The sequence below is a fragment of the Salvia hispanica genome, chromosome 3 (genome assembly GCF_023119035.1).
Source record: "Salvia hispanica cultivar TCC Black 2014 chromosome 3, UniMelb_Shisp_WGS_1.0, whole genome shotgun sequence".
NCBI classification, from domain to species: Eukaryota; Viridiplantae; Streptophyta; class Magnoliopsida; order Lamiales; family Lamiaceae; genus Salvia; species Salvia hispanica.
Window position 1 is genome coordinate 24522823 of NC_062967.1, and position 69017 is coordinate 24591839.

Sequence of the window (69017 nt, forward strand, 5' to 3'; positions counted from 1 at the left end):
GTCAAACGATAGAGAGGTTAATGTCTAAGGTCAAAGGTTTCAGATTTGAGTACTCATCCGTTACTAGTTAATTATAAGCTTACTTTGTCCTAAGGTTCGAGTCCTCCGTTACTAGTTAATTATAAGCTTATACTAATATAAAAACTAATACTATAATTAATATAATGAATGAATTCGTTGAAAATGATTGATTCATTTAATTGTACTTCGGTGGGGTCGCACCCACAATCACATGGTATTATGGTAATTTATTTTAAATAACATGCAAAAAATCATGGATTCAAGTCATTCAATAGACGTTGGAACCTCGTTCCAATCTATATTGCCACTACATTCATCAATCATTGGAACCTTTGAGGGGTGGGGGAATTCGGAGCACCAAACTCCAATCCACAAAGTAAATCGTCACCACATAAGTCTTGTCTTCGTATTGCCACTACGAAGATGAACGCCTAACTAGGGTATGAAGCATGCCATCGGCTTCTTATGTAAACTAAGATATATGTTCCATCATTTGTGATGCAGTTCCAGCAATAGACGTTGGTGACGCCGAAAACGTGCCAAAAACGCTCCGTGTCATAATGGCTTAAATTCGCATGGTTCTTGCGAATCGGGATTAGAAATCAAAAGCATCACAACATCGTTTAGGGGACGAAAAAGATAATTTACTGTTTTTCGGGATTTATTTTTAATGTCCTAATTTTCGTTTTATTTCCTTTGGGTTTCTAGGGTTTTCCAAATGCTTATAAATAGCGCATGTCATTGTTTTTACTGCTGTTTTTATTTTATGGAGTAATATTAATTTCTTTACAAAGAATTATGGTTTCTTTGAGAACCTCCTAGTTCAAATATTCTCATATGGATTTTTGCATCAATTTGCACCAATAATACCATTATTAGCCACTTGAGATTCTACATGTGAAAATGGTATGCTCCGAGCCTAATGTTTCTAGTTCTTCTTTGCATAACACGCATCGATCATCCTCGATTCCTTTGATGTCACATCTGACCAATTTATCTTAGTGTAAAATTTTTTCTTACAAGATGAACCATATAAGAAGTGTTTCTCATTCTAGGGCGTAGTTTTTCCAAGCATGAACTAATTAATTTGACTCTTCTCTTTTTGTTTATAGGACTTACATAATTTTTCAAGGATAAAATGAAATCTAGAATGTCCATATGCATTCCAAAGTTGCATTTTCAAAGGGAATGTTTCACTATCACAATTATTATAGCCAATCTTGAGTTATTGCAGACAAATTAACTCTGGCCTCTGGGGGATAAACCCTCATTTATTCTTGCATTTGACGTTATTAGTATAAATAGCATTATATTTTCAATCAAGTTATATGAAGGATGTAATGATTTGAATAACTTTATTTAAAGTTTTGGCTGTCTATCTAGTAGTAGTACCTGAGCTAATAAAAGCCCAAGACACCTTTCGAAAATTTCAGTGTCGTTGTAATCTTTTGAGTATTATTTATACCTTTTTTAACATAATTTATGAATCCATAATAATCAACTTCTTTACAATTGTGGAAAAGTTAGAGCTACTGAAGAAAGGTAAAAAAAAAAAATTAAAAATTAAACGAAAAAGTATCATGCAGTTAAAATTAGGGAGACGGCTGATGATTTTGACTCTTGCCAAAGTTGTGATGGCGAAATCAATTTTGCAAAAAGCGACGTTTCAATCAGCCTTATTGCCACTTCGAATATTTCTTTTCGAATATTTTGCAAAAATCAACTCGCTTTTTAATTAACTGACGTAATGCAATTCCACCTCCTAGAAGTTTTAAATCATAAATATTTTCGTGAATAAAATTATTTCGCACATTATTGAATACTACTCCATGTATAATTATTTGTGACATTATTGTTTATAATAATATTAATCGTGATTTGCATGCCCTACTTTGCATCTCTATATTATTGATCCATCCATTCTACGTGTAATAATTTTGGCGCTTACTTAACTCATGAATCAGAAATTAAAGGGTCCTAATCAAATTGATATGACGGCGATTTTATTCACATAATATGATGATGAATTGATGATGGTGATGATGATTAAAATTTATAGGTATGCAATTAACTTTTAATATATGTATATTATAATTATTAAGGAGACAAAAGTAATAATAGTAAAGTGAAGAACTTAGTAGCTAAGTTTCGACAATACACGAAACACACACGGAAAATCAATAAGAAAAAGAAAAGAAAAAAAAGGAAGAATGAAGAAACTTGTAGCATACAAAAGTTAAGGGGTGATTGAGGGTGAGATTCTGACTAATACAATTCGTAAAAAGGATTAGTAGCCAACTCTCAAAAGCAAAGGCAAAATGTAATGTTTAGAACACAAAAGAGTTTGGAAAAACTGTGGAGGTGAATCAACCATATATGACACTAAAAAAGTATACTATGTGGATCCTTAATAACAATGTATATTACTAAATTGAATGTGGACAATTATTTGTACACGTATAAGTATAATTATTTGAAGTTGAGACATCATCCATGCATATCTTACAAAATGGATAATATCCTCTATACTTTGATGATATTTCCACTTCATATTCGCATTGTACTGAATATAAATATTTTGGTGTATGTAACAATATAATGAAGTTGAACTAATTGATTTTAAACCCCGATTAAAATGTTATTATCGTGATTCACGAAGTAATTGTGATATAAATCACCACCAAAGGAAAAATTTAGGTTACATTTTTACTTTTATAAATGAATTTAAATTTAATGAAAGAAAATATTCTAAAATTTTAAAAATCATCGACGAATGAAATGCATGGTGGTCCGGTTATAATTATTACCACATAAAGACTATTATCCTTAAATCTTATGGTATATATAATTCGCTCCCAAATAATACCCTATGATTCAAGGACTTTTTATTTGTGACTTTATATTTGTGACCACTAGATGATATGACGGTTGATTCCTTTATAGTTTTGTACATGTGGGCCCAATTCATATCTACCTAGCTACGCCAAACAAAACATTGTGTCGTTTTATATTAAAAACTTTGGCCAAAACCTTTAGCATTATCATATCGTATTATTGATTCTTGGTATTTCTTACTAATTTAAAAATTAGTCAAAATAATCATGAACTTCATCTTATAACTAATATTTTATGATTTAAAATTTCTACTAAAATAAAATAAATATAGAAAATTAAAATAAATGTGACAAATCAATATATCAAAATGGAGACCATTCGATTCTATTCCCAACTTCATTACTTGCTAACTTTAACCTCAATTTGACACATGTAAACGCTGAGGCGGTGCTATGTGATGGAGTTGGGGGCAATGGCCCTCGTCAATTTTGAATTTGTTTTGAGATATTTTAGTATTATAATTTTTAAGATATTACTGTTATTTAAGATTAATATCAAGAAACTATAATAAAAAATAAATTTTGAAAATTTGTACTACTATTTTATTTTAGCTTCTTGATACGTGTCACCAGAGCTTTGCAATATTTTTTGTTCAAGCTGTAAAATGAATAATAAACTTAAATTCAGGTTAAATTTGTAATTATGATAAGTCTGAGCGAAAAAGACTTACTACATTCGTCCATGAAAAAAATTAGTACTAGTGTTTTCCTATATTGGACCATTCAAAAAAAATTAATATCTAGTATGTTTGTCTTTAATGATATGTTTTCAATATCAAGATTTATATTTTGTGGATGTAGTTATATTCAAACTTTCCGCTATTCGTTGGGCCAGCAAAGCCTATCGGATAATATCTGTAAATGGGCTTACGATTCCGCTATTCCGTTAGGAGTTCTGCAGGCCCAAAAATTATGGCCCATTTAGATTTTTAAAAAAAGAAAGAAATCAATATAGTTTATCAGTGGAGTGCTATTCAATAGTTTTTTTAGAAAAATAAAACTATTAAAGAGTGAAAAAAACTTAACACGCTTGTCTTATAAGATTATGACAAACATTTTGTATGGTAGTAATTGGTAATAATCTCCCCTGAAAACTTGCTACTGATTTATTTAAAAATAAAAACAACTCAATTTTTGTCGATAGATGATAGTTGTAATTAAATGTGGATGAAGCTGATATGAATAACAACAAAAGAAATTTTATAAAACATAATGAAAATTCAGGAAACCATGTCGTGTATATCTTTGTTGATAATCGATAAAATTGCTCTTACAATAGGTCCACAACATGAAATTTCTCAGAAACATCGTCTTATACAGTCCAAGGGCCAGTTTTCGAGATATTGCAGGGAAATAAAACGTTAGTACAAGTAGATTATACTCCCTCTATTCCCAATTTAAAGAGCTATATATTTTAACTTGTTGAAGTAAAATTGCAAAAATTAATGAAGTATCAATCTCATTTATATATATTATTAGTGGAGAGCGTTAGTAATACGGAATGATTAATCAAAATAGATATTTATAAATAAATGTAGCACCGTGTATATTTGTTCATGATATACATATGGTACTAGGAATTTAATTAGCATAATATATGAATATAATGAGAAGAGTATGAGATGGCTTTTCCCAACTCCACGTGTCCATGCAAAAGCCACGTACCCCTCCCTCTCCCTATTTAGTGGCCTTTTCTTTGAAGAGAGAATGTGTGAGATTTTACGCTCGAGTATGTGTAATTCAAAAGGAACAATGTCGATGAGAGTAGTGCAATGTTGTGTAATTTTGTTAGCCTTTTGTGCGAATGTGCATGCAGAAGGTATGCGGGCTTCGGGTTCGGGCCCTGTTGTGAAGAAAGAAGAGAGGTGGCCCGTGGTGTCGAACGAGTACGGGCAGATCTCAGCCGTCCGGATTAGCGACGGCATCAACGGCTCCTATCTACTTCACTTCTTCAGCCTCCAGCCCACCTCTCTCCTGCTCCCTCTCCTTTTGAATGCTCACATGCTCTTCTATGTCCACGCAGGTCATTTTCTATTTATTCTTTCAATTTCCATTCTCTACCATCTAGCTTTCAAATGGGGAAAATCCCAATTTTGAATTTATATTACTCCTATGAAATTGTAGTTCGTTTTATTTTATGGATATGTTATAACAATAGTTAATACTAAGAGATTTTCGGGCCGGATCTAAGAGAGTTTCAAGATAATGATACACTTAGTCACATCGTTTCGAATGTTCACTTGAAAATGTCTCACTATTTTAGATAAGTACTCCCTCCATCCTAAGGAAGATGACCCCTTTATTGGATGGCACGGGATTTTATGCAACTTTATTTTGTGTGTTAAGTGGAGAGAGTAAAGTAAGAGAGAGGGAATAAAGTAGAGATAAAAGGGGTTTCCATTTTAAGCAATGGATAATCTTGATTGGGACAAACCAAAAAGGAAAGTGGGTCATCTTCAATGGGGCGGAGGGAGTAGTACTTAGTACCTTTTGTTACATTTATTGAAATAAAATGTCTTTAAAAAAAATTGGCGCATCGAAATATTGACATGACAGCTGAAATTACACGGATTATGGGTTGATGCCAAAAATTATACATCGATGACTAAATTGACGTGTAATTTCGGTGCTTTATTTGACATGAAAGGACATTATTCCATAAAATGAAATGATAATGGTACTAAAGAGGGAGTAATACCTAAGCAGTATGACATTTTCGGGTAAACACCCCAAACGATGTGTTAAAATCAGCCATTTATGAAAACTGGAGCAGCATCAAATAGAGTATATCACAAAGAGAAAGCTTTTGTCATTTTTAAATCTTAACCCTTACCTAAAAACAAAAAATTTACTTGTATCTCTACTTTTAACAAATGGCTACCAATGCTTCAAGAAAATGGTGATTGAAATTGTAGATGGTGAATTTTGTATAGAAGAGAGTAAGAGAATATAGTTTGATTGTGTGTTGTTAGGGAGTGGGAGGCTGAGGTGGACGGAAGATGACGAACTAAAGGACATGAATATTCAGCGAGGAGATGTACATAGGCTTGTGCAGGGAACTGTGTTTTATCTCCAAAGTGACGAAGGGCTTAAGATCCATGCCATTTTTGCAAATTCAAACGATGACTTGCGTGTACGAGAGCCTCTTATTCATTTACAATTACATACATCAAATCATAATTGGATGTTTGATTGTACCTGGTTATGAATCTGATTTAGGAACCAGCAACAGAACCTTACTCTAGCATTCAAGACATGGTTCTTGGCTTCGACAAGACAATTTTGCAGGCAACTTTCAAGGTAGAACTATCTAGTTATCTTATTTCTCATTTATGGAGATGTATTACATCCCAACATATGATTGCAGGTATCGGAACAAGTGATAGATGAGCTGTTGGACGGGACGAAACCACCGATCATCACACACGTAGATGCCTTCTGTAGAGGTGACTTAAGCTGCGATCTCAACAAGAAAAAGAAGGACAAGAAGGAGAAGGAAGATAAGAAGGACAAGAAGGATAAGGAGAAGAAACACGAGAAACTATTCAATGTTTTTGAAGGGGAGAAGACGTTTGAGAATTGCAACGGATGGAGCACAGTAGTGACGGAGAAGCAGTTGGCAGCATTAGAAGGTTCAAGCATTGGTTTGTTTGTGGTGAAGTTGAAAGCAGTAAGTAGTTGACTACTAAGATTTGTTTTGTTTTCGATGGTAGATCTGTAACGTATATGTTGTGGCAGGGATCGATGATGGAGCCACACTGGAACGCGATGGATACAGAGGTGATGATAGTATTGGAAGGGATGGGGATGGTGAGAGTGTCTAGTCCAAGTGTTACAAAGGGGAGAGTGATGAGGTTGGAGGTGGAACAAGGGGATGTGTTTGTGGTGCCTAGGTTCAACCCGGCAGCTCACATGGCGTTCAACAACGGGAGTTTCGTTTACATGGGGTTCACTAGAATGGCACAAAGGAGTAATGCTCAGTTCCTAGCCGGGAAAACATCGGTGCTCCAGCTCCTTAGCAAAGAGGTGTTGCAACTTTCGTTCAATGTGAAGCCAAGGACGCTGGACGAGCTTCTGGCTAAGCGAAACGACACTATCATCTCCCCCTGCATATCTTGCGCGGAGGAGGAGGTTCAGATTTCGGAGCAAGGAGAACGAGAGGAGGAGGGTGGTAGACGCAGGCACCATGGAGGAGGAAGGAGAGAGGAAGAACGTCGAAGAGAAGAGGAAGAGGCCGAGCGACGACATGGAAGAGAAGAGGAAGGGGCCGAGTGGGGACGCGAAGGAGAAGAGGAAGAATCCGAGGAACAATGGAAGGTGAAGAATCGGCAGTATGTTGATGGAGGTAGAAGAATTCTCAAGAGGAATTGAAGGAGTTTGGTGTGAGATGCATGTTGGCTTTTTTTACCCAAATAAATGGTTTGTACAATTTGTTATTTAAAGCGGAGCACTGAGTGACTCGTACAATTTCATATGTTTCAACTTGCTTATTTAACTTGGTATGAACGACAATAAACACGGAGTTTTTACACTTATATTATGCCCACTTCCATTCATTTTTTAAGTTGAACCTTTAGACATGTACCTTAAGATGCAATTATGAATTATGGTAGGCAGCTGGCCGGCCTCATACTTGGACCATTACTATATTGCTAGGTTTTTTGATTCCCAATTTATGTCATTTTCATGATGTCACAACATTGTAATCTTAGTTTTCCTCTCTATTATTGGCTTATATTTAGTCGATTGCTATAAATCATCTCATTGTACATAGCTTAAAACTTCATAAATTAAATATCCACACTTGTGATTGAGCAAGATATCAATGCTAAACTTCATAGCTACGCCTCTCTCCATTTCCAATTAAAAATGCAATAATTCATCTTTGCTTTTAGATAGGACCTGATTTATTGGCTGACATTCTCTACCTAATTTCAACTTTCCAATTGCTTAATAAGAGTAGGAAGCAAGAGCTTTGTAAGCTAAACAACTTTTGATAAAAGTGAACCCACAAAAGCTTTGTAACATATGTGATGCAGTCTTAGAATATATGATTCAGTCATTCTCCGTGCGTTTTGTGCATCAATATGAGTTTAACACAACAAACATATAAAGTCCTATTTGCATCATATATTGAATCAAACATAACCCTATCACACCCCGGATCTGGTGAAATAGGATGAATTGAGACAGTATTTTGTAAATACGTACGTAATTATCTTGAATATATTAACCACTCATGCTTTAGCAACCAGCGCAACGGCTCCTTGTGCAAATCCACCTAATTCCTTAGGAGGGTGTACAAGCTCGTACCTGAACTTTACGATCACCGTATGGGACGAGGTATGGTGGCTGCCTCCACTACACGGCTGCAGGCAGTAGTAACAGCACTCTCCGTTTCTAGAAAATGATAGTATTTCTTTCATCAAAGCCCTTGTGACCATTAAATGCAAATTTTCCTCTCTCATATAAAATGTAAACTCAAGTATTTGGCACTACATCAACAGCGTTGTCGAGCTTCATCCTATATCTTGGCCACCGAATTCTCTTCCATCAAAGGCCGCCAACGGAGCCACCACTGACGGCCATCCCCAAGCCAAGAAGGTCGAGGGTAGTGCTAAGGGCACATAATTAATGTCTCTTTTTGGATAATGTCTTCCTTACATTGTGAAAAAGCATTTCTTGATTTCTTTTTCTTTATTACGCTTTATTTAAGATGTTGCATCCACTGAATTTCCTTAAAATAAAAACCACGGATTATTATTAGTCTTATTTACGAAAATTAAACCTATCATTGTCACAATTTGCTGGCAGCATGGTTGAGTTTCTCACAAACAAATGAAAAATATTTAAAGTGTGCAATTCCCCACCAATCTATTCTGCGAGACCAATTCATTAATTTAAAATTGGTTGGAATGAATAAGGTATATACCATATGGAATTATCTCTCACATACCTAGAAATAGATATTGAACCTATAGTGATATTTGATTAGGATTTTGGCAAATCAAGATGATATAAAGACAAATCAGTAGCACACTTGAATGATTTGCTTAATTTGTTCTAACACACAACCATCAAACATGCATTAGTATCCAACATCACACCCTCAGCCTAATATATAGTATGTTATTAATAAAAACATGTTGTGTGACAGATGATGCTTAATCAAGGCACCTAGAAACTTTTATGCATCTGTCCCTATCAAATTTAACTCATCCCTAATCTAAGATGTTTTAAATTACCATTAGTGCATTACATTATGCACTTCACCTCTACTACTTATATTGCCCCCACCTAACCATATATGGTCACTAAAAACTAAATAATACTGTAGTTCAACTTCTAATTATTTATATAATCGGCTATCCAACATACTGTTCTACTGAGTAAAAAATTACATATCTCTATTATATACTCACATATCACAACTGCTACTAACAAACCTTCAACCAGACAAGCCTCCCCATCTATTGGCTATCATATTCTCTTCCATTGAATGGTTGTGCTGCTGCAGAAACATCGAGACCACCATTAACGGAGCTCATCAAAGCTGATAGCCCACTCGTTGAGCCACCACTAGCAGCCATCCCCAGCCCGAGAAGGTCGAGAGTCGTGTGCTTAGGGCCGAAAACCGATGGAGTTCCCAACATCAATTCCTTCAAACCAGAACCATTATCGCATCCAAGTCCGAGGCCAAGTCCAGAAGCTAATGATCCCCCACTGGTCTCCATTTTCTGCTGACTCCACTCCTCGGTAGAGTTGGGAGATGAAGAAGACGAAACTACCCCAAGACCCCTCAGCAATGACATGTTTGGCGCAGCAGCACCGACTTGAGCAGCCTTCTGCAGCAATGCTGTTGCCGAGAGAGCAGGCTGTGGCGCTGGAGGATACTGCCTGCGCTCCTGGCCTACTTTTCCAAAGATTGACGAGCCTTGATTCACAGCAAGGCAGAGAGCTACGGGTTCTGAAGATGAAGAGGGTGCGACATCAGGTGTATAATCAGGACAGGAAATGGATTGAAATAAGTTGGTAAATCCAGTCGTTTGCGGTTGCAAGTTTGCTGAAGATGTGGATGAAGCAAACAGGCTGGCGAATACATTACTGCTCGAGCTCCCACTACTGCCGGAGCAACTGCTACTGCTGCATCCAGTGGCCAAGTTTGTGACATTAGGCAGCTCTTCTAAAATCTGGCTGCTGCTCGGATTGGCCGTGGCACTATCCAGTAACTCCGACACTAAAAAGTATCAACAAACAAATAGTATGAGACAGAGATTGCTTCTAGTTGTCCTAGTTTATAATTCCATTATATCATTATGCATCTAACTTATGTGGACATAGTCTAAATTATATGCAGATAACAACAGAAACCAGTAACAGACAAAAGCATCTTCAAGATCAAAGACAGATAAACACCAAACGCTATTCTATTTTGTCCTAATCAACAAAAGTATAGAGGAAACGACAACTAAAAGCCTAAAACAAAGAAATCCAAGTTGTAGCAAAATACCATGATTACTATTATCATTATTGCTACTATCAGGAGGTGGAGGATCTTCAGGTGCAGGGGATTGCTGAGGCAGCAGCGACTTTGGTGGCGACGACGATACACCAGCTTCGAGATCTTGAGCAGCATCAGCAGGAGCTTTCGCGGTTTCACCAGCCAAAGCATCACAAAACGCCCTGTGCGTGATATAACTATCCCTCCTGCACATCAAAACCAGACTAATTAATAAGCAAAATGAACACAAATTCAAGTGGAAATTGAAGCCACTCCAACCTCGAAAACGCGGTTCCACATTGACATTTGTACTCTTTGGTTCCACAAATCTTGGAATGCGCCTTCCAGTCGGATTGAACGGCGTATTTCTTGGAGCATTTGTCGCATTTCCACTTCTTCTCGCCGTGCTTCCTGCAGAAATGCTTCTTGATCCCGGTGAGATCGCCCAGCGCCCGAGACGCCTCGTGGTGGACGCAGCTCGGCTCGGGGCAGACGTAGACGCGCTTCTTCACATCCTTGCTCGACCTCTGCCGCAGCTTCCATGGCAGATTGTGGCCCCTCCGATGCAGCTGCAGATTCTGATCCCGCTGGAAACCCTTGCTGCAGATTTCGCACACGAATCTATTCGTCGCCATCAGCGTCTTCGGCGATAGGGCAATCACCTCCGCCTCAGGATCTGATCCAATCACCACGAAATCGCACAATTAAGCATATTTTCAGCTCCGTAATCGAAAAACTACACATGAATTTGAACAAAATCGATTCTCGAAGCTTACAGACCTGGCATTCCAGGAAGATTCCGTTTCTTCTTCTCAGTGGGCTTTGGAGGGGTTGTTTGATTACCCGTAGAAGAGTCCCCAGAAGCTGCGGACTCATTCATGGCGCTAAGATTTCTCATTCAATTGATCTTCGAGAACATTAATTGAATAAAAAAATTTCCAAATTGAAGTGAAAAAATTGTTCGCGGTAACCAATTCCGGTGAAAACACTGAAATATGTGAGCGGGGCGCCGTTTGCCGACGGGAGGAAGAATGGGGTTTGAGGGCGGCGGCGGCGAGAGAATTAGAGAGAGAGAATATAGGGAGAGAGGAGAGGTGTGTGTGTGCGCGACAGCGTCTGTGATTGCAAAAGTCTTTGTTGTTGCCTTTTTGGTCTTCATAATCCACTTTTTAACTTTTTCAGGCTTCTTTGCATCCATTTTTCCATTTTTGTATTTTCTTGACTTCTGGTTTGAGTTTTCATACTGATTCATTATTCAGAGTACTTCTTTATTAGGAATGTAAATGTTGCTACAACTAAATTACAAATGTATCAGAGAAATTAAAAAAATGGAAGAATCTAAAGTTCTGTATTTGGTAAATATTCGTTAATTAGGAGTTAATTTTAGGATTAATAATATCAAAGAAATTAAATTAGAAGAATCTAATTGTTTGATTTAAATGAATATGGGTAAATATTTGATTTTGACTATCATTTATTAGTAGTTGGGGTATTTTTCCACATCAACTAAACTTATGAAAGCGACAGCATCAACTATGCAGAATAGCAAATTTGTCTGTTCATGATACTGGAAAGGTGTGAGTTTTAGGAAAGAAAACTAAACTTTTTTATTAAATTTGTTCCACACATATCAATTCAGTTGAACTATATCATCGAATTTTCTCAAAATAAAGACATTAATTATAAAACTTAAATATAATACAGTACTATGATCGAATAACTAATTTAATAAAGAGTGAATTCAAAATTGGTCCATAAAAAATGAGTTTTGCACGTTTTAATTCCTAACTTGAAAACGTGTGAACCTCATTTTCTATAGACCAATTTAAATATTACTTTTCAATAAAAGTATGTTGTTTTCAACTGTTAATTAGCCTTGGCATAGAGGAATATAATCGGTTAACAGTCTCGATTTCTTCACCCAAAATTTTAGAGCTTCCACGATGGGGCGTCGATCTTCCGCCACTGTAATTGGTGCCCATTGTGCCGCCCGACCGCCGATCCAGCGAAAAATAATTTTTTTTTGTGCAAAATTTTTTTTGAAGAGAGACTTACGCATAGAAGAAGAAGAAGAAGAAGTTAGGTTTACGCAAGAGAGATTTACTAAGAAGAAGATGGATAGTAAATTAGGTTTTCATATGTATTTAATTGTTACTATAAAATGAGATTTATTAATGGGCCAATAATTTTATTAAAAAAATAGTAGTACTAATTAATTTTTTTTTTTTTTTTGGGTAACTAACCACATATAGAGCCTGAAAACAAACTAAACTACTGAATATAAGAAACACTTATTCTATCATGCCTAAGCCAATTACGAAGCTCCATAGGGATTGTTTCTAGCTAACACATGCATTCCTCTTGGAAACCTATAAGCATAATGTGACATAAAGTCAGCAGCAAAATTCTCTTCCCTGTGCATATGTTGCACCACCACTGAATCAAAATCCTTCAATAACTCTGGTACCTTGTGCACAATTTCCCAACAACACATGGATACCTCAAGGAGCCCCATAATCATAGAAACTCTGACGAAACTATCACTCTCTACCTCCAACTTCTAAAAGCCCAAAGTTTTTGCGACCTGTAACCCATAATAAATACACCAAATTTCTGTAGTTAAAATGGAACAAACTCCAATATTGGTAACAAAGTCCACCTCCAAAAGCACAACTCGGCTCCCTTCCAAAGACTAATTTTTTCGTATGTCATTGACTAATTAGATTGGAGATGACCTAATTTAGGTTTTCATCAATTTAATTAATGATTTGTACTTCATTTCACAATAAAAATAATTAAATTTTTTAAATAATTTGTGATTTTATATATATAGCATATGTTTGTACTCATTAAAATTCATTTTTCAATGTATTGTATTATTTTGATATTTTAATTTAATTAATTTGATAACATATTAAACAAAGAATTATAAGAAATAAAAATAAAATAGTGTGGATGTGGAAATAAGATAGGCAGTGGGATGGGCTCTGAGATAGGTTGTACTATTGCAGAAAAATAGATTATGAGATAAAATACTGACATGGCAGAAGAAAATAAGATAAACTGTGAGATATAGGCTCTCACCATTATGAGTGCTTTTAGGCGTCAGACTTATTTGGATAAATAAATACTCCATATGTCCCTTAAAAATTAAATAGACCACATTACTATTTTAGGATGTCTCTTAAAAATAGATCAATTCTATTTTATGAAATTTTTTTCTTTTTAATGAGATGGATCTCATTCTCCATTAAAAATATCCAAACACTTTTTTTTTATCTCTCTCTTATTTTACAGATTATACATTAAAACTTGTGTCGTTTCAAATGTTGTCTATTCTTTTAGGAACGGAGGGCAAATGAAAAGTAAGGTTAGTTGTACTTCATAACAAATATTTTAACCATTTTTTACCTTTTTTTTTTATAACAACATCTTTTTAAATGTCGATTCTGTTTAAACCCTAAACCTCAATCATCATGCATTATTATTCGTATTTATTGATATGCAAAAGGAAATAGTGATAGTTAAACAATATTGAATGTAAAACACATGCATGGCATGGTAGACATCAAACAATTAACCAAAAAAATTGAATTTTAGCCCATGGTGCAGTTGAAAACCCAAGGAAAACATCCCAAAAGTTGTACTACAATCTAAAGAATGAACACTATGGACATGCGAATCTTCAGTTAGTGAATGTTATTAAGGACATGATTGGACACTGTATAAATACTCCCGTTGGCAATTGAAACTAAAAAATAACATTAAAACTATCCTACATCAGTGTACAAATAGAACTGAAATCAGTATATAAGTCTCATGGGCCCTCCTCCTATCACCAATTGGTTTTAGGATGAAACCTATGGATTTTTATCATGGTATCAGAGCGGGTCGCCGACTGTGGGTCAAATTTAACTGACCCAGCAGTATATCTGAGCTTAAAATTTGGGCTAGTGATCCAACCGATCGGGAAAAAAATTGGGCCAATCGTCCAAACGATTAAAAAAAAGTCCAACCCCGCCAAGGTTCACCTTGAAGGGTTTGCGGGAGGGTGTTGGCAATTGAAACTAAAAAATAACATTAAAACTATCCCACATCGGTGTACAAAGAGAACTGAAATCAGTATATAAGTTTCATGGGCCCTCCTCCTACCACCAATTAATTTTAGGATGGAACCCATGAATTTCTATCAACTCCAAAGATATAATACTGTAGTATATCTATTTTTATATTTATTCGGCTAATTTAGGACTTAGGACATGATCCATGGTTTTCTTGAAGATACAATTAAGTGCACATTTCTGTGTATCTGTGTCCAGCCATGTTCGGATGTTCCGTATTTGAATTTTGATCATTTAAGCACAAGAAAGATGACAAAATAGAAGGGAACAAATTTTCTTTAGGATAAAGGCCTACTGTCGTTTGTCCCATTTGAAGTTTGTCCTCTTCTATTCGTTGTTTCTTAGTTGTCTTGGAATTTCCTAAATTATGTCAGTTGACTATGTGCCAATTTTCTTTAGGATAAAGAACTTGTACGTTTAGACTTTAGTAGATTGCAAGTTTTAATTTATGAATACACCTACATAAAATATAGCCGTTCATTGTAATGATGTAATCTGAGTGGCGTGTAATGTTACGTTTAGTTATTAGTATTAGTATTGATTTGAATGATAACTTTACATTTACCCTCCTTATATGACTAAGTGTGTGATCAAATACTAACTAAGTTATGATAATAACTAATAACTAATATCAATTTTGTATGTTAAAAACATCAACACAAAGACATAAATTTATCAATCTTATTGTGCCGATAAACTTATGTCTTTATGTTGACATTTTAAATTTACATGTTGTATTGATATAATTATGTCTTTGTATTGATAATTTTAATACACAATATTGAAAGTTATTAGTTATCACTGTAAATTAGTTAGCACACTAACGCAACGTATATGACTATTATATATTCTAGTGTATCAGTATCACTATCTTCTTACCGAGACAAAATTAAAATTAAAAGTATTATAATATGGCACTTTATTTTTGTAACCGTAGGGAAGTGGATGAGCAATAATGGTACGCAATAGAGAGATACTACTATAATTCATCCCGTCCATAAAATAATATACTAGTACATATTTATCATTTTGATCCATCTATAATTTAAAGTCGTCTCATTTGTTTTATATTCACGTTCTATTATAAAATTAATAGTACTTTGCATTCTACTAATTTTTTCCAATCACTTTTCTTCATATTTCTTATAACCAACACTGAGTCAAAGTAAGACTTTTATCGTGAACGAATGGAGTATTTAAAAAAAAAATCATTTTTACTAACCTTTTAACTTCTTTTTTATCTCACTATTTATAGAATTTGGATTCATCACAAATTCTCTCACAGTTAGAAGTGTCACAAATTGGTTTGGCCCGATAATCCAGCCAACCAAATTAGGGCAGAGAATTCTAGACCCATAGAAATTTTGGGTCGCGCGGGGCCAAATTGGCAAAAGAAAGCCGGTTGACTTGGCCATGCATCGTGCGGGGTTGACACTAGTTTTCAGTTAAATCCCAATGATCTCGTGTCAGGTTGAACTCTATTTTCTCTGAAAGGGTGAATTTCCGGGTTGGGCCAATTTTTAGGAAGAACTCAGATGGGATCTGGGCGGAGCGGCCTTGTCTTTTGCTAGTTGTACTCACATTATATGGTGATTCTTATTCTGTTGAGAATAGGAGTAGTATTTTTCCAACAACTAAGTCAATTTAATGATTAAAACTCTTAATTGTGACCATGGAATATGTTGCATAAATAAATATTTGGTGCACAAACTGTACCACATCAATAAATAAAATGTTTGGGCACAAATCGTACTACATCAGCGCACTTGACGTTGTAACAATTGATCGCTACATATTTATCCCACATAAATTAAAAGATAATGCATCTACTACAAGTGCCATCACTCTATGCTTCACATGGAGTAATAAATATGTGGTGTTTATGTATCAATTTTTCTAATTTCCACTACGACAGGTACTACTATATGTTAATGAAATCTAAATTCAAAGACAGTTGGATTTAATATGACATATAGTTTCAATTTTGTTTAGTTCTTTGTGACTCTCATCTCCTATATCTATTCGAGTTGTAATCAATCTGGAGCAAGTGTATTATTTAACCAACAAAATTTATTTATTTTAGATAAGAAAGAAGGATCAAGTTGCTTATCACAACCATTCTTATTTGGTTGATGATTGACAAGCTTGCTTGCGTGGAGGATCTGTGGCTTTCAGATTTCAGTGGCCGATCATTATTGACTGCCTAATCAACTATGCTACGATTTTAATTTTGAAGTTCAGAAATATATCTACAAAATTCAATTATTTTAAACATGCACATGTGATTTAGCCAAACCTTATGTAACATCAGTATTAGACCATAAACCCGACCTTCAAAGTCTAGAATACGGAGTATATAAAAACACAATCTGGGCAACTATACGGAATATATGATTAACAAAACTTTGAGAAACGTCGAGAATACGTTTCACATCCTATACATGTCACATTAGCATAATCAAAAAGACAGAACAAGCTTGCAAGTGGCCTAACTTGAGCAACTGCACAACAAAAGAGATGTACTGATCATCTAATCTGCATGGAAGAAAAGTGGAGTGGAATGAGCTTTAACAAGTCCAATAGTATATTCAACATTAAAGCATAATTTCTGAAATTAAATAAACAATATACACAACCTATACTTGTACAATATTATCAACAATGCACCTTCTCTCTCCAATAGCATGCCAATTGTATCCACATAACACACTCGTACATGGGGCATACACATTCATTCCTATACTTATTTTCACATCAAATTGCATACTGCGTATGTGTGCGCCATGCGAGTGACACTCTGTGTGTGTGTTTTAAGGTGGGTGAGTGTGTGTGTGTAATGTGAGAGTGCAGACAGAGATGGAGAGACTTTCTCACCTTTCCTTTAATCATTTTGCTATTTATTTTTCCATTTCCTTCATCCTTATTTGATTTTCATTTTCATTTATTTTTATTTCTAAAACTTTACACCCCAAAACATAAATTGATACCTCCCAAGTTCTATTTTTAAATCCAATACACTAATTCTCACTATTTGACTCTAAATTCGTTTAATTCTTGACTTATACTGCAAAACTGATTTTAAATTACGTATTTACAGGTCGTTAGACTCATTACACATTTGCCTCCGTATCTTTGAACTAACAGCAGCTGTGACACTGCTAGTAACTGATTTTAAACAGCTACATTAGTATTGGACTATGTTGTACCTGGATTTATAGGATCAGTAGCTTGTTTCTTCGGGCAAGATGATGAAAGATGGCCTTGTACTTCACAATCATAACATGCTCGCTTTTGTTTCTTTGAACTAACAGCACTTGTGACACTGCTACTAACTTGATTTTCAACAGCTACCCTATTATTATAACTGTTGACTCGATAGTCTCCCGGTGGTGCCTTTAAACCAGCAGCAGCTACCACCTTGACTTGATAATCTTTTGGCGGCACCTTCAAACAGGCAGCATCTATCTCCTTGCCATAGTCGACTTGATTATTTATTCGAGTTGGTTTTGACTCAGAAGCGGTACCCTTATTGAGTAGAGCTGGCGCATAGCTTACTGCTTGATCCAAATTCAAAGCTGTTTTTAGAGAAAGAATGTCATCGAAATCCACATGGGCATATCCCTTGAACTCACCCGTCTCATTGTCTTCACCAAACCGAATAGATTTAATTGCACAGCCAGCAAGAGCAATCTTCAAATCATTCTGAGTTATATCCCATGACATATTACCAACATATATCCTACTGTAGCCCTCTGGAACAGATGGTGCGAGATTAGGGAAATCGTTTTCTGTAGCTTGCTTGAAAGGCTGGATTTTAAGGAAAAAACCACCCCTGCAAAATAGTAGAAATTCAGATAAAGACGAAGTGAACAGGGAGTGTTACAATAGTAAAACCTTACATGTCAGAACCATCAAGTGCCAGTGCCATTTTAGCTGTAGCTTCAGTCTACAAGAGAAGGAGAACAAATTAACTTTAGGAAAATGATCATGCCCTCCATCAAGTGATTTAATACCTAAAAATATGGTCATAGCTACACACAGGGCTCGAATTATCAGCAAAGAAAGGTACACTTATGGTTATCATTTCCTGTCAAGTGTCAAGGCAAAAATGCAATGATCGAACACTCCAGATTTGCTCAGACCCATATCAGGATATAATGCAGTTATTATGTCCATCTCATATATTAAGCAAAACTCACATTATATTTCCAGTAAGTGTGAAAGCATGCATTTCCACAAAAGACTGCAGCGTGCCCCCATGAAATTTCAAATGCCGGAAATATCACATTGACACATCATTGTGAAAATGTTGAAGTATTGGAAAAGCACAATGAGACATAAATACTCCTCTGTTGTTAAACAAGATCTTACAACTTGTAAGCTCCAAAAAGTACTTTTTAACCTAGGAGCTCAATCAATAAACTAAGCTTAGATGACATCGTATAAGATTGATCTACTTCCTTCCAGAAAGTGCAATTCAACAGCTAGCATTCCTGTTCTCTGCCATATATGCTGTATTGCATGCAATATAGCTTACTAGATCAATTCCACATCCTAAGTACTAATAACACTAAAACTATGGAATCTTAGCAGGAATAATAAAAAAATATCCTCTACACAGACAAAGAATCTACCTTAAAAGTGATAATTGCTATTCCTCTGAACTTCCCAGTGTCTGGAAATGTCATACAATCAATGCAAGCAATGGTTCCACAACCTTCAAAGCAACTTCTAATATCATCCTCACTGAAGAAGTATGGAATGGCTCCAACATATATTTTTTTGAGAAGTCTCTATATTTTTCCTGCAGGACAAAGCAAGATTTGATAATTGAAATTGTCCAAAGCATACGAAAATATGAAAAAAAATAAGTAGTTTCAAAATGTAAAACAACCTTGTCACAAGACCTCCCCACAGAATTACAACCTACAGTGGCCCAGAAGAGTGATAAAGCAAAAAGGCCTTTGCATTATCATGATAAATATTCACAAGAATCATGTTACTAGTCGTTGTTCAGACAAGGAAACAGACAGCTACAGGAAGACGGGGAAGGAGAACTATGTTTAGGCTGGTTAGGTCGCCTTTTGATGCATAAGAAAACACGAGAAGGGTTGCTAGACTTGCTCTTTTGGCAAGTGAGTTCTGAAATTTTATGATAAGTTTCACCCAGCAATTAAAGCTAAGAAAGTATGAGTTAACTCTTATCATGCGGTTTAAACGTAATTGTAATAAAATGAGCTACAAAAAAAGAGAAGGTTAAGAAAGTATACGAGTTAACAATTATCATGCGATTTAACATAGTTCCAAGCAATTGAGCCACAAAAAGAGATGCGCATATTACAAACTCAACTCATTAAACAAATCAGCATTGTGGAAAAAGTTCACCTAGATACAACCCTCAGAGGAGAAAATTAAACAATTACTGTTCAGCCTTTCGCATAAATTATCCGACTGATCGATAAAATATTTCAAAATGTCTAATGACGAGCAAAGTCCACGAGCAAAGTCAGGAATGACATACCTCTCAAAACCAATGCTCACTTCAGCATTTGCCACAAGTTGCTCCACAGTGGATCCATGCTCAGTGTGGCTAACTCCTTCCTTGACAGCCCCATCTTCCGCCTCAAATTTTTTATCGTCATTCTTTCTCTTCTGTTTCTTGTTGCTTTTCTTCTTCACGCTCTCTGATGCCTTACTTTCATCCTTCGTCTTCTTCACGTCCTCTGATGTCTCACTTTCATCTCTCTTCCTTTTCATCACCTTATTTTTTTTCTCCTGCATAGTATCTGAGTTCATCCCATTTTGTAGCTTTAGCTCCATGTCACTTTTTATTCATCCCTCTAGATTTCGGATAGCCCTCAAGGAATCTGAGGCTTTTGAAACAATAGCCTGGGATTTCTCATAATTTTTGCCAGTGGAATTATTCTGAGCCCCCAAGACTGCATTTATTCCAGCTCTAGCAGCTCGTAGCTTCCTCTTCAGCTTCTTGTCTGATAATACCATTCTTATCCTTTTTTTTTCTTTCTTATATTAGCAATCCAAACAAATCTAGCATAAGATAAATACTAGTAATAAATGTTAAAAGCAATTTGATTTTCAAGGACCAACAAGCTCAGAACTTCAGAAGAGAAATACAATCCAAGAATTATTGTAGCTTGTGGTATTCCTGCCCTCTATTAGGGTGAGAGACACAGGTGTGAATCCCAATTCCCCAGCTAAAGAAAAAGTTTGCTGAAATAAAATAAGCTGAAGAAGCAACATTAGAGATTAACCAACTGGTTTTGTCAACAAATAAAATTCCCCAATTTAGTAGTACCCAAATATGCAATTAAATCATCCTCCATGAGATTATGCCAGAGATCAATGGCAATTATTCCAATGCAACAACATCAAGAGGTCATGATTTACAAAAGGACTTCACATCATTCATGGCAACCCGATAGTAATCACAGCATTCGCGTTCATTCTATCTACTTGCTATTTAAGTTACAGCCCTAAATATTCAAAATTCCAGAAGCATACACAGATTAGGGCTTCCTTGAGCTGATGCAGTGTTGTAGCCTCATTGTTCTTTCCCCGGTAAATTATGTACAATCCAGTGTTTCACAAACACACAACAAAATAGAGCAATAGCTCCGAATTCAAGCACAACAATTTACTCGTACAGAAAAATAGTTTGCTGACAGTAGTGGGCAGATCCGCAGATGAATATGCGTAGCTCGTATAGAAATGGAGAATAGGAAAAAGTAATGGGAAAATGATCAGCTTAACGCCGCGGATTCCCACCTTCGCCGGAAACTCTTCCACTTCTCTCTCTACGTGTTATGGAATATATCACACATTTTAATTTCATAAAGTAACCGCTCTCGATTCTAAGCTCAACTAAATAACCCAAGTACCTACGTTTTATATTGGAAACAGTTTGATCAGTGTAGTTTTTTTTTTTTTTTTGGCGCCATCCATATGAAACAGTACTACTATGCGTTAATTAGAAAACACTACAAAAATGATTTCTGCATATTGGTAGAGTCTTAAATTCATATCAATATTTGTAGGGCGGTCTCCTATTGAAATGCAAATATAGTCTATACTCCTATAAAATATAGATTTATTTTGATTAATTTTACCTTTTTATATCCCCTTACTTTTCACCTTTGCTACTTCTAAATCATGGTTAATAAGATATCTATGATTCTATATAGGTTAGATTTTTTTTTTATCAAGAAACCCGGCTAGTGACTGAAATGATTCAAAAAGTCCATTAAAATTTAAAACACATATTCGTATTTGTGTAAAAAAACATAGTTTGAATTTAGGTTTTTCTAATTTTCTAAATTACTTACTAGAAAAATGAGATTATGATTGGTGAAAATAATAGGTTCCCTCCATCTATTTGTTTTTTTATAAGAAATTGAATTATAGGAGGCAAACCAAAAGTCCTGAAATTTGGAGGTGTAACTCTAAACCCCTCGAAGCATCGCTTGGCTCTACTCACTAGTCTAGATGACCACCAGAATAGCGCCGGGCGTCGGCGCAAATCTCCTCGGCCAGCACTCCGCCGAGCGAAACCAAGACGCCACCGTCTACGTCGGCAATCTCGAATCCAAAGTACTAGTATTTTCTTGTCATCTCTTTTTTTTTTTGGTCTAGGGTTTAAGTCTGTTGCTGGTTACTGTAATTGTTCTCCGGGCCACCTCAAATTTATCGTGGAATTTTATTATTTTCAATCAAACTTGCGAATTTAGAAAAAATATTGGTTTCATTTATGCTATGTTTATGAGGAATATGCACCCATTCAGCATCAAGCTGTCTTCTTCAGGGTTCCATGCTTACCGGGGAACTCAAATAAGTAAAAATAAAGCTCCATCTGCTTAAACATCTATACACGTAATGAACTTTATGGAGTTTGGTGTAGTTAATTGAGACTGTAATATTGGAGAAATACCGCGGATTGTCAGATTTCTTCTGAAGATTTCTTGGTAACGGCCTTGAAGTTCTAATGATTTGAGTGGTTATGTTTCTCAGTGACGACCTAGGTTTTGCGCTAATATATTAGTATCTGCTATTGGTTTTAGATTTTTGTATTGCCTGTGTCTAATTTCACTATATGAGCTGATGTTCTGCATTTACTCATATTTATTTATACTGGGAGCTTTATCATAAGCTACTGGTTTTATAGTGTGCACCATCCAACTCTTATCTACTAATGTTAACACCCTGCATACATATGATGTCTTGCCCTTGGTATCTGAAGACTTATGGTTTATCTCTTACACGGGCATGCAGGCAGGTGAAGAATTATTATGGGAGCTGTTTGTGCAAGCAGGTCCAGTTGGTACGTCTCTGCTTTTTCTGAGGACCTTATTCTGTAAACCCGAATAATTTAGTGGATTTTCGTTGTTTTGTTACAAACTATTGCCTTATCTTTCTCTGTTTGCTTGTTCCAGTTAATGTATATGTGCCCAAGGACAGAGTTACAAATGCTCATCAAGGCTACGGGTTTGTGGAGTTTAGAAGCGAAGAAGATGCTGATTATGTAATCTTTTTTACTTCCAACATTATCAAAACCACAACTTCCATTTCCTTATCTCAATTCTGATTTTTTGATTACCAATTCTTTTTGCAGGCGATCAAGGTTCTTAATATGTTAAAATTGTTTGGAAAACCTATCCGAGTAAATAAGGTATGCTGTATGCATATATGTTATGTTCAATTGTGGCTGACACTAGTATTATTTCATAAGTGCTGGCTTATAAGAGATTGATTGTATGATCCTATTATTTGGACTATAGGCTTCACAAGATAAGAAAAGTGTTGATGTTGGAGCTAACCTTTTCATTGGAAATCTTGATCCTGTAAGTTATTTTTGCTTTCTCCATCAATTGCTCTGCTGTGTTCGATTGAAGTTTGTTTTAACTGGTCTAATTTTGTGGACATATATTTATTTTTGGTCAATTTCTTTAATAACTGCTGAATTTCTTATATGATGCCATTGTTTCCACTTTTGCAGGATGTTGATGAAAAGCTTCTTTATGACACTTTCAGTGCTTTTGGTGTTATTGTTGCAAATCCTAAGGTTTGGCCTCTGTTATGTCTTAGACTTATCCATTTTTTGCTGTTGTCTTTGTATACTCATTCCTAACATGTGGAGAATGGTAATGTAGGTTTGTGAAGTTTTGGTAATCAAAGGGTATTAGTCTGTTTTTCACATATTAAATCTGTTTATCTGAAACCATTTGCGCTTATAACTCTCTCATTCTGAGTGTGTGCGTAGGTTTTGTGTGTAATATGTGTTGATGCACTTTCTCTGTACTTTCTATTCCTTCCCTTCTCCTTGGGGTGAAATGAGAGTGGAGTGGGGTGAATTTGGTCCATTCTCTGTTCTTTGCAACATCCATTACAATCGCCTATCATGACCTGGAGTGCATGCTTTTGTTTAAGAAATGGGGACAGTTACTTTTATCAGTGATTGAGATATATTGTTCCTTAATGCTCTGTTCTAGATTTCTTGGTCCACTTCCTCTTTTGGTAATTAGCTTTTCTATTTCTTTGGTTGCTTGTGTAAATACTGATGTTCATAATGCTCCTACTGCCTCGAGTTGCATATTTCACTGATTTTTAGTTCATCTGTAATTAGGATCATGTCAGTGTGATCATGCCCATTACCATTCATTAACTTTTTCTTCTTGTCATGTTACTACCTAATGATTAATGAGATAATCTTTTCAAAGTTTCACTTGTGAGAGTGAGTTTGGGTTCCATATGCTGCTGGATTTTAAGTTTTGGTGCCATTTGCAGATAATGAGAGATCCAGAAACTGGAAATTCTCGCGGTTTTGGTTTTATTAGCTATGATTCTTTTGAGGCATCTGATGCCGCTATTGAGGTACAATTTCTGTCTAATGCTATGTTTTTGCTGCCTGAGAACATTTTTTTGGCTCTTAGCCTCTTACCTTTTCTGGATGGACCATACTCCTACTGAATGCAAGTCACCGAGTATTAATTAAATGATGAGTTTTAGGAACTGAAACTTCAAAACGTTTTGTCACGCTTATTTCCAAAACGAGACTTGAGGTTGGATGGAACACTGTTTTGATATGTTATGTTTATCAATGGTCCAGAAAGGTAAAACAATAGTACTCTCATTTATGCAGCATCGTAAATTAATAACCCAAATATTGAGGGCTATCATCCTGCTTTGGTGTGTCTACCTAATACCTACTCGTGTGGTGCCATATAATGTTAGTTAAACATTAATTTTGTGCCCTCACCCTTGAGGTATTGGATATATGAAAATTATGGATTCTCTCTATGAGGATGAGGCATATGTTTGCCCTGAATTAAGTTATTCTCCCTCTACTAAATTTATCCTTTCAAATGGCTCAATTATTTGAATATCCTAATATTCTTCATTCCACAGACGATGAATGGTCAGTATCTCTGCAATCGTCAAATAACAGTGTCTTATGCATACAAGAAAGATACTAAAGGAGAGCGCCATGGCACCCCTGCAGGTGAGTGTTGCTTAAGACTTTGAAGTTCCTAGGTCTTGCCACAAAGGCTTAATAGTCTCAGTTAGTGTTCATTACTGAAGCATTTTCCTCCATTAAAATTGCAGAAAGAGTTCTTGCTGCAAGTAATCCTACTACCCAAAGAAGTAGGCCCCACACCATGTTTGCAAGTGGACCTCCAACAATCCCTCAGCAAAACGGTGGTGTCAGTGCCCCGGTTGCTCCAAGGCCCTTTGCAAACGGCCCTGTTCCTCCACCACCAATCCCAGCACTCAGTGCGCCACCTCAACAGAACATGTATCAACCTATGCAGATGCAAGCTCCATCTTGGCAGGGTCAGCCACCGCAACCTGGTCATGCTGGTATTCCTCCACCAATGCAGCAATTTAGAAGCATGCCGCCGCCTCCTCCACAGATGGCTCCAGCTCCTATGAGACCTCCACCTCCTCCATCTGGAATGGCTGCTCCACCTGGTTGGCGACCACCACCACCACCCCAGCACCTCATGGGTGGAACCCATCCGATGCAGCATATGATGCCCCCACCTCAACATATGAATATGCCGCCACAGTAAACTTGACACTCGTGAAGTTGTTATATGCCAACATTGGTACTGTTCTGACCTATTTCTTATTACGACATGTTCAAGTAGTTAGTTAGAAAATATATTCTTGTTTAACTTTTTGATTGATAATTATCTAGTCAAAAGTTCAGCATTATTAACGGAGGCACTTGTTTTACTACACCATCGGTTTGGAAATAATATAGTCACATCTTCTCGAGGTTTCTTATTCGCCCATCGTCCGAACTGTCAATAGAAACGTGTTTGCTCAGCTTAATTCTGTGGTCCTCTCTGATTACACTGGAAATGCCCAAAATTGTTGGTAGTATTAAGTACTGAGAAAGAAATGGCAATTCCTAAATATTCTTGAATTTGGCAGACCAGAATAACTTAATTAATTACTCCTATGATATAGTATATGCATAGTTGTAGGTTGATTTTAAGAAATAAATGCATTGTCTGTTCAGGTTTGGTGAGTTAGAAGCATGCATGCATATGCTGTCACCATGATACTCCTGCTCCCTCAAGATCTACTTTTTCATCTCTCAACAGCAATGGTGTCATCGTCTTGTCTAACTTCTTACACAGTGCTATCGTATCTTGTCTTGAAACTAAATTCCTTTCCCCAGCAATCAATAAAGCTTATCAACTCCCCAATTAGCAGTTATATATTTGTCCCCTCCACATCAACTACTATTCATCTAAGTATTTCCAAGTACTACTCTTTTTGTTTCCTGTCTCAGTTTTTTTTCTTTTTTGTATGCTAAATTCTGCATTTTGTTTCTATACACTTGTTTTTTATTGGACTGTATCCTTTGATATGGATATATGTTTACTTGCACAACTATTCATCAACCACTGTGGTTTCAAGAAACACATTATTTTAGGAATTTTGAAATACCTGTGTTGTTACAATTTATCGTCTGTTCAATTGCTTCTCACCGAAATCACAGCTATTTCATCTCATCTTTAATTCTATAATCAAAGTAAGGTTCATGTAACATCATGTTCAGAAGAAGAATGATAAGTTTCTTGTATTATTATTTTTGTTAAAATCAAGTCTTTTCAAAGACGATCAAATGATAGTATATGAACCTAACTTCACCAACATGTTAGTCCAGTGAACCTAATTCATTTTCGTTGTGTTTTTTGACGTATGGAAACCCGTAATGTTGATCCATTATGAAATGAAGATATGAATGCGACAATAGGGAAAATTAGCAATTTGGGTTTAGATCTTTATGGATGATTCTTAGGTTGACGTAAAGCAACTTAAAAGTCGTTACATATCACCTCACTTTTCTCCCGATTCAGTATTTCTATTTCTATCTGAGAAATATAAATGCAATCCCGATATTAGTGCGCAAACGAAACATGTGTACGATTAATTCATTTCTAGTTTTTGTAACTTTTACGATTAATTCATTTCTAGTTTTTGTAACTTTTTGGGTTTGGCAAAAATCTGAAAACAAACTTGATAATATGCTATGAACAATTTTAAACCTTGAAAATTTTCAAACTGGACCAAGGTGCATTTTTTTTTATCAAAATTAGAAATGAGATTTCAAGGGTGATATATAGTAGTACTCCCTTAGTCTCATGAGAAATGAAACATTTGCTTTTCAGCATGAGATTTAAGGTAATATTGTTTTGTGAGTTAATAAAAAGAGAATAAAATAAGAGAGATGAAAAAGTAGAGATAAAATTGTTTCTATCTTAAGAAACGTTTCATTTTTAATGAAATAATCCTGAAAGAAAAACGTTTTATTTTTAATGGAATAAAAGGAACAATTCAATCCCAACTAAAGTTTCAGTCTGTGTGGATGGCTAAACATCAGTCTAGTAGTACTGTTTTCGTCCATAAAAATTGACATAGTCCATTTTTCTATTTTGATATGACTTCCAAAATTAGTCTCTATCTTATAGAGAAAAAACACCTTATCCACTAAACTGGGGTTCACCATCCCATCGTTAATTAAGCAATTTAAGCTAGTAAGAAAATAGTGTAAATTGAGCTGCCTCTGCAGATAGTAATTAGTGGAAGTGCAATAGTTGCTGTCCATCTATATATATAGCTAGAGTAGTTACACAGGAATGAGTGAATAAATTAATGGAAGAGTAAAAAAAGAAAGATGGGAGCAGTCACAAATATTTGGCTGTATTATTAATTATTCTAGGTCATGGAGCAGTAGGCACACATATACATCAACTCCCTTATTAACACAACACTTCATTTATTAGAAATCTGATGAAACTTTACAATATTTCCACAAAAGAAACAGTGCCCAGACGCTGGCAAAAGTAAGAAAATAGATTGAATACAATGAGAGAATGGAGAGAGGGTAGAAAGGTAAAGAAGAATCTCTGATAGCGTGAAAATTGAAAGAGTCTGCTAAATCTTTTCCATTTCTAGCAAACTGATTTTTCATCGCAAAATGCAATCACGATACCAAACAAAGTGAAAATCCAATCTAAAAAGAAGAGATGTATATATTTATGTCTATTAATTATACATAAGGATTCTGCATATTCCGCAGAGCTAATCAAATTTGAGAAACACCCACACTCCATAAAATTATATTCTTTGGATAATAACCAAACCCTATAATTTAATAAAATCAAATGCTATAATAAAACAAAATAGAAGGAGGAAGGTATCATTTGTGAAGCCTCAACAATGACAAGAAGGTCAAGTAATTATGACAAAACAAATTGATCTCCATAAAGTAAGAATGATAGGTTTAGAATTGAAATGATGAGTGAAACATATAGGCAACAAAAAAGGATGATTGTAATAATGATTTGGGGAAGCGAATGATTTCCGTAACATGTGTGGCGGGTGATTTTCAATCAAAGGGGGAGAAAAAGTGATTTTAAATTAAATCAATTATCTCTGGTTCCCCTGTCAAATCATGCTCTATCTAATACACACCTCTATGTGTTTATAGTCAAACCAAATAAAGACAGAGAAACATCAAACATGCATTCAAATATCATAAGAAATGAAGTAGTGGTAGTAACTTTCAAAATATCTCACTGTTGTGTGAAATTACAGTTACGTTACTGCCAAAAATATAAAAACAAATTGTGAAATATTATAAATAGCTGTAATTAACATATAGTAAAAAGAATATAGATATAGTATGTTGCTAAAATAAATTTAAAGATGTCCTAGTAGCTAATTTGTGGAATGTACAGGTATAAATATATTTTTGACAAGCAATTAATTTTAGTTATTCTTTCATAAAAATACATCTATTTTTATAATAAATTATTTATATATTAACTATCGGAAAATTTAATTTTATTTATAATAAAGTACTAATATACTTCATCCGTTCGGCATTAATTATCACACTTTTATTCGAAACGAGTTTTAAGAAATATAAAAAAAAAGTGAGTTGAAAAAGTTACTACTAATTTCTCTATCTTATTAGGGATGAATTTCTTTTAGACATGAAAGTTTACAAAATCATATCTATCCAATTAAATGGAGAGTGTAAATATGTTAGTAATTTTTTTGCTGAAATAAAAATTGATTACTTATAGCTATAATGGCATAGTAAAAAACAAAAGGAATATCAATGATTTGTATTGGGATGAATTGATATGTTAATTAAGAAAAGTTTAGGTATGATAGATATGAAAGAAAGATATAGTAAATCAGATGATTGCATACCTATTTTCTGGAATTCGAAATCATGGTGGTGTGACATGCATAGTGTTGTAGGAGTAGTGCATTCAAAATCAAGGCTTTCTTCCCCAAATCCATCAAAGTTGTGATTTCGATACAAATTAAAAATATAGGCACGTCTCTGTACGTAGCGTCATTTCACCTCTAATTGATTAGATCTAAATCAGATGCTTGCATACCCTATTTTCTCGATTTCGCAAATTATTTACTTTTGCAAACCCTACTTTTAAATTAATTATGCGATCACCATTTTGACTATAATTAAATTAAAGAACAGTGTCTGTTTTGGCTGATTATGTTTTTACAATTTGTATTCTTATTTTGGTACGTAGTTCCAATTATTGACTGAGCTAATGTGTTTAAATGGAAAATATAATGTTCAGCTTTGGGTGGCATGAGTAATTGAATATGTGAATAGAAAGGCATTATACACACATGAGAAATGAATTCATATGAAAACAAGAAAGATAGACGACAGAGAATCTAAATTAAACACCTTAAACATTCTGATTATTACCACTAAATCATACAATACATACTACATAGAAAGCGAAAACCAAACTAAATCATAATCATAATTTTAATAATAATAATAATAATAATAATAATAATCTAAGACGAGGCTACTCGAGACACTCTCCGGCGCTGGGAATGGTCGAGCGGCGGCGCAAACATGGCGGTCCAAATCTGGGAGAAGGCCTCGACGATAATGCCGTGATAGTTGGAGGAATTGAGGGAGAGAAAGCAGTGCAGCAGCTGCTCGAGATCCTTCTTGTCGAACATCTGCTTCTCCACGATCATATCCATCATCGACTTCTTGAAATCCTCCAGCGGATTCTCCGATCTCTTCACGATCGCGAAGCTCTCCTTCACCTTCCCCTCCACCGTGCACGGTATCAGCTTCTTGAACACCGACAGCCTCGCCGGCGTCGTCTCCATTTCCCTCGCCGGCGCTCGCCTCGATCTCCTGCTCCTGCGGGGAGGGTTTCTAGGGTTTGAATTGGGGAAGGGCTGCGTTTCTCGGATGGGATGGAGCGAGGAGGAGGATGCGGGGGAGGAGGAGACTAGGGTTTCGGTTTCCTCGGCGGCGCCTTCGCTGCTGAACCAGCCGCTGTCGGCGGAGGAGGTGCTGAGGCGGATCCTGGCGGGGAGGTTTCTTTTCTTCTTGGCGCGGCGGCGGGTTTTCTCCGGTGGGGGAGGGGTGGGGATCTTGGCGACGACGTGCCATTTGTCTTCCTTTTGCCACTTGAATTGAGGGGGTTGGGAATGGGAGAATGGAGGGACGGGGTCTTTAGGGAGAGTGGAAGGGTCTTTAGGGAGAGTGGAAGGGTCTTTAGGGAGAGTGGAAGGGTCTTTGGAGCGGCAGGATTGGAGAGTGGTGGCGATGGCTCTGTAAATTCTCAGCTTGAAACGCTTAGCCATTGCTGTGTTAATGTAGAATGCTGTGCAAAAGGGTTTATATATACAAAGAGTAACACATGTCTTTATGATTGTCATTTTCCAACTATTTTCATTTTGGTCGAATTGTTTCATGTCTCCAAAATAATTAAATCTGTAAATCTTGGGATTAACCAACTTCGTAATTTAATTCGTACTACTACCTAGTTTTCCACCACATATTCCGTTCACAAGGCCATATAAAGTGTGTAATAGAATAATATAGTGTGGATAAAATAGGGAAAAGAAAAAAAGTGAATAATAAATTAAGAAATTTTTTCATATATGACTAATTTGAAGGATGAGCCGAAATAAATTTATGGGACTATTTTTAAACCCTGAGGAATACTAGTAATCATAATGATGAGTTATTCCGATGCGAAATGTTGTTCAAACCATTTTTTTTATAAAGCGAGATAATTTTATTGACTAAAGATGCTTACTTTTTCAATAGTTGATACTCCATCTGTCCCGAGATGTAAGAAATTACTCTCTCTGTCTCATAAAAATTGTCACTCTTATTATGGGCACGGATTTTAAGAAATGTAAATAAAAGTTTGTTGAAAAAATTAGTAGAATGTGGAACGCACTTTTTTATATTGATTTTATAATAAAATGTGAGTGAAGTGAGTTAATGGAAATTGGAACCTACTTACCATTTATGATAAAAATAAGGTGTAACAATTATTGTGGGACGGACCGAAATGAAAAAAAGTGACAATTATTGTGGGACAAGGGGAGTAATATTTAAAAAGTTAAAGTAGATAGAGTAAAGTATGAGAGAAGCAAAGTGTGAATAGAGTAGGTGAATAATAAGGTAAGAGATAAATTTTTTTGCTAAAAATGGAAATGACTCACTTATAATGGGACATCCCAAAAATGAATATAACTCGATTATCTTGGGACGGAGGAGTATATTTTTTCCGTTTCATAAGAATATACACTTTTTCCTTTTTAGTTTGTTCCATAAGAATATGCATTTTCTAAATTTGAAACCTCTTTTTTTTTTTCTAATGGGATGAAACTCATTTTTTACTAATAATACCTTAATTATTTTTTTTCTACATCTATCTTACTTTACTAATTGTGTACTAAAATTCATATCCAGCCATTGTATATTATTGTGAGGCAGAAGAAGTAACATTTTTGATAAATACTACTACTTGAATAGTACTACTAAATAGCAACTGAACTAGTACTCCATGTTTAATTATAAGTTGTAGAGATGAATCTAAAATTGATGACCCGATTCATCTCGCAAATTTCAAGATATTATCCTTCGCCATTACTCCTTATTTTGCATGTATACAAAATAGTCACATATTCGAACCATAACAAGGCACAATAAAACCATTGAGCCATACACTGTAACATCATTCTTAATTACATGCAATGGCAGTCTTATTTTTAATCTCTAAGAGCATCCGCAATGGTCGGCTAGCGACCGGCTAGCCGATTCGTCGCGCTAGCTGATCGGCTAGCCGAACCATTGCAATCGGCGAGGACGAAATCGGCGTGCGGATCGGCGTGGGCTGGCCGATCACTCGTCGCTGGCCGAAGCGCTACGATCAGCTAGTCGCCATTGTGGCGGCCCAAGCGGCCAGCGCCGATTTTTTGATTTTTTTTTTTTTTTTTTTTTTAAATCATATATAAACGCGATTTTCGTTTCATTTTCATTTGCACCACTTATTTTAACGAGTTTTCTCTCTCTCTAACTTTCCGTACAAGAGCATCATTGAGCGATGAGTAACGCGGGTGGTAGCAGTAGTGGTAGTGGTGGGGATCCTGAGGAGTACGAACGGAGGATGAACGAGGCTATGGATGCCTACATGAACCGCGGGATGGAGCGGTACATGCGTATGGTGGAACAGCGGGCGATACCTCGCCCTCCACGAGTTGTCCACCACCGAGCAGCGGTGATTGATCGGGATCACGTAGCTGCACATTAGCGGCTGTACGACGACTACTTTGCAGAGAACCCGCGGTTTCCCGCCAACATGTTCGGCGGCGTTTTAGAATGCGCGGGGAGTTGTTTATGCGCATCGTTGGTGCATTAGAGCGTCGATATCTGTGTTTCCGCTTCAGGCACGATGCGGTGCTGGGGACCCGGCCACACCCCTATTCAAAAGTACACGGCGGCAATCAGGCGGTTGGCCTACGGAGGCGCGGCAGGACATGTGGGATGAGTACCTCCACATTGGTGAGTCGTCAGCCCTGAAATGTCCGAAGGAGTTACGTGGGGGCGTGATCAGCATTTACGGTGAGCAATACCTTCGAAGCCCTACTCCCGAAGATTGTCGGAATTTGATGCAGATATACGGGGAGAAGCATGGGTTCCCCGGGATGTTAGGGAAGCATAGATTGTATGCATTGGGAGTGGAAGAACTGTCTCGACTGCCTGGAAGGGGGCCTACACCACCGGCTACAAGTCAAAGAACCCCACGATAATCCTCGAGGCCGTAGCTGATTACCGGTTGTGGATCTGGCATGCGTATTTTGGGGTAGCCGGGTCGAACAATGACCTCAACGTCCTGAACTCGTCTCCCCTCTTCAACGAGAAGTGTCAGGGCGTCGGTCCAGCCGTCTCTTTTGTGACCAACGGCAACCGGCATGATATGGGCTACTACTTGGCGGATGGGATATACCTCGGTGGCCGGTCTTTGTGAAGACGATCCGACAAACAAGTGATGAAAAGAAGGCCTACTTTGCGCAACGACGGGAGTCGGCGCGCAAAGACGTGGAGCGCGCATTTGGTGTGCTCCGGTCTCGATGGGCGGCAATTAAGGGTCCAACGCGTTTGTGGGATGTCGGATGCGTTTCCGAGATAATGTACGCCTGCATTATCCTGCACAACATGATCGTCGAAGACGAAGGCGTACAACCGACTAGTTGGGTCGGTGACGATGAAGCCGGTCCAAGCCACGGAACGGCCACCCCTAGTGTACGACGGGGGTACCTCTCGATGAAGCCGGCCGCCTCAAGGAATTTGCCAACATGCGCCAAGTGGATGCTCATATTCAACTCCAAAAGGATATAATTGAAGAGTTGTGGGCACGGAGGATTGCACGGCGATAGTTTTTTTTTCTTTATTATGCATGTAATTTTTTTTTATCTATGTAACTTTTTGAAATGCAATTAATAAATTTTCCCGTATATGTGTCGTAAATTTAATTCCGTATTTTAATCGTAATTTTAATTCCGTAAATGTAGTATATTTTGAATTGTTTTTATTGCGGCTGGCCTATGGCTGACCTAAATCTGATGTGGCAGGTGGTTTTTTTAGTGTTGCTGACATGGCAGGGGAGAGAATGACTGGCCTATGGCTGGCCTAAGCACCATTGCGGATGCTCTAAAAATCACACACATGCCAATTTTACCATTTTGGGAAATATTTATCTATCTATTCTTGATAAAGAAAAGTTCTTAGTTAGTGGAGAAGGTTTTGTTTTTGCAACTTACATTATTCAATCATCTTTCCAGCATCATGCTAAAATGTGGAGTATCCCATATTTCCATTCAACTTTTGCGTGCTAGTGAAAAACACTTATTTTCAATCAAAAACATTTTACTCAAAGTAGAATTTATTTACCATCTTCGATAATATTTCACGCAATGGCAATGAGTGTAAAAAATTTATGGATAACTACTCCTGGAGATTACTCTTTTCTACCATACCTCCAAATATTATTTGTCACTTAATTCAATAGTACATCGTAACAATAGTTACTTGATTGAGAGCCTAGGTCGCATATTACACAAACAATAATTGTTGTTCTTCTTAGGTGGTGTTCGGTTTCCAAAATAAAATAATACTAAGATACAATTTAGGATTGAGTTGTGCGATTATTTTAGTTACAAGGGGTTAGTTATGACTAATTATCTCATGATTATCCATCTAGGATTGAGTTGTGGGGTTGAATCTAATGTACCAAACAAACTACAAATTTAATCCCAGATACAATTTTGCAAACCGAACACCCGTAGTCAAATTGTTTACGCCAGTCCTTCATAAAAAAAAAAGTGTCCAATTCTTTGGTGTAACTATAGATTTTTGTTGGCAAATGAAATAAAAGTAGAGTGAATTTAAACCGCTAAAAGTCTTATGGGCTTATAATGGCCAACCATCCTATTACCAGTTGTTTTTAAGATTGTGGATCAAAATAAGATTAATTAGTTTTTAATCCTTGATGATTTAAAAAATCATTAATATTGAGGATCATATACATGCAAGGAATATATAAACGCGCGCGGAAAGAGCTACCTTTATGTCTGCAATATGAATTTCATTAAAACCAATTGGGAAAGATACAGGAATTCAACAGAAAGTTTGAATTTTAACATAAAGAGCCAATAGTAATCAAGAAATTAAAGATGGATAAGGTTGGAATCCAAGGGAACAGAATCATCCTTGCCATGCAATTGTCTTTTCTTTTGCTCTCTTTTCTATATATAGGAAGTCCAACCATTTACACATTTTTAGAGGCAACATTCAATTTTTCATTTACCTGTAATCAGGCTCCTCTTTGATGTTTGGATTCTCACTATTTAACCATAATTAATGCCAAATGGGTTTATCTTGAGGGTGAAAATGAACAAAAAGGCTGAGGAGGATAGTTTTGTTTTTTTTGTTTAATCGAATTCTATGCCCTTTAATTTTAGGATTTCAGGTTTACTTAACTCATATAAATAGTTGATATAGGTTACTCCATCTATAGAATATCTCATCTTTGCAATTGTGATTTTGTAAAATGAAAATAAATTATTGAAAATTGGAAATATATATGTTCTAAATTGAAACTGATGTGGCAACAAAAAAACATGATGTTCGGATAAATTGGCATTGTTTTAACTAAAATTCAAAATTGAATAACAATATTTTGTCCAAATCATCATTTTATTACCACCTCATATTTGGTTTTGTCCAAAATGTCATGGTTTTTTAGATTAACCATTGTATATTCTTGAATTGGTTATCCAGTAAGCAATGCAAAGATATCAAGAAAACATAAAATACACAACATTTCCTTAAATTTTTTAAATAAAAAGAAAACAAAAATATTGCCGGATTATACCGAAAGCAATATCAACATGTGTTGTCAAAGCAATCGTCTGAAGACCACCATCCATCTCTGCCATATAAAATCCCATAGAATGAACACCACCAAGCCATAGATGCACAAATCGAACCATACCGCGATCCCAATCCCCCCTGTCGCGTTTCAAGAGTTAACAACACAAGATGATTAAGAAGCAGAGGTTTAGTTCAAGAACTAGTTACCATTTGGGAAGAATTGCAACTCAAAAACTTCATATACGACGCCCAACAGCAGCTACGAACCAACATTCGATCAAAATTCATCATATGAATGAAATCACAATAATTATATGAACTTACACCAATTTTATGCATTGAATTACATAAGTACTCCAACATGGTTATGTTCAAATTTTCCCACAGGCCTCTCCTGATTAGCAGTGGCAGCCCTGCTGCTTTCTGCAACCAACATGAATGAATGCAAGGTTGTAGTTCCCTTTTAAGTTGTCATCTGCACTTAGAGTCAATCTATTGAACACAGAAATTTCGAGACGAAGCATGAAATCTGAAGCACCTAATAATCATTGAGGAATGCTTTTGTAATAGAGTATCAATAATTTACATATATTGTGAGTACCATTAAGAGGCCAGAGAACCCCCCGAGGTTCGTATTATTGTATAGTTGGATGTCGCGGACTATTTTACCAACTTCTTCTCCTGGCTGAATCAGCATTGACGACTGCATAACCAGATTAAGTATCAAACATCCGCATATAGGGCATTTGCATTGTTTAGAATCCGGCCGGTATCTCCATAGCTCCAGAATACAGCCGGCTGTTAAACGACGTGTAAGTGAATAAGAGGGATGGAGAAGGAAGATCACAATAACATGTTCTTTCAACCAAAAGATCATTCACATACAAGCTTGTAGTATTACATAAACATGGAGAAAAATTTGCCAAAAACATGCATGCAAACATATCAATCCCCTAAATTCATTACATTCAATCAACAAAAATCATCCAGTTTGATGAATCAATGATAGAAACACAAAACAAAGATATAAGTACTTACAACAAAACCAGTGTCCACAGCTAGTCTTGGATGGAAAGTTGAAGTCATCGAAGCAAATGGCGCAGCAGTCATCTTCAGGGGGGAAATCCCTACTACAATATCCTCCCCCTACATTTTTGCCTTTTTCCACATTTTCAGGCCCACCCATCTCCATTTTCATTGTTATCCCTATTAACCAACTCCTTCATAAACATCTCCAAAATTGTTTTATATTATCTCTCAATCATCTCTTTGGCAGGATATCATAACATATCATTGCTCATGTTATTCATCATATATGCAGGGCCAAATATTGGTTGCTGCTGTTTGAGAAACGCCCAAATTTCTCTACCAGAGATATACTTCCATCATTTTACATATCCGCGACTTCATGTTTTTCAAATGTATATACCTTTTCAACAGAAGATGGTGAAGAATTTCTAGATATTGTATGGATAATAGAAAGTTACTCGTTTTGACAACAGAAGCTAGTCCAATGAAAATAATAAGAAAATTATATAAATAGCCTAACTCACCATGTGAAGTTCATATATTGAGACTAATATATTGCTTAATAAATGGAAATAAACTAATTTTATAGAAGTATCAAAATGATAAAAAAAAAGCTACTAATTTAGATTGATAAAAAAAACTAGTAGCACTACCATTTTCAAACATGTACAAGTGTTATCAATAATCACTCTTTTCAATTTTATTTGGTTTGTGTAGATCCCATATGAAATTGTTATAGTATCTGTGCCTTTTCTTGGTACATTACGCCATCACGTATTTTAGCTATATGTCTCAAATAAGATGAGTTTTTTTTCTCTTTTCTATTAATACGCTCTGTAGATTTTTGTTTTTTCTTTTCTTTTTTCCTCAATAAAACTTACTACAATTTCCCCGTTTAAGATATGTTCAACTTTTCAGATGAATTAAAGAATGAAGAGATCTTTCCTCAAATCATACAGAAACATAAAATGTAGAAATAAATGAGAAAAAGCAAAAGTAGAATGTAATCTGTATTTCCAAAACAAGGAAGTAGTATCCACACAGCACACATTCTTCCCGAAGCAAGTTACAGTCACTGATTCCATTCCTCAGTGATTTTCAAGCCTAATTTACCTGCTGCTGGTGCTGGGTTTCCCTACACTTGCTTTTCTTTATCCTTTATATTCAAATTCCGTAACCCCTGAAAGTAAATATGAAATAAAACCACATCAACAAACTTGTTTAAAACTTTAAACCAAATTCACACATTGTGAAACATATCCATCAATCATCATCAAGAAACTTGTTTGGGAAGAGTACTAAAAACATTTACAACTCTTATCCACATTCCACATACATACTCTTGATTACAAAACTGTGCTGCTAATGGAAATAACAAGCGGTAGCAATCCAGAAACAGGGTAGAGTATTGAACCACAGGTCAGTAATTACTGTGGAAAAGGCTTTTAGATTATCTCTTTCTATCTTCTGCCGTTCTTTTGTTTTCATCACATAGTGGACTAATGGAGTCAAAGTAGGGGAGATTTTTGGGTTGGGATCAGAAAAGTTCAAAAGTAGTGAAAATAACATAAGCATTGTGACCAAAAATCTCAATTGTTCCCCAGAGTGAAGGAAATATTGAATTTACACTCAAACACTCAATGAAAGGTAGGACAGCTGATCAACAGATCAGGTATGCCATACAGAGCATGGAAAAGTCTGTTAGTTTCTTTCCTAGTAAGTGAATGAAGCATTCATTTCTTCATAACCCAGAACTGCTTTTTAGAAAGTTAGCTTCAGAACTCTAGTGAAGCTTAAGCTAAGTAGCCAAGACTGTGAGCTATTCCAGTACATAGGAATCTGAAGTCATGTATTACTAATTGCCACCTTAGGACAGTAAACATGCCCCCTCTATATAAGGGTATCCCTAAGCATTCTGGTAAAGTTCATTGATTCATTATCATTGTGGAGTACAATGAGGCACAACCCAACTAAACTAAACCAAACCAAACCAAACCAAGGGTATCTCTGACTATGTAACAATTGTAACATGTAGGTAAGTGTAGATAAATATAGCTAAAAACATTCACCCATTCAAGATACCAACAATATAAAATGCTACTACTAGTAGTTATAAAGAAAAGGCCAAAACAATAATAGCAAATAAGTACATTCTAACTAATCAACAATTTACTGCTCAAAAAAAGCCTGGAGTTTAGATGACTATCACATGCAATTTCCTTTAGTAAGTCAAGTCAATAATAAGCCAAGGTGGTCCATGGTATCCCAGTATAACTAAAGTTGAAAAACACCAAAAATCATATCCAACAAAAGCAAATAACCAATGTTTGATGATAAAATACTTTAGAGTTTACAGCAATGGGCTTACCAATGATAACGAAGAATATCGTGGAGGCGGGGTGAGATCCAAGTAATGAGCTGACATCCTAGCGATCTCCGAAATAGCATCCTCCCTAACTTCAGGTACCTCGCTAGTCAAATCCTCGTAGGCAGCCACAAAGGCTTCCTGCCAAAAACCTGCCAATTTCATCCTCTGGCTGTTGGTGTACACATCCCACATGTGCCTCACCATCTTCTCCCTCTCCTCCATATCCTAATCAAAACATTTCACAACGCGTTCAATTCGATACAAAGCAACTAATTCTGCACAATCCTACTCTCCAACGAACATGATAAATCATCACAATGTACTAATTCCCCACAACCCTAATTTCAAACTAAGTGGACAGATTGCTACTCACTTGATTCAATTTAACAAATAGATTTGATTAATGTTTGATTGCACAAGGGAAAGAGAAGTTACGAGAACGTCAAGATCATCGGCGGAGGGGGAGTGGTAGTCTTGTGCGAAGCTGTCATCGAGATCTCCGGCGGAAAAGCGGAGGGAGACGGTGCCGGTGAGCATAGACCAGAATGCGAGCATCAGAATCACGGCGAAGGCCCAAAACTTGTAGCGGCCGCGGCCGAAGATGGAGGAGGAATCCGAGGAAGATTCCTTCCGAGACGAAGACGACGATACATAAGATACTGATGAAGAAGTGGGGGTGGATACGGGGAGGACGTCATCGTCTCTCATAATTATTCAAATTGAATGCACAAAAATATTGGAAGATTTCAGATCAAACATCGATCTCAATCATGTAGAGATAGGGTGAGGGTCTGTTTTTTTCAAAGGGGAAAACGGCTCAGCCGGCGGGGTCTGCCTCTGCAACTAATTTTTTTTTTCATGTTTTTTTAGATCGATGGGCCGTTTTGTGGGCTTCTGAAGGCTAAGCTTGCGGCCCAGTACCCTAATCAAGATTAGGTTCTAAACCCGCCCAAACCGTAGCTAGTAAACAGTAATATTGGATTCAAAACCAAATCAACCTTCTCTCTGGGATTTCTTCTGATCTTTTGCAGCTGAGAAGGTGCGATGGTGTTTCTCTGTTTCCGATTTGATTTTTGGCTGAATCTATAACTTTCATTGTGTTTCTTTTTTATGTCTCCCCGTCGTCACTTTCCTTCTAATGTGATTCCCCAATTCGACAAGGTTTTTGAGAAATGAAGAACTGAACATATTTTTACAAGTGTTTTGATTCAGTTGACTGAATTGCAAGCTCATAAATCCTAAAGTAGCTATTGGAAGTATGGTATCGATGGTGATTTTGGTAATCAGGTGCTCCTTGCAACAAACATTTGTTACTTGACACTTGCAACGAACAACACCGCTCCAGTTTAGGTCAAAACATTTAAAGGTAATGTTATAAGAGAGAATGAAATGGAAAGGGAGAATGAGCTCAGGGAGGGGAGAATAGATTGTTTAAGTAATTAGTAGGGTCGGAAATATGGCATGTCATTTAGGAGTTATTGTGAGTTTTTAGTAATTGAAATTACAAACAGCATTGAGCAAAGCAGCTAACTAGTCGGCTCTGATCTAGAATGGCGGATACAGAGCCGCTTCTCTAAATGATCTATTTACCAATGTCAACGGCGTGATTAAAGGCGAGCTCCAGGTAAATGTAGACTTTACTCTGACTAAATTTGAATGAACAGATACAGATACTGGTGAGGCGATGTTGGTAACTGAATGTAGACTAGACAATCTTACTTTAGTGATGTCCTACCCTTTGTTACATACATGGCTGTTGTTGGTTTCCAACTTTTTCTCAATGCTGCTGGTAAGAAATTAAGAATAATGTTGAACTGAATACACCATCTGACTACCATGCCATAGTTTCCTCTGTTCTATCATCTCTGACATTGGTTGATGTGAAAATTGTTTGCATTCTGAGATTTGTTATCTTCCATCTTGTGATATATTTGGTTGAAAAGAACTGGTTTGTATAATCCACTGTCTTGTGATAGGTTTGGTTGACGAGTTTGCCTAACTGTATGATCTTTTTTTTATGATACCCAACACTCAATTATCTAATGTGATAGGGAACAAATAATGTGCTAGAGCTTTTGGAGAAAATGAATGTAAGAGTGGGGAAGAATACAAAGGCTTTGGTGATGTGGCCTCAGGATTAAGAGCAATTGAAGTCGAAAAGCAGCACATTCAACAACTGCATTCAGCAGCTTGATGCGATAGAGCAACATGTGATGGAGTTCGAAGCTGTAATGGCTATGCTTGACAGATATGTTTCCTTATTGGACTCAAAGATGCAACATGTTTACCAAATTCCTCCTGCAAGCTAGGCTGGTTTCACTGAGCTGATCAACTCTTTACATAAATGCATAATGTATCTATACAATGGAAAATAAATTTAAAAAGATCGATATGATGTTATATATATTACAGGTTGGAGATATATTTGATAAGGCTGATAAGTATGTTTTGATTCAGCTGCATTAACATACTGCTTCAAAATTAATTAATTTCAGAATTAATGGCTGCACTCAACTTCAAAATCTTATACAACGTGAAAAATCAGTAAAATGATATGGCAATGAACTCGAGATGGATCGATGACATTAAAAATGGCTAAATATTCATTTCAATCCTAAATTATATTCTTAAATAACAATTTTTTTTTATTGATATTATGCTATAATACTCTCTCCAATCCAATAAATATGAAACATTTGAATTTCGTCATGAGATTTTATGTAGTGTTGTTTTGTGAGTTAATGAAGAGAGAGTGAAGTACTAAAAAAGATGAAAAAATAGAGATTATGTTATTTCTATTTTAGGACACGTTTCATTTTAATGGATCAACTCAAAAAGAAACACGTTTCATATTTAATAGGACTTGAGAGTACTTGACTATTATGTGTACTTTTGGATTCTAGAAAAAATAACGATGTGACAAACATATACTCCCTTCGTCCCACAAAGTTTGTCTCATTTTATCATTTTCGCCCTTTCCACAAAGTTTGTCCCACCTGAAATCTTACTAAAAATAGACATTAAATACACCCTCAATCTCCTCAATGTAGGCCTCTTATTCCACTACACATCTTCATTTAATACAAAGTCAAATAATTTCTTAAATTCCGTGTTTGGTTAAATTGGAATAAACTTTGGAGGATGGAGGGAGTATCCGTATCTGATAAGCACCCTGGAATAGTAAATGCGATGAATTGGCCACTATATATGGAAATATCACGACTCCTTATCTAGTGACATGCACGATGAAGCGTTTCCAATTGTAGCAACAAACAAATAAATGATGGAAATACAATTTAATCAAATAAGTTTTTTCAATAGATTATTTGAAGACTAATTATATTACCTTGGAATTGTGTGAAACTGCTGCCTCATAAAAGCCTTCCTATCCTACGAGTGAATATCGGATTTAGTATAAAGGATGCGGAAGTTTTTGTTTAAAAAAACGTAATACACATTATATTTTTGCGTCTTTTAAGTTTTTTTTTTTCTCACATCTGTAATTTTTCAATTGACGAATTAGTAATGTTTAATCCGGATGCTTGCTCGTCATGATCACATGGAGCCGTTCTAGAAGTTGTTCTATGAGATTTGTTGGTGAAATTATGTTCGGTTTGCAAGATTGTATCCCGGGATTAAATATATAGTGTGTTTGGTTCATAAGATTCAATACAACAACTCAATCCTTGGATAATCATGAGATAATTAGTCATAACTTAACCCTCTATGCTCTATTACTAAAATAATCTCACAACTATATCCTAGATTATATCTTGGTACTACTTTATCTAGAAAACCGAAGATTACTTTAGTAAATTTGAGTAATCATTTAGTTATGGTGAATATTTGGTTCTACGACTACGAATCTACGATGGTGTTTCTTGCTGAGAGGGGGAGAAGAAAAGGACAAAAACAAGTGACATTGTTTGGCTCTACTACTATCAAATTTGGTCTCTATTTTTTGAATCTTTGGAATGTAAAGTATTAAAAAAAACCATCCACCATATTTGATTATTGAGCATACAAAAAAACTATTCCATCAAACAGAAGGACCACAATACATGAAATTTGACTAGTACACAAAAGGTTAAAGAGTTAAGCAGTAGGAAATGGGAATTCAAGTTCCTACTTGGTTCCTAAATGGAGTATCTTTATACTAATAAATTCCCTCCAATCCGCATCCTCCCCATCTCAACAACCCTCAACTTGCAGTTGACCTCATCTTTGCTTATTTAAATCCCCAGACAACATTTGATCAAGCAAGCATAGAAATGTCGATGCTAGTCTATTGCTCCGTCTGCCGTACTCCCCTCCAGCTGCCCCCGGGCGCCACGACCATTTGCTGCGCTGACTGTCATGCCACCACCCGCATACCTGAAACTCGCACTGCCCCTCCTCCGTACCTTCCCTCGGCTTACAACAACTACTACCACGGCCAGAAGAAGGCAATCATAATAGGGATCTTATATAAGAACCAAGAAAGAGAGCTTAGAGGATGCATCAATGATGCTAACCATATGAAAGATATGCTCATCCACAGCTTCAACTTCACCGAATCCTCAATCTTCATGCTCACTGGTAATCTTCTTCATGTCCACTTGCAATCTTATTTAAGATTTGTACACACATTTTAGAGTTGAAAAAATATTTGTTTTTGTTAACATATGAAACTTAATTTGGCTTTCATGTTGGAAAATTCTCTTTTATTCAGGAATTTCACTATAATGAAATGATGTATAGGCATCTTTAATACTAGTGAATCGATTTAGCTTTTGACAATGATATTTGAAATGGGATCTCACAGCAGTTTCCCTTTTCTAGAGTTTTGTATTAATAAATTTATAAACAATAACTGGAGTATATATATATGAATATATTTTCAGAGGAGGAAACTGATCCCTGCAAAATACCAACAAAACACAATATTATGAAAGCCATGTCTTGGCTCGTCGACGGTTGTAAATTAGGGGACTCACTGGTATTCTATTTTTCGGGCCACGGGGATCAGCAGTGGAACGACACTGGAGACGAGATAGACAATTACGACGAAACACTACTCCCTCTGGACCACAAAACACAGGGGCTAATCGTCGACAATGACATCAATGACATAATTGTGAAGCCTCTACCAGCCGGTGTGAAGCTGCACGCAATAATAGATGCATGTTGCAGCGGTACAATGCTTGATTTGCCGTATCTTTGCAAAATGGAAAGGTTAGTTCAAGTAGATACTCCACAGATATATAGCAATTAGATGAAAGTTACTAGTCTTATAGTACAACATGCTTGCTACATCTCTATAGAAGTGGAAGGCACTCATGGGAAGATCATAGTCCTCCATCAGGCGCGTGGAAAGGCACAAGCGGAGGAGAAGTCATATCTATCAGCGGTTGTGCGGATCACCAATATTCTGATGATAACATTGTAACCAACTCTACTTGTTTTCTTTCAGAATGGACTAACTTTTTCTCTAGTCCAGTTAACACAAGTAATAAACACTTCAAAACTAAACAGGATACATCTGAGGCGATGAAGCATGCGGGAGAAATGACATGTGCATTCATACAAGCAATAGAGAAGGGCCAAGGAGCTACCTATGGGAGTCTCTTGAACGCGATGAGGTCTACCATCGCCACCCGTGAAAAGAAACAGGTACAGACGCACATTTACTAGAAACCGTCTAATTCACAAATTACTGACCCTACATAATGTCTGATTGCAGGAACCACAGCTTACTTGTAATCACAAATTTGATGTCGACATGAAACCATTTTCACTCTGAGGACTCATGCAAAATTTCCTTTATTTATCGAATCCTTCTCTAAATTATCTTTTTACCAATGTCTCCGACATAATTAAAGGCGAGTTCCAGCTAATTGGAGACTTTACTCTGGCTAAATTTGAGGCGATGTTGGTAACTGAGTGCAGACTAGACAATAGATATTTGGATGTATAACCCTTTGTTACACGGATGTTGTTGGTTTCCAACCTTTTCAATAGATTATTTGAAAACTAGTTATATTACCTTGTAATTGTGTGAAACTACTGCCTAAAGGATGCGCAAGTTTTTCTTTTAAAAAATGTAAACCACATTATATATTTTCCTCTTTAAGTTTTTTCTCTTGAATTTAAATCTTTAATTTTTCAACGGACGAGTTAGTATTGTCTAATCCAGATGCTAGCTCGTCAATGATCACATAGAATGGCTCCAGAAGTTGTTCTATGAGATTTGATGATGAAACTAATACTAGTACTATTGTTTTTGTATTTAGTTCTTCAGTTTGCAAGATTATATATCGAGATTAAACATGTATTGTGTTTATTCATGAGATTGAATCTCACAATTCGATTATAGATAAATAATTATGTGATAATTTTACGCTTTGTACCAAACAATTACTTTGTGATATCAACATTTATGCCTTGGTTACCAAACACATAAATATAATACTAATCTTAACCTATGTAATCAAATAATTTATGATATCAACATTTATGCCTCGTTACTAGGTGTGTGATCAAATACTAACTAAGTTACAGTAATAACTAATAATTAATTTTAATTTTGTATGTTAAAAGTATCAACACAAAGACACAAATTTATCAATCTTCTTGTGTTGATAAACTTATATCTTTGTGTTGATATTTAAATTTATATGTTGTATTGATATAATTATGTCTTTGTGTTGATAATTTTAATACACAAAATTGAAAGTTACTCCCTCCGCCCCAAGATATTAGACTCATATACCACTTTGGGGTGTCCTAACATATTTGACCCATTTTTATTTATGGTAAAAATTTACTTTACTACCAACTCCACTTACACCACTAAACAACACTTCCTAAATTCATGTGCCCAAAAGAAATGGGTCTAATATCTTGGGACGGAGGGAGTATTAGTTATTATTGTAAATTAGTTAGCACACTAACGCAACCCCGTTACCAAATACATAAATACAATAATAATCTTAACCTAGGTAGGTTGCATATTTTTTTATTTATCTAGACATATCCTATTCCTAGCATGATTATTAAGCAAGCCCTAATGGGGAGATCCATTCTATAGCCTTCCCAAAAATACCTTACGGTGAATAAGGATCACCTATAACACCTCATATTACATCTCCTACTACATGTTTGTGTGTGTAGTAGGAGATGTAGTAGGGGATGTAATAGATGATCTCTTGAAGGTCCCCCAATAGCTCTCAGTCCTCCTAACAGACTTCTCATTTAATTCATATTAATTGCTGGTGTTTTATAAAATATTACTGGAAAACAAAAAACGAAATCAATTGGAGAAAAAAAACATAGAAAATCTTCGTTGTATTAGAATTTTAGAAAACAATACAACGATAAACAAAAAAAGGAAAATACGGGAAGGCGCCCGCTCGTAGAGGTGTCAAGTGGGCCGGTCCGGGCCTGGTGAGGCCCGACGAGATTTAGACCCGGCCCAACCTTGGCCCACGTCTGTGCCGGGCTGGGCCAAGTTCAAAATTTTTATATCCAAAGGAGATGGCTCTGTATGTACAAATAAAACAAATGACATTTATATAATTTCATATCCAAAGATTTACAAATTTGTGTATCATATAATTACACACACATAGTATAATATGTACTCCCTCCGTCAATCTGTAGTAGAGACATTTCTTTTCGCCACGGGATTTAACAAAAATTGTTTTAAATGAGTTAAGTAAAAAGAGAATAAAGTAGAAAGGAAAAATGTAAAGAGATGAAGAGAGAGTAAAGTACTTTTTGCCAAAGAAGGAAATAACTCAAATACAATGGGACAATTCAAAAAGAAATACGACTCAACTACATAGGGACAGAGGGAGTACATGCATAATTCCACAAAGTTAGGAATTATGATATCCTATAATTATGGAACATTTTTTGATAGAAATAAATCAATTAACAAAATGATTGATATCTATAATTATGCACAAATGAAATTATGAAAATCAAAGAGAAGATTAAATAAAGAAGAAATGAATTAGGGAATAAGAAAAGAAGAAAAAGAGAAGAATTTTATAATATCATTTTAGGTCCTTTTATCATGTATATCCAAAAATGTCCACCATGGCAAAAATGTGAAAATGTGTTTTTTTGGAGGATCTTTTGGGGCAAAAAATCATCACCCGGAACTAAAAATGTGATTTTTAGGTAAAAAAAGTTATATTCCATCCGTCCCATAAAAATATGTGCACTTTCCTTATGTTCCACTATCTACCTATACTATTTTAACTACTCTCTCCTCATCTCTCTTATTTTACCATATCATTCACCTCCTCTTTCTTACTCTACCAATTTGTCTTAATTCTCATGCCATATCCATTGTCTATATTTTTATGAGACGGAGGGAGTATAAAACAAATATCAGGTATATCATTTTTGTGCAAAAGTGAAAGATCAGGTACTATTTATGTACTTCACTCTTAAAAATATCATGGGTAGTCACTCGACTATGGTGTAATTAGGGATGTCAATTGGGCTAACCCGCTCGGGTTCGGGCCAATCCACTCGGGTTGTCGGGCTATTTGAGTGCGGATTATTCGGGCTGTGAATTTTTCGGGTTATAAATTTTGGGCCCTGTCCCTAAATCTCTGGGTTTCGAGGCAATCCACGGGCTATTCGGGTCAATAGTAGTACTTTCTATCCATCTAATTTTCTAAATTATCAAAAAGCATATTGTGGCAAATAGTAAAGGATTATAAAAGTGATCAAGAGAAAAAAAATAATAGCAATTGAAAATTGAAACAAAATAGATAAACATATCGTTTAATTAATAGCATAATTACAATTAAATGGAAATCATACATTTCATATAACCCTAACTTTCAATTTGAGAGAGAAGACTTAATTATCATATATTCTTCATATCAATGTTGTATTTAATATTGATATCACCAAATATACTTTGTATAAGTATATAATCCAAAATTTTAATTATATTTTTATATTAAATGCTCAACCCGTGGGCTAACCCGCAACCCACTCGGGCCTGCATAACCCGCCGACCCGAACGAGTTAGCCCGTGTAGCCCGCTTCTAAATATGGGTTGCGATTTTTCGGCCCTAACCCTATGATGTTACCGGGTAATTCGGGTCTACATGTGGGTTTCGGGCTAGATTGACATCCCTAGGTGTAATCACATTCATGATACTTTTTCACTATTCATTACAATTTTACATCATAAATGCCCCAAGGCATGGAGGGTATTTTTGGACTTTCATATCTAGATAGTGAATATGATATTTACTTTATCTCTCTAATATTGAATATAGTATTTTTCTATAGTTTGAATGTCTAAAATAATATTTTTTCATTTTAATTTTTCAATAACTTTATAAATTAGTTATTTTTTCCTTTTTTTTACTACTCATAGCAATTGGTTATTTTTTCCTTTTTTTTTACTATTCATAGTAGCACTTCAGCAAATTTAATGGTAGTACTACGTTCGTCCCTGAAAGTTTGACACAATTTATCATTTCGGTCCGTCTTTAAAAGTTTGATACACTTCACTTTTTACCATTTTGATAGTTGACTCCATGTTCCACTTACTCATTCATACTCACATTTTATTATAAAACTAATACTCTAAAAGTAGGATCCACATCCCACCAATCTTTTCAACTCACTTTCTATTACATTTCTTAAAATCCATGTTGGGTCAAAGTGTGTCAATATTTGGGGGACGGATGTAGTATTAATTAACACCTGAGTATTGGGATTTTAGGTGCGAACCCTTTTACATGAAAATTATTTTAATAATATTTCTGACCTAGTTTTTTCTACTGACTTTATTTTTAGTGACAATGAGTACTAGGTTAATTTATTCCTCCAAACAATGAAGTAGTAGTACTAGGTAAATTTCAACTAATACCAAAATACACGATGAAAATATGTGAATTAAGAATTCACAAAATATAATTTCCAAAATAAATACAAATAAATGATACATATTAAATTTATCAGATTTTAATAGTCTCTATATTTTGGATCTTCTGTTCAGATGAAGATGTGGAGTACTAAAAATTGGAGTGAATAAAAGGTGAAATTAAAATAAAAAACCATCCACCATATATTGAGCTTTCAAAAATAGTATGAGAAGAGAGCAAAAAAATATTCTAGCTATTCCATCAAACAGAAGGACCACATGCAATACATCAAATTTGACTGGCACACATGAGGTTAAATTAGAGTTAAGCAGTAGGAAATGGGAATCAAAGTTCCTACTTGTTTCCTAAATGGAGTATTTATAGTAGTAATATGTTCCCTCCAATCCTCATTCTTCCCATCCCAACAACCCTCAACTTGCTGTTCACCTCACTCCATTTGATCAATCAGTTGTGAATTGCTGCAAAGTTGAGCAAGCATAGAAATGTCGATGCTAATCTGTTGCAACGGCTGTCATACTCCCATCCAGCTGCCCCCGGGCACCACAGCCTTTCGTTGCATTGTCTGTCGTAGCATCGGAAATACAGCTTCACCTAGCAGCGCCCCTATTCTATACCCTCCGGTCCCTCCCACCACATCCTCCAACTACCACGGCCAGAAGAAGGCAGTCATAATAGGGATCTTATATAAGAACCAAAAAGGAGAGCTTAGAGGATGCATCAATGATGCCAAAACTATGAAAGATATGCTCATCCACAGGTTCAACTTCAACGAATCCTCAATCTTCATGCTTACTGGTAATCTTCTTCATGTCAACTTGCAATCTAATTTAAGATTTGTACACATTTAATATAGTGTTTTTTTTTGTGAATATATGAAACTTAATTGACTTGCAAGACATGAGATCTAAGAAAGCATGTTTGCCTTTCATGTTGGAAAAATCTGTCTTCTGTTCAGGAATTTCATTATAATGAAATGATGTAATTAGTTGTAATATAGTGATAAAGACCAAACAAGAGAACTCAACCCAAAAGACTAGCTTGTTAGGAGAAAGAGTCCATTTAGTCTATATACCTCACATTAGTTGTGGGAATTGAGTCCGTAACATATAGTATCCACTATATTGAAAATGCGATCTCAACGGAAGTTTTCTTTTTCTAGTTATTTAATTAATAATTTATAAACGAATTTATTTTTAGACGAGGAAACGGATCCCCGCAAAATACCAACAAAACACAATATTTTGATAGCGATGTCTTGGCTCGTCAACGGTTGTAAGTCAAGGGACTCACTGGTATTCTACTTTTCGGGCCACGGGGGGCGGCAGCCGAACAACACTGGAGACGAGAAAGACAATTACGACGAAACACTACTCCCTCTGGACCATGGAACACAGGGGCCAATCGTCGACAATGACATCAATGACATAGTTGTGAAGCCTCTACCAACCGGTGTGAAGCTGCACGCAATAATAGATGCATGTCACAGCGGCACAGTGCTTGATTTGCCCTATCTTTGCAAAATGGACAGGTTAGTTCAAGTAGATAATAGTACTACTATACATTACATAATACATATAACAATTAGATGAAAGTTACTAGTCTTATACAACATGCTTCCTACATCTGTATAGAAGTGGAAGGTACTCATCATGGGAAGATCATAGTCCTAAATCAGGCACGGGGAAAGGCACAAGTGGAGGAGAAGTCATATCTATCAGCGGTTGTGCGGATCACCAATATTCTGATGATACCAATGTAACCAACTCTACTTGCTTTCTTTCAGAATGGACTAACTTTTTCTCTAGCCCAGTTAACACAAGTAATAAACAATTGAAAACTAAACAGGCTCTATCTAAGGAGAAGATGCCTGCGGGAGCAATGACATATGCATTCATACAAGCAATACAGAATGGACAAGGAGCTACCTACGGGAGTATCTTGCACGCGATGAGGTATACCATCTCCACCCGTTACAAACCAGGTGCTGTTGGCCGGAAACAGGTTCGAACGCACATTTACTAGAAACCGTCTAATTCACATATTACTGCCAAAGCCTATATCACCCTAACATACATAATGTTTGATTGCAGGACCCACAACTTACTTCTGGTCACCATTTTAATGTCTACACGGAACCATTTTCACTCTGAGTAGTCATGCAAAATTCCTTTATTTATCGAACACACACTTTAATTCATTCCGTTGTCTCTTTTCTTTCTTGTAATATTTCCACATTGAGCTGATCAACTCTTCACATTAATGCAAAATGTATCTACACAATGAAATAAATTTTAAAAGATCGATATGATGTTATATATATTACAGGTTGGAGATATATTTGAGAAGGCATCAAAGTATGTTTTGATTCAGCTGCATTAACATACTGCTTCAAAATTAATTAATTTCAGAATTAATGGCTACAGTCAACTTCAAAATCTTATACAAGGTGAAAAATCAGTAAAATGATATGGCAATGAACCTACATTGAATATGAAAGAACTCCAGATGCATGGATAGATGACATTAAAAATGGCTAAATATTCATTTCAATCCTAAATTATATTCTTATATATCACAATTTTTTTATTTAGTTGCAAGAAACTATAAGTGCGTTATATACAGGTGAGAGCTCAATAAAGACAAGCTCCAATTAATGCATTAACTTGGAGGAATAGTAGTAGTACTTCTTCTCTGGAGGTATGTCAACTTATGTTACTTTTATGAGTGAACTAAAATGGTCTTTGAACTATGCGTTCTAAACTTTAGAGCATCCTTAATAGGAAGGATTTCCCCATGGACTAGCACTAGGATTTCCCAAAAACACCTTCTGCCATGTCACTAGGACTTCCCACCCCACTGCCATATCACTAGGACTTCCCACTGCACAATAGTGGACTACCACTAGGACATGCACTAGGACATCCCGACAACACATATTCACATTTTATATGCATAACTAAATACAGAATTAAAATTTCGACACGAATACGGAGAAAATGCAATCATAATTTCATTAAATTAAAAACATTAAAAAGTACAATTAAAAAAATATACAATTTCAAGAAATTACATTTAAATCAACTGCACCCCTCCGCGTCCACAACTCTTCAATTAGATCATGTTGGAGTTGAATATGGGCTTCTTGTTGGTGCATGTCGGCATGAGATTGGAGCCGTCCGACGTCATCATGAGGTATCTCCATTCGTACATTGGCGGTGGCCACGCCGTGGCTTGGCCCGACGGCATCTTCCTTGGTCCAATCAGTCAGTTCTGGACCTTCTTGTTCAACAATCATGTTGTGTAACATCCCGACTTTTTACCCTAAGGCTTAGAACATCGATCTATATATATATATAAGTTTCGCGTCGAAATTTTCTTATTATTACTTCTTGTTATGATTAATCGTTGTGAAGTATATTTTGAGTAGTGAACAAAAATAGTAATAGTCATTATAGATGTTTGCTCTAATAAAAGTCCGTTTGTGAAGACCGAGTTTCAAATAAAAGTCCGTACATGAGTTCAACGTTTAAGTAAATATTAAAAAAAATAATAATAATAAATAAAAATAAAAATAAAATAAAATACTCTCCATGCCCTCCGGATCTTGCGCAATAGCCACGTCTTGAACCCCGATACCTACACGAACGGATAAGAAGCACGTTAAATTAAGACGAGACAATCGACGAAATCAAATCACATCAAACACGCAAACCAAACGGCGGCTCACGTTTTCCAAACGACGGCTCACGTCTTTTAAGTGACGAGACATAATATTCTTACCAATTATAGTAATTTGAAAGATTGATTAGCCACCTTGCCTCTTATGGCAAAAAGTCCATAACTCTTGGGCAATACCCCTCCACCCATGAATCAAGCTTTTAACCATGGATTATCTTGCTCCCAATTCCTCTATAAATACTATCATCACTCCATTAATAATTCCTTTGTTTTCACCACTCAAAACATTTACCATCAAAGTTCTCCTTCTAATGAGAATGTAAAATCTTTAAGGCAAGGAAGCAAAGTCTCATCACCATCCCTACCCTTAATTCTCTTGTTCATCCACAAAATCCCTAAACAAAATTATCTCATGGTGAGGATGAAGTAAGTGCTTGAAGAAGAAAGTCAAGTTTCTACACACTACCATTCTTCTTCTTCTCCTTTTTCTCAAGGTAAATTCTCCTAACAATTGTCTTCTTACTACATTGTCATTTTCATATTACAATTAGTAAAGCATGAACATTTGAAGCCTCCCATGTCAAATACCAATTCTATACCACTTCCTTCACCCTTTTTAACATCTAGAACTTTTCATCGAACTTAAAACCACAACTAGAGCTTGATCATTGAGGAATAAAGTGCTTAATACTCAAACCATATTATTATGCCTCTTCCCTAATGATTTTCATATCAAATATGCATATGACTTTCTAGAATGGAATTGCCCTAACTATAGAAAACTTAGACAAAGAAAACAATTAAGCAATGCCTAAACTATTAGAGATCTTCTTTGCACAATAATAACGATCTTGGAAAGCTTACCTCGTGAGTGAAGAAGCTGCCGGTCCTCGGAGAGACTGCCCGGCAGTGGCCCACCGGCAGCGGCGGCAGATCGGCGGCGGCGGTAGTCCGGCGGCAGTCCGGCAACATTCCGGCGGTTGTCCGACTTTTCACAACGAAATTAATCTCTTTCGACCCCATTTTCACGATCTATCCGAATCTTCACATTTCAAGACTTAATTGTTAGTCCTAAGCCTTCAATTTGAGAAAATAAAGAAGAAGAGAAAAAAAGGGAAATGGGGGAAATTCCTACCTCTCTCGGTCGACGGCGAGGAGACCGCCGTGTACCCGGCGGCGACGGCGGCAGCAGCCCACCAGTGACGGCAGCAGCGGCCCGGCGGCGACGGCGGAGGTGGCGGTTCGCGGCAGAGAGAGAGGCGGCCGAGAGAGAGAGGCCGAGAGAGAGAGAGGCGGCAGAGAGAGAGAGAGAGGCCGAGATAGAGAAAGAGGGGAGAGGGGAGACGTGACCGGCGGCCGGCGTCGCTCGCCGGCGACGCCAAAATCGCCGGCAGAGATTGGAGAGAGAGTGGGATGTTGGAGAAGGGGAGAAATATTTTTTTTTGAAATGGAAGAAGGAAGGGAGGCTAATTCTTTTAGTGAAATTAGGGCAACACACTATTGGGCCTCCCCTTTGGGCCAAGTAATTAATTTAGTAAGATGGTCTCTTATTATTTCTTTTTGGGCCGAGAATTTAAAGGAAATGAGAAGTTTGGGCTTTGAAGCATAAGTAATAAAATGAACCTTATCTCTTAATTTTGGATTAATATTTCTTAAAATGTTTGAAGCTTTTAAATAATTAATCTTATGATAAATTAATGTCTTGCCCTCCTTAATTAAGTAATTAATTTTTCTTGAAGATAAGAATGTATGGATTTAATGAACCCTCTCCCAAATAATTATTTAATTACTTCAAGGTTTCTTATAAAATAAAGATCCACTTTTCTTAAGTGAAATGAAGTGATCTTGATCGCACCACGAGCATAGGACGCATAATCCATGTAGGATCATTTCTCTTCATGCACCTTATGAATGTTCATAAAACTAATTTAAATCATTATACTATTTCAAGAAGGGCGTGTTCGCGGAGTTTGATTTCCAAGGCCAAGCTTTTGTAGCATTTCATTCGGAAGCTTTGAGGTGGGCTTTATATCCAACACATTAAGTGTGGATAAAATTATCAAATATATGAAATGATTTTTGTTTGATAAAATTGCACTTACTTTTTTTAAAATGTTATCGTGCCATAAATTGTTTGTTTTATGATGCCTATCTGTTTGGCGATGCCAAATGAATGAATGAATGAAACGAATTCGGCTCCAATAGGACCAAGATCCTATTCGAGTTAGTGTACACAAAAGAATGGACCGTGAGTCATCGTAAGGGTTGGCCGGTCAATGTGATCGTGGAAGGTGGCCACCTTCCCGACACACAATGAACTATCAGATATGGCGGATTGATGGAATGAACTTAGCTTGATCAAGCGAACTTTATGAAAATGAACTTAGTAAGCTCGGGCCTTTAAGAAAACCCCCGTGTGTTACTGTGATGGCATGATAATAACTTTTTCTTATATATGTATCTTTCGGCAATGTGTTCACTGAGTACCCCGTACTCAGCCCTGCATGTATTTCTAAATGTGCAGGTTGAGCAAGTGATGAACTGGTGGCTGAGTGGAGTTGGTGGTCGTCTCATCTCTTTTGTAGGATTTTCGTGGCATGTGTCTTCATACACATGACCATATGGTTACAACTCCTTCCGTTGTGCTTATGTTGTAGTATTTTGTACTAATGGGTCATAGGAAAAATGATTAGTAACGAGTGACCTACGTTAAACACTCTTTTAAATTCTCATGATCTTTCGTGTCTTGTGAACCTCTTTTATCTTATGAAGAAGTACTTGCATGTCTTATTGTAAATTCTTTCGTCCCCTTTCTATCCCCTCTTCTTAATTCCCTCCCCTGGTCATGATTTACCGAGCCATGCTATCCTTAGCAAGGCGCGGTCGTGACAGAGTGGTATCAGAGCCTAGGTTTTCTGCTCTGTAACCGTGAGTCATTCTTTGAAAAGAAAAGTCTAGACTTGATTCGCTAGACTAAGTTAGCGAGATCGACCACAACTCAGCACCAATTTCATCGCCCTCAACCTGAATGAAGGTAATTTATCCTTCCTGTAAGATGCCTTTTAAGAATTTTAATCAAGCTGATAAAATGAGCACCCCTGAAATGAGAACTTAGAAGAAATAAGTATATGTGTGATTCTCGCTTTCCCGAGCGATATAATCTTTGTGCCAATGTTATGGGATTCATGTTGGAAGTACAAAGAGATACGTAAAATCTCCTATGCCCCGATGAACGAATTTGAAGTACCTCCGTTCCAACAAAGCATTTCCCGATGCTTATATTATGACAAATTGATCTTACGCTTACAAATCCGACACACAATTCCCTTAATAATGAACGTCTATCTCGATGCGTGCGGCTTGGGCCAAGTACACCCTTTGCTTTTCGCCAAAGGAAGTAGTGTTGTGTATCCTTAAGCAACTTTCTCCCTTACTTATTGTTTCGGTAAAACATCATGTGTAGATGAACCAACGCCGGACGGCTCGCAAGCAAGTCACACCCCAGGCTATCGCTAGAAATTCCAATACTCGCCTATCGATCCTACAGTCCTCGTCCTGGAGCGCACATATTGAGGGTCTTATCAGGTTTTATGAGTTGTGGGAGACAGCCCATGAGCATGGCGTCACTGGGATTGACGGCATACGCCATCTGATTCCCCTACTACCTGACGATTGGGAGATATGGACAGCCAGCTTAGCAGATGATTTCATCCATCGTCGGCCCGACACCCTAGAGGATGAGGGAGACTTCCCAGGCTTCCTATGTGCCATTATTGATCAGTATTTGCGGTACCAGAACATTCCGCCAGCCTCCCCAGACATCCTAGCACCGCCCCCACATCAGTGGGAAACTCCGACCCTCCCTGTTACTGAGCCCCAGGGCCAGTATGATCACGAGGCAGGACCTTCACGCAGACAGGAGATGGTTTTGCCCCTGGGCTACGACCGACCCCAGGGAGTGCGCCAGTTTCCTGGCCAGGAGCATGACCCCACGTGGCGGGGCAAGGCACCTATGATCGCTGCCCCAGAAGAAGATGAGTACCCGATAGAGTATCCGGCAGATGATGAGGCAGCTCCGCAGATGAGGAGTCCTTCTGAGCGCAGACAGTCCTTGGGGGTGCCTGGCGAGCTACCCCACCCCGAGGAGTTGGACACAGACTGGTACCAGTACTATCAGAACCGCTACGAGGAGATTAGGGCTGAGATACGCCGCGAAGTTTGGGCGGTCCCAGACGCTGCGATACCTCCTCCCATGCCAGGGATGTTACCAGGAGGAGCCGAGGATGACCCGATTGCGATCAGCAGCGACGATGACTTTGAGGGAAGCTCTGGGCTGAGCTCTCTAGACTCGGATGGCGACTGGTAGGGTAGTGTTAGTTATGTATCATCAGCAACGGACCCTTTATGAGGCCGTCCTGATGCTAGTTGTTTTATCTCTAGTCCCCTTGTGACGTGAAAACTGTTCCTTCCTACGGTTTCACGCTTTTCTTTTGTCGATCGCGTAGAATTTGGGACTTTCGTATGTTATGTAGGAGGATCTGTTATGTACAAAAAGTCCTCTCTAGAGGCAAATTTTGGCTTGATATATATATATATATATATATGCAGATGTTCTATGCTTACGATCGTATCTTGTTTATATGTGATGTTATTATGCCTCTTGTTGGTTGCCTTCAATTAAAGTTATGTACAAAAGACCAACACGTGTTTGCGAAATTATTTTTTTATTGTCTCAATAATAATTTCTTTTTATAGAATGCCACCTAGGAGGGTAGGACGTCCTAGAGGACGGGGAAGGGGACGCGGTGGAAGAATGCCCCAAATTGTCGAAGGAAATCATGAAGATTGGCGCGAAGTTACGCCACCACCTCCATCTCCATCTCCGCCTCCACCTTCACCTCCCCCGCCACCACTTATGCAAATTCCGAGGATTGAACGCAGGATTGAAGAAGTCTTTCTCCGACAGAATCCACCAACCTTTAACGGACTAGGCGACCCAGTCGAGGCTGAGACTTGGGTGCGTGCAATGGAACGGATATTCAACTTCTTGCAATGCACAGATGGAGAACGTATGACGTGTGTGACCTTCCAATTGACTGGATCGGCTGATTTCTGGTGGGAGGCACGTAAGAAGACCATGACCCCAGGCCAGATTGCAAGCTTAACTTGGGAGCAGTTCAAGGCAGAAATGTATGATAAGTACATCCCTAAGAGTTACCGAAAGAAGAAGGAAGTGGAATTCTATCACCTTAAGCAGGGAAGGATGTCAGTAACAGAGTATGATAGGATTTTCTGCGAGATGTCCCGATATGCTCCAGAACAAGTCGACACTGATGAAAGGATGGCGGAGAAATTTTGTGCCGGTCTGAGGCACGAGATTAGGATGGCATTAGCTAGCCACGGGGGATTGACCTATCTGGAGTCCCTGAGCCGAGCTTTGGATATAGAGGCGGCAATGCCCACTGAACGGAGCACTCAGACTGTAGCTCCGGTACCTCCTCAGAACCACCCCCAAGGGTCCAAAGAAAAACGCAAATGGGAAGGTACCCGAGGTCCTCAACAACAGAAACGGCCATGGCAACCACAACCTCACCACCATGACGTTGGAAGACAAAATGCCCCAAATCCAATTGGGGGCTATCAATCAAATCCGAGACCGTGCCCCAAATGCAACAAGGTGCACACGGGAATCTGCAGAGCAGGGACAGACATTTGCTTCGTGTGTGGAAGGAATGGCCACTTTGCTAGGAACTGTCCGAACAAGACTTCTGGAGTAGGGGCAAGGTCGAACCAGCCAGTATATCGCACACAGTTGCAAGCAGTCCAGATGCAACCTTGGCAACCACCACAATTACCTCCTCCACCAAAGCAGCAACATCCTCGGAGGCCGAGTCTCCCATCACAGGCACGTGCCTATGCTCTCAGACAGAAGAAGCCAGAAGGGGACCAAGGAAATCTAGCAGGTATGGCTATGCTCCTCGGTGTACCTGTCATTCTCTTATTTGATACTGGTGCATCGCACTCCTTCATATCAGCATCTTGCGTAGATACCTTAGAAATCCCAACGAATCAAGTTGAACATAGACTTAGGGTGTCTTCGCCTGTCGGAGGAATAATTGAAATTAAGTGCTTCTGCTCAAACCTAGAGGTTTCTTTTGGAGGACATCAGTTATTAGTCAACAACTTGAGTGTTATGCCCATGTCCGACGTCGATATAATCCTTGGAATGGATTGGCTAGCTGAAAACTATGCCACTATCATGTGCAACCAACGACAAATCTCTTTTCACCCTCCCGGAAAGGACGCCACTAACTTTCATGGGGTTACCTTGGGTAAGCGGAAATCCATAATCTCCGCGCTACAAGCTGCAACGCTTGTACGAAAAGGCCACCCGGCCTATCTTGTCTACCTGAACGAAGAGAGAAAAGAAGAGAGGAAAATTGAAGATGTAGAAATAGTGCGAGAGTTCCCAGATGTGTTTCCCGACAATCTACCTGGCTTACCCCCGGATAGGCAATTGGAATTCACCATCGATCTCGAACCCGGGTCTGCGCCAGTATCGAAAGCCCCATATCGGATGGCCCCGAAGGAATTGGAGGAATTGAAGATGCAACTTCAAGAACTGATGGACTTGGGTTTCATCAGACCCAGTGTCTCACCGTGGGGAGCACCAGTACTTTTTGTGAAGAAGAAAGATGGGACGCTAAGAATGTGCATTGACTACCGAGAGTTGAACAAGCTAACTTTGAAGAACAAATATCCGTTGCCAAGAATTGATGACTTGTTCGACCAGCTCCGGGGAGCTAGTGTCTTCTCAAAGATGGATTTAAAGTCAGGCTACCACCAACTGAAGATTCGACAAGATGACATTCCAAAGACGGCTTTTCGAACGCGGTATGGTCACTACGAGTTTGTAGTGATGCCCTTCGGCTTGACAAATGCGCCTGCGGTATTCATGGATCTCATGAACCGAGTCTTCCACCCCTATCTTGACAAGTTCGTATTGGTATTCATAGACGATGTGCTCATCTACTCAAAGGACAAGAAAGAACACGAAGAACACCTGCGGATCACTCTGGAAACACTAAGGGCCGAGAAGCTATACGCCAAATTCAGCAAGTGTGAATTTTGGCTCAACGAGGTGAATTTCCTCGGTCATGTGGTGACTGCCGAAGGAATTCAAGTAGATCCAGCAAAGGTGGAGGCCGTGCAAAATTGGAAACCTCCTGGAACACCCAACGAGATACGAAGCTTCCTGGGATTGGCAGGTTATTATAGAAGATTCATCGAGGGCTTCTCAAAGATTGCAAGACCGATGACGCAACAACTCAAAAAGGGCACCAAAGTTTCGTGGACCCCAGAATGTGCAGAAAGTTTTGAGTTACTAAAGAAGAAATTGACCACCGCGCCAGTTCTGGCCGTCCCAGATCCAACGGTAGACTATGTGGTGTACACTGACGCATCAAAAAGTGGATTGGGCTGCGTCCTCATGCAAAATGGCAGGGTGATAGCTTATGCATCACGACAGCTCAGACCGCACGAGCTTAATTATCCTACCCATGATTTGGAGTTAGCCGCAGTAGTGCACGCACTAAAGATTTGGAGGCACCATCTCTACGGAGTTCGGTGTGAGATTTTCACGGACCATAAAAGCCTCAAGTATTTCTTCGAACAAAAGGACTTGAACATGAGACAGAGGAGATGGTTGGAGCTAGTGAAAGATTATGATTGCGGCATCAACTACCATCCCGGCAAGGCCAATGTGGTGGCCGATGCCTCTAAGCCGAAAGACTCAGCACTTGACAGCCATGTTCACCCACGAGGAGGAACTACTACGAGAATTTGGCAAGCTCAACATGGAAATGATAAGTGCCCCAGAAACGGTAGAAGCAAGGATAGCTACTCTAGTGGTGGAGCCAGATTTGAGGGAGCGTATCATCGCTGCACAGAGACAGGACGAAGGTCTGGAAAAGATACGAGCAAAGGTGAGGACTGACGGACATGAGACCTATCACGAGGAGGCGGACAACGCCCTCACTTTCGGAGGGAGGCTGTGTGTGCCCCAGGATGAGAAACTGAGAGATGAGATCTTGAGCGAAGCTCATGACACACCTTACACCGCACACCCTGGAAGTACCAAGATGTATCAAGACTTAAAGCGGAAATTTTGGTGGGATGGCATGAAAAGAAGTATAGTATCATTCGTGGAAAAATGTTTGGCGTGTCAACAAGTCAAGGCTCTACATCAGCGACCGTACGGGAAATTGCAACCCTTAGAAATTCCTGAATGGAAATGGGAACACATAACCATGGATTTTGTGACGGGCTTGCCAAAGACCAAGCGAGGAAACACTGCCATCTGGGTGATCGTGGATCGCCTGCCCACTTCCTAAAAGTGCCCACTTCCTACCAGTTCCAATCACTTATGGATCTGAAAGGCTGTCTCAACTTTATGTGCGAGAAATCGTACGCTTACATGGTATCCCAGCCTCAATCACGTCAGATCGAGATGCAAAATTCACTTCAAATTTCTGGAAGAGCCTGCAAGAAGAACTGGGTACGAAGTTAAATTTCAGTACCGCGTTCCACCCACAGTCTGATGGGCAATCGGAAAGAACGATCCAAACGCTGGAGGATATGCTCCGAGCCGTCATACTTGACAGGGGAGGAAGTTGGGAGACAATTCTACCCTTGATAGAATTCGCCTACAACAACAGCTACCAGGCGACCATTGATATGGCACCCTACGAAGCGCTATATGGGAGGAAGTGCAGATCACCACTATACTGGGACGAGGTTGGCGAAAGGAAGATGCTGGGCCCCGAAGTAGTCAACGAAATGGTTGAAATCGTGCGGCAGATCAAAGGAAGAATCAAGGAAGCACAAGACAGACAAAAGTCCTATGCAGATGCTCGACGGACCGACCTGCAGTTCAAGGTAGGAGACAAGGTCTTCTTGAAGGTGTCTCCTTCTAAAGGGATAATACGTTTTGGGGTGAAGGGGAAGCTTAGGCCTCGTTTCATTGGCCCCTACGAAATCCTGGAGGAAATTGGACCCGTCGCATATCGTTTGGCGCTGCCACCAAGTTTCGGAAGCGTGCACAATGTCTTCCATGTTTCGCAGCTGCGGAAATATGTGTACGACCCGAAACATGTGATCCACCATGAAGAGATGATGTTAAACCCGGACTTGAGTTACGAGGAGAAGCCAGAAGCAATCCTAGACCGGAAGGTGCAACAACTAAGGACAAAATCTATCACTTCGGTGAAGGTCTTGTGGAAGCATCATGGATACGAAGAAGCTACATGGGAGCTGGAAGACGAGATGAAAGAAAAATACCCGGAACTATTTGAATAGACCCTTACAAATTTCGGGACGAAATTTTTGGTAAGGGGGAAAGAATGTAACACCCCGACTTTTTACCCTAAGGCTTAGAACATCGATCTATATATATATAAGTTTTGCGTCTAAATTTTCTTATCATTACTTCTTGTTATGATTAATCGTTGTGAAGTATATTTTTTTTTAGTAATGAACAAAAATAGTAATAGTCAATATAAATGTTGCTCTAATAAAAGTCCGTTTGTGAAGACCGAGTTTCAAATAAAAGTCCGTACACGAGTTCAACGTTTAAGTAAATATTAATTAAAAATAAAATACGCTCCATGCCCTCCGGATCTTGCGCAATAGCCACGTCTTGAACCCCGATACCTACACGAATGGATAAGAAGCACGTTAAATCAAGACGAGACAATCGACGAAATCAAATCACATCAAACACGCAAATCAAACGGCGGCTCACGTTTTCCAAACGACGGCTCACGTCTTTTTAAGTGACGAGACATAATATTCTTACCAATTATAGTAATTTGAAAGATTGATTAGCCACCTTGCCTCTTATGGCAAAGAGTCCATAACTCTTGGGCAATACCCCTCCACCCATGAATCAAGCTTATGACCAAGCATTCCTATGCACCCATTTCCCTTATAAATACCACTCCATCTTCCCTCTTGATCCTTTTGTTCAACCATGAAAATTCTCTAATCAAAATTCTATCAAGATGAGGATGCATATAAGTGTTTGAAGAAGAGGAGTCAAATTTCCTACACACTACCATTCTTCTTCTTCTCCTTTTCTCAAGGTGAATTCTCCTAACAATTGTTTTTCCTACTACATTGTCATTTTCATATTAAAATTAGTAAAGCATGAACATTTGAAGCCTCCCATGTCAAATACCAATTCTATACCACTTCCTTCACCCTCTTTAACATTTAGAACTTTTTCATCGAACTTAAAACCACAACTAGAGCTTGATCATTGAGGAATAAAGTGCTTAATACTCAAACCATGTTATTATGCCTCTTCCCTAATGATTTTCATATCAAATATGCATATGACTTTCTAGAATGGAATTGCCCTAACTATAGAAAACTTAGACAAAGAAAACAATTAAGCAATGCCTAAACTATTAGAGATCTTCTTTGCACAATAATAACGATCTTGGAAAGCTTACCTCGTGAGTGAAGAAGCTGCCGGACCTCGGAGAGACTGCCCGGCAGTGGCCCACCGGCGGCGGCGGCAGACCGGCGGCGGCGGTAGTCCGGCGGCAGTCCGGCGACTTTCCGGCGGTTGTCCGACTTTTCACCACGAAATTAATCCCTTTTTCACGATCTATCCGAATCTTCACATTTCAAGACTTAATTGTTAGTCCTAAGCCTTCAATTTAAGAAAATAAAGAAGAAGAGAAAGAAGGAGAAATGGGGGAAATTCCTACCTCTCTCGGTCAACGGCGATGAGACCGCCGTGTACCCGGCGGCGACGGCGGCAGCGGCCCACCAGCGACGGCAGCAGCGGCCCGGCGGCGACGGCGGAGGTGGCGGTTCGCGCCGGCAGAGAGAGAGAGGCCGCGAGGCAGAGAGAGAGAGACCGAGGGAGAGAGGAGGGGCGCGGCCGGTGGCCGGCGTCGCTCGCCGGCGACGCCAAAACCGCCGGCAGAGAAGTGGCGAGAGAGTGAGATGTTGGGGAGAGGGGAGAAATGTTTTTTTTGAAATAAGAAGAAAGAAGGGAGGCTAGTTTCTTTTAGTGCTTTTAGGGCAACACTTTTGGGCCTCTCCTTTGGGCCAAGTAATTAATTTAGTAAGATGGTCTCTTATTTATTATGGGCCGAGAATTTAGAGGGAATGAGAATTTTGGGCTTTGAAGCTTAAGTAATAAAATAAATCCTTATCTATTAATTTTGGTTTACTAGTTCTTAATTTGTTTGAAGCTTTTAAATAATTAATCTTATGATAAATTAATGTCTTGCCCTCCTTAATTAATTAATTAAACTTCTTGAAGATAAGAATGTATGGATTTAATGAACCATCTCCCAAGTAATAAATTTTAATCTTATGAAATAGAGATCCACTTTTTAAGTGGAATGAAGTTATCTTGATCGAACCCCGAACGTAGGACGCATACTACATGTAGGATCATTTCATGTCATGCACCTTATGTATGTTCATAAAACTAATTTAAATCATTATACTCTTTCAAGAAGGGCGTGTTCGCGGAGTTTGATTACCCAAAGTCGGGCTTTTGTAGAGTTTACTTGGAAGCTTTGAGGTGGGCTTTATATCCAACACATTAAGTGTGGATAAAATTTATCAAATATATGAAATTATTTTTGTTTGATAAAATTGCACTTACTTTTTTTTTTAAAATGTTATCGTGCCATAAATTATTTATTTTATGATGCCTATCTGCTTGGCGATGCCAAATGAATGAATGAATGAAACGAATTCGGCTCCAATAGGACCAAGATCCTATTCGAGTTAGTGTGCACAAAGGAATGGACCGTGAGTCATCGTAAGGGTTGGCCGGTCAATGTGATCGTGGAAGGTGGCCACCTTCCCGACACAGAATGAACCATCAGATATGGCGGATTGCTGGAATGAACTTAGCCTGATCAAGCGAACTTTATGAAAATGAACTTAGTAAGCTCGGGCCTTTAAGAAAAACCCCCGTGTGTTACTGTGATGGCATGATAATAACTTTTTCTTATATGTGTATCTTTCGGCAATGTGTTCACTGAGTACCCCGTACTCAGCCCTGCATGTATTTCTAAATGTGCAGGTTGAGCAAGTGATGAAATGGTGGCTGAGTGGAGTTGAGGTCGTCTCATCTCTTTTGTAGAATTTTCGTGGCATGTGTCTTCATACACATGACCATGTGGTTACAACTCCTTCCGCTGTGCTTTTGTCGTAGTATTTTGTAGTAGATGGGTCATAGGAAAAACGATCAGTAATGAGTGATCTGTGATAAACACTCTTTCAAATTCTCATGATCTTTGTTGTCTTGTGAACATCTCTCATCTTATGAAGAAATATTTGTGTCTTATCATTAATTCTTTCACCCCTTTCTACCCCCTCTTCTTAATTCCCTACCCTAGTCATGATTTACCGAGCAATGCTATCCTTAGCAAAGCGCGGTCGTGACAGAGTGGTATCAGAGCCTAGGTTTTCTGCTCTGTAACCGTGAGTCCTTCTTTGAAAAGAAAAGTCTAGACTTGATTCGCTAGACTAAGTTAGCGAGATCGACCACAACTCAGCATCAATTTCATCGCCCTCAACCTGAATGAAGGTAATTTATTCTTCTTGTAAGATGCCTTTTAAGAATTTTAATCAAGCTGATAAAATGAGCACCCCTGAAATGAGAACTTAGAAGAAATAAGTATATGTGTGATTCTCGCTTTCCCGAGCGATGTAATCTTTGTGCTAATGTTATGAGATTATAGTTAGAAGTACAGAGAGATACGTAAGATGATAACAAACGTTGATTAGTACCACCATGAACCTTGCAGCCCTTTCGAAAATTTTCTATGCCTCGATGAACGAATTCGAAGTACCTCCGTTCTAACAAAGCATTTCCCGATGCTTACCTTATGACAAATTGATCTTACGCTTTCAAACCCGGCACACAAAGTCCTTTAATAATGAACGCCTATCCCGATGCGTGCGGCCTTGGCCAAGTATACCCTTTACGTTTCACCAAAAGAAGTATCGCACGAATGCTTACCCCATTATCTCTCTCTTGCTAATGGTTACAATGAAACTCCTTTTGTAGATGAACGGTAAAACCACCCCACACGATCAGAACACCCCGCAGATGGTGGCGGACAACGCCATCCTTGCTTATCGGTCTTATCGGCCACGCCCAACGGACAGGGTGATACGGATCCTCTACGAGTTCTTTGAGTTGTGGGAGGCAGCTCACGAGCATGGCATTTCAGGACTGGATGGCATACATCACCTGATTTCCCTACTACCTATGGATTGGGTGCCATGGGCCATATGGTTGTCGAGCAGCTACATTTACCGTGTGTTCAATAATCCAGAGTTGGAGGGAGACTTTCGAGGTTTCATTACTTTCATTTTCCTTCAGTATGTGCACTATCGGGACACGCCGACATTCTGTCTGGGCGACCTGCCGCCCTCTCCGCTCCAATGGTGTGGATCGATTATCCCCGATGACGCGCCTCAGGGCCAGCACGATCATGAGGCTGGACCCTCACACGGACATGAGAGGGACCTACTCCCGGGCTATGACATACCCCAGGGGGTGCACCAGTTTTCCCACCCAGAGCATGACCCGACATGGTGGGGCGAGGCCCCCATGATTGCTGCCCCTGACAACGATGAGTACCCGATCGAGTATCAGGCAGATGATGAAGCAGCTCCGCTGATGAGGAGTCCGTTTGAGCACAGACAGTTCTTGGGGTTGCCTGGTGGACTACCCCCACCCGATGAGTTGGACACTGAATGGGATCGATGGGCAGCTGACATGAGACGATGGTTGGCATACTTTGAGGACGGCCTCACTATCGTTAGGGATGAGATACACCGTGAGGTTTGGGCAGTTCCGGACGCTGCGATACCTCATCCCGTGCCGGAGGTGTTACCAGGAGGGGCCGCAGATGACCCGATTGAGATCAGTAGCGACGATGGCTTTGAGGGGAGCTCGGGGCTGAGCTCTCTAGACTCGGATGGCGACTGGTAGAGTAGTGTTAGTTATGTACCATCAGCAACGGACCCTTTATGAGGCCGTCCTGATGCTAGTTGTTTTATCTTCTTTCTAGTCCCCTTGTGACGTGAAAACTATTTCTTCCTACGGTTTCACGATCTTTGGCTGTTGGTCGCTTAGATTTGGGACTTTCATATGTTTTGTAAAAGGATCAGTTATGTACAAAAAGTCCTCTCTAGAGGCAATTTTGGCTTGATATATATATATATATATATATGCAGATGTTCTATGCTTACGATCGTATCTTGTTTATATGTGATGTTATTATGCCTCTTGTTGGTTGCCTTCAATTAAAGTTATGTACAAAAGACCAACACGTGTTTGCGTTTTTTTATTGTCTCAATAATAATTTCTTTTTTATAGAATGCCACCTAGGAGGGTAGGACGTCCTAGAGGACGGGGAAGGGGACGCGGTGGAAGAGTGCCCCAAATTGTCGAAGGAAATCATGAAGATTGGCGCGAAGTTACGCCACCACCTCCATCTCCATCTCCGCCTCCACCTTCACCTCCCCCGCCACCACTTATGCAAATTCCGAGGATTGAACGCAGGATTGAAGAAGTCTTTCTCCGACAGAATCCACCAACCTTTAACGGACTGGGCGACCCGGTCGAGGCTGAGACTTGGGTGCGTGCAATGGAACGGATATTCAACTTCTTGCAATGCACAGATGGAGAGCGTATGACGTGTGTGACCTTCCAATTGGCCGGATCGGCCGATTTCTGGTGGGAGGCACGTAAGAAGACCATGACCCCAGGCCAGATTGCAAGCTTAACTTGGGAGCAGTTCAAGGCAGAAATGTATGATAAGTACATCCCTAAGAGTTACCGAAAGAAGAAGGAAGTGGAATTCTATCACCTTAAGCAGGGAAGGATGTCAGTAACAGAGTATGATAGGGTTTTCTGTGAGATGTCCCGATATGCTCCAGAACAAGTCGACACTGATGAAAGGATGGCGGAGAAATTTTGTGCCGGTCTGAGGCACGAGATTAGGATGGCGCTAGCTAGCCACGGGGGATTGACCTACCTGGAGTCCCTGAGCCGAGCTTTGGATATAGAGGCGGCAATGCCCACTGAACGGAGCACTCAGACTGTAGCTCCGGTTCCTCCTCAGAACTACCCCCAAGGGTCCAAAGAAAAACGCAAATGGGAAGGTACTCGAGGTCCTCAACAACCGAAACGACCGTGGCAACCACAATCTCACCACCATGACGTTGGAAGACAAAATGCCCCAAATCCAACTGGGGGCTATCAATCAAATCCGAGACCGTGCCCCAAATGCAACAAGGTGCACACGGGAATCTGCAGAGCAGGGACAGACATTTGCTTCGTGTGTGGAAGGAATGGCCACTTTGCTAGGAACTGTCCGAACAAGACCTCTGGAGTAGGGGCAAGGTCGAACCAGCCAGCATATCGCACACAGTTGCAAGCAGTCCAGATGCAACCTTGGCAACCACCACAATTTCCTCCTCCACCAAAGCAGCAACATCCTCGGAGGCCGAGTCTCCCATCACAGGCCCGTGCCTATGCTCTCAGACAGAAGAAACCGGAAGGGGACCAAGGAAATCTGGCAGGTATGGCTATGCTCCTCGGTGTACCTGTCATTCTCTTATTTGATACTGGTGCATCGCACTCCTTCATATCAGCATCTTGCGTAGATACCTTAGACATCCCAACGAATCAAGTTGAACATAGACTTAGGGTGTCTTCGCCTGTCGGAGGAATAATTGAAATTAAGTGCTTCTGCTCAAACCTAGAGGTTTCTTTTGGAGGACATCAGTTATTAGTCAACAACTTGAGTGTTATGCCTATGTCCGACGTCGACATAATCCTTGGGATGGATTGGCTAGCTGAAAACTATGCCACTATCCTGTGCAACCAACGACAAATCTCTTTTCACCCTCCCGGAAAGGACGCCACTAACTTTCATGGGGTTACCTTGGGCAAGCGGAAATCCATAATCTCCGCACTACAAGCTGCAACGCTTGTACGAAAAGGCCACCCGGCCTATCTTGTCTACCTGAACGAAGAGAGAAAAGAAGGGAGGAAAATTGAAGATGTGGAAATAGTGCGAGAGTTCCCAGATGTGTTTCCCGACAATCTACCTGGCTTACCCCCGGATAGGCAATTGGAATTCACCATCGATCTCGAACCCGGGTCTGCGCCGGTG

At 38.2% G+C, this 69017-nt stretch overlaps 9 protein-coding genes, 2 long non-coding RNA genes and 1 pseudogene across 18 annotated transcripts; 5 read left to right on the top strand and 7 right to left on the bottom strand.

The window, feature by feature from the left end:
* Window positions 1–4632: 4632 nt before the first annotated feature.
* Window positions 4633–7450, top strand: LOC125216587 (vicilin-like seed storage protein At2g18540). Its single transcript, XM_048118342.1, has 5 exons — window positions 4633–4938; window positions 5888–6048; window positions 6135–6215; window positions 6283–6585; window positions 6654–7450. Exons 1-5 carry the CDS (start codon window positions 4647–4649, stop codon window positions 7284–7286), a joined length of 1470 nt encoding a protein of 489 aa, XP_047974299.1. The 5' UTR covers window positions 4633–4646; the 3' UTR covers window positions 7287–7450.
* Window positions 7451–9247: 1797 nt separating this feature from the next.
* On the bottom strand, window positions 9248–11546 carry LOC125210605 (zinc finger protein GAI-ASSOCIATED FACTOR 1-like). The gene is made up of 4 exons (XM_048110145.1): window positions 11197–11546; window positions 10696–11092; window positions 10426–10622; window positions 9248–10152 (listed from the first exon to the last, which is right to left on the bottom strand). The coding sequence occupies exons 1-4, from the start codon at window positions 11312–11314 to the stop codon at window positions 9386–9388; spliced, it is 1479 nt and encodes a 492-aa protein (XP_047966102.1). The 5' UTR covers window positions 11315–11546; the 3' UTR covers window positions 9248–9385.
* A 5427-nt stretch (window positions 11547–16973) lies between these two features.
* Window positions 16974–20115, bottom strand: LOC125211178 (phragmoplastin interacting protein 1-like). The gene is made up of 6 exons (XM_048110884.1): window positions 20059–20115; window positions 19172–19341; window positions 18437–18483; window positions 18170–18369; window positions 17744–18091; window positions 16974–17072 (listed from the first exon to the last, which is right to left on the bottom strand). Exons 2-6 carry the CDS (start codon window positions 19223–19225, stop codon window positions 17068–17070), a joined length of 654 nt encoding a protein of 217 aa, XP_047966841.1. The 5' UTR covers window positions 19226–19341; window positions 20059–20115; the 3' UTR covers window positions 16974–17067.
* Window positions 20116–21966: 1851 nt separating this feature from the next.
* On the top strand, window positions 21967–26524 carry LOC125210601 (splicing factor 3B subunit 4). Of its 2 annotated transcripts, XM_048110141.1 has the most exons (10): window positions 21967–22145; window positions 22824–22872; window positions 22985–23073; window positions 23164–23220; window positions 23330–23392; window positions 23548–23613; window positions 24336–24422; window positions 24957–25050; window positions 25155–25657; window positions 26077–26524. In XM_048110141.1, exons 1-9 carry the CDS (start codon window positions 22041–22043, stop codon window positions 25619–25621), a joined length of 1077 nt encoding a protein of 358 aa, XP_047966098.1. In that variant the 5' UTR covers window positions 21967–22040; the 3' UTR covers window positions 25622–25657; window positions 26077–26524. The 2 variants fall into 2 exon arrangements, with proteins under 2 accessions (XP_047966098.1, XP_047966097.1); XM_048110140.1 differs by lacking the exon at window positions 26077–26524 and having other exon boundaries at window positions 25155–25833.
* A 3263-nt stretch (window positions 26525–29787) lies between these two features.
* LOC125216738 (transcription repressor OFP7-like) lies at window positions 29788–30725 on the bottom strand. Its single transcript, XM_048118504.1, has one exon. It carries the CDS (start codon window positions 30723–30725, stop codon window positions 29916–29918), a length of 810 nt encoding a protein of 269 aa, XP_047974461.1. The 3' UTR covers window positions 29788–29915.
* A 4942-nt stretch (window positions 30726–35667) lies between these two features.
* Window positions 35668–37228, bottom strand: LOC125208870 (E3 ubiquitin-protein ligase RNF170-like). Of its 5 annotated transcripts, none has more exons than XR_007174252.1 (5): window positions 36850–37228; window positions 36413–36609; window positions 36136–36286; window positions 36019–36070; window positions 35668–35949 (listed from the first exon to the last, which is right to left on the bottom strand). XR_007174252.1 is itself a non-coding variant. In XM_048108366.1 (5 exons), the coding sequence occupies exons 1-5, from the start codon at window positions 37007–37009 to the stop codon at window positions 35837–35839; spliced, it is 621 nt and encodes a 206-aa protein (XP_047964323.1). In that variant the 5' UTR covers window positions 37010–37228; the 3' UTR covers window positions 35668–35836. The 5 variants fall into 5 exon arrangements, 4 of the variants coding, with proteins under 4 accessions (XP_047964323.1, XP_047964325.1, XP_047964324.1 ...); XM_048108366.1 differs by having other exon boundaries at window positions 36136–36234; XM_048108368.1 differs by having other exon boundaries at window positions 36019–36234; window positions 36413–36514.
* Window positions 37229–37794: 566 nt separating this feature from the next.
* LOC125215022 lies at window positions 37795–40043 on the bottom strand. The gene is made up of 3 exons (XM_048116303.1): window positions 39644–40043; window positions 39209–39433; window positions 37795–38020 (listed from the first exon to the last, which is right to left on the bottom strand). Exons 1-3 carry the CDS (start codon window positions 39914–39916, stop codon window positions 37976–37978), a joined length of 543 nt encoding a protein of 180 aa, XP_047972260.1. The 5' UTR covers window positions 39917–40043; the 3' UTR covers window positions 37795–37975.
* Window positions 40044–40475: 432 nt separating this feature from the next.
* On the top strand, window positions 40476–41640 carry LOC125209655 (annotated as a pseudogene).
* Window positions 41641–43400: 1760 nt separating this feature from the next.
* On the top strand, window positions 43401–45307 carry LOC125215021 (metacaspase-1-like). Its single transcript, XM_048116302.1, has 5 exons — window positions 43401–43786; window positions 44092–44422; window positions 44512–44632; window positions 44723–44860; window positions 44931–45307. The coding sequence occupies exons 1-5, from the start codon at window positions 43480–43482 to the stop codon at window positions 44988–44990; spliced, it is 957 nt and encodes a 318-aa protein (XP_047972259.1). The 5' UTR covers window positions 43401–43479; the 3' UTR covers window positions 44991–45307.
* Window positions 45308–49514: 4207 nt separating this feature from the next.
* LOC125215723 (metacaspase-1-like) lies at window positions 49515–51489 on the top strand. 3 transcript variants are annotated; one of them, XM_048117246.1, is made up of 5 exons: window positions 49515–49905; window positions 50308–50638; window positions 50742–50865; window positions 50956–51111; window positions 51201–51489. In XM_048117246.1, the coding sequence occupies exons 1-5, from the start codon at window positions 49593–49595 to the stop codon at window positions 51258–51260; spliced, it is 984 nt and encodes a 327-aa protein (XP_047973203.1). In that variant the 5' UTR covers window positions 49515–49592; the 3' UTR covers window positions 51261–51489. The 3 variants fall into 3 exon arrangements, with proteins under 3 accessions (XP_047973203.1, XP_047973205.1, XP_047973206.1); XM_048117248.1 differs by having other exon boundaries at window positions 50956–51062; XM_048117249.1 differs by having other exon boundaries at window positions 50359–50638.
* Window positions 51490–52457: 968 nt separating this feature from the next.
* On the bottom strand, window positions 52458–54223 carry LOC125209032. Its single transcript, XR_007174284.1, has 3 exons — window positions 53924–54223; window positions 53653–53830; window positions 52458–52746 (listed from the first exon to the last, which is right to left on the bottom strand). It is a non-coding gene; the product is annotated as an uncharacterized LOC125209032 (long non-coding RNA).
* Window positions 54224–62350: 8127 nt separating this feature from the next.
* LOC125216039 lies at window positions 62351–63829 on the bottom strand. The gene is made up of 3 exons (XR_007175334.1): window positions 63564–63829; window positions 63303–63470; window positions 62351–62499 (listed from the first exon to the last, which is right to left on the bottom strand). It is a non-coding gene; the product is annotated as an uncharacterized LOC125216039 (long non-coding RNA).
* Window positions 63830–69017: the final 5188 nt, after the last annotated feature.

Coding starts and splice junctions, on each gene's coding strand:
- LOC125216587 (XM_048118342.1), top strand. CDS start 4,647: ATGTGTAATTCAAAAGGAACAATGTCGATGAGAGTAGTGCAATGTTGT. Junction 4,939..5,887: donor GCTCTTCTATGTCCACGCAG/GTCATTTTCTAT, acceptor GTGTGTTGTTAG/GGAGTGGGAGGCTGAGGTGG. Junction 6,586..6,653: donor TTGTGGTGAAGTTGAAAGCA/GTAAGTAGTTGA, acceptor ATGTTGTGGCAG/GGATCGATGATGGAGCCACA.
- LOC125215021 (XM_048116302.1), top strand. CDS start 43,480: ATGTCGATGCTAGTCTATTGCTCCGTCTGCCGTACTCCCCTCCAGCTG. Junction 43,787..44,091: donor CTCAATCTTCATGCTCACTG/GTAATCTTCTTC, acceptor ATATATTTTCAG/AGGAGGAAACTGATCCCTGC. Junction 44,423..44,511: donor TATCTTTGCAAAATGGAAAG/GTTAGTTCAAGT, acceptor ACATCTCTATAG/AAGTGGAAGGCACTCATGGG.
- LOC125211178 (XM_048110884.1), bottom strand. CDS start 19,225: ATGACATTTCCAGACACTGGGAAGTTCAGAGGAATAGCAATTATCACT. Junction 18,370..18,436: donor GCACTTGATGGTTCTGACAT/GTAAGGTTTTAC, acceptor ACTATTTTGCAG/GGGTGGTTTTTTCCTTAAAA. Junction 18,092..18,169: donor TGGTGAAGACAATGAGACGG/GTGAGTTCAAGG, acceptor TGGATCAAGCAG/TAAGCTATGCGCCAGCTCTA.
- LOC125216738 (XM_048118504.1), bottom strand. CDS start 30,725: ATGGCTAAGCGTTTCAAGCTGAGAATTTACAGAGCCATCGCCACCACT.
- LOC125210605 (XM_048110145.1), bottom strand. CDS start 11,314: ATGAGAAATCTTAGCGCCATGAATGAGTCCGCAGCTTCTGGGGACTCT. Junction 11,093..11,196: donor GAATCTTCCTGGAATGCCAG/GTCTGTAAGCTT, acceptor TGATTGGATCAG/ATCCTGAGGCGGAGGTGATT. Junction 10,153..10,425: donor TAATGATAATAGTAATCATG/GTATTTTGCTAC, acceptor GATACTTTTTAG/TGTCGGAGTTACTGGATAGT.
- LOC125210601 (XM_048110141.1), top strand. CDS start 22,041: ATGACCACCAGAATAGCGCCGGGCGTCGGCGCAAATCTCCTCGGCCAG. Junction 23,074..23,163: donor GCGAAGAAGATGCTGATTAT/GTAATCTTTTTT, acceptor TTCTTTTTGCAG/GCGATCAAGGTTCTTAATAT. Junction 23,614..24,335: donor TTATTGTTGCAAATCCTAAG/GTTTGGCCTCTG, acceptor TGCCATTTGCAG/ATAATGAGAGATCCAGAAAC.
- LOC125215723 (XM_048117246.1), top strand. CDS start 49,593: ATGTCGATGCTAATCTGTTGCAACGGCTGTCATACTCCCATCCAGCTG. Junction 50,639..50,741: donor TATCTTTGCAAAATGGACAG/GTTAGTTCAAGT, acceptor ACATCTGTATAG/AAGTGGAAGGTACTCATCAT. Junction 50,866..50,955: donor AATATTCTGATGATACCAAT/GTAACCAACTCT, acceptor AAAACTAAACAG/GCTCTATCTAAGGAGAAGAT.
- LOC125215022 (XM_048116303.1), bottom strand. CDS start 39,916: ATGAGAGACGATGACGTCCTCCCCGTATCCACCCCCACTTCTTCATCA. Junction 39,434..39,643: donor CCGATGATCTTGACGTTCTC/GTAACTTCTCTT, acceptor TGTTTTGATTAG/GATATGGAGGAGAGGGAGAA. Junction 38,021..39,208: donor GATATTCTTCGTTATCATTG/GTAAGCCCATTG, acceptor ATTTACTTTCAG/GGGTTACGGAATTTGAATAT.
- LOC125208870 (XM_048108365.1), bottom strand. CDS start 37,009: ATGAAAATGGAGATGGGTGGGCCTGAAAATGTGGAAAAAGGCAAAAAT. Junction 36,610..36,849: donor CTGTGGACACTGGTTTTGTT/GTAAGTACTTAT, acceptor GTCGTTTAACAG/CCGGCTGTATTCTGGAGCTA. Junction 36,235..36,412: donor GGTTCTCTGGCCTCTTAATG/GTACTCACAATA, acceptor TGTTGGTTGCAG/AAAGCAGCAGGGCTGCCACT.